The sequence below is a fragment of the Engystomops pustulosus genome, chromosome 6 (assembly GCF_040894005.1).
Source record: "Engystomops pustulosus chromosome 6, aEngPut4.maternal, whole genome shotgun sequence".
Classification (NCBI taxonomy): Eukaryota; Metazoa; Chordata; class Amphibia; order Anura; family Leptodactylidae; genus Engystomops; species Engystomops pustulosus.
The window spans coordinates 156,384,808-156,456,896 of NC_092416.1; positions in this window are offsets into that span (position 1 = coordinate 156,384,808).

Genomic DNA, 72,089 nt, shown 5'->3' on the forward strand with positions numbered 1-72,089 from the left:
CCATCCTGAAAAAAAATCTTATCCTAATATTCCTTACATAGTATCGGTAGGTCACATTTATACTCAAGTACCAAGACAACTCCAAACAAACTATCACAAAGTCGTGGTTTATTTTTCTAAAGTTGGTCACCTTATGCCATCCGTCAAATCATGAGATGCTACAACATTTTGACAGATTTCCAATCATTTATAAAGTTTAGACTTTATATTCTTTCAATATGTCCTTTCACAAATTTTATCATAATCCGGGAGAAATGAATGTCTATATTATTGACTCTCTCACACCTATGTGACTGCAAGGGCATAATTTTAAAGAAGTTTCAGTATCCAATTTGGTAAAAAGGATCTCAATTGTCAGATGGGTGTTCCTGGGCTGGAACAGATATCCTGGCACTTTTCATCTGATGGTAGAGATCCAAAAATGTTGTCATTGACTTCTCAGGAGTGGTGGGTAATTTGGAGTGGACCCAAACTGCAAAGTCCCTTGGACCTGACCCCATACTTAATTAGAAGTTTGGGAACAGGTTCGGCTCAACTGCCTCGCCTCTAATGTCTGTGACTGATGCACATTTCCACGAAGACTGCCGATTCCCGATGTTGTCATTGGAAATGATGCCCTCCCCAAAACAGAGGTGCGTAGTAATGTAAATGGAGCTGGTGACTTTGCAACTTCATTTAGAAGGTTAACATCCACAATTGGTGCCAGAACTGACCACAGATGTTACTGGTTGAGGTCCAGGTTTGGTACCCGAACAGGATTTAAAATTCGGCTTCGTCCAAACTTAGTCGTACCTGAATTTTAACCAATCATCAAAAGTGGTGGGAGCTATGGAGAAAATTTAGACAAAACTGGAATCAATGGAGGTTCAGCTAAAAAATGATGCAATGAATTTGAGTTAATGTTTGGGAGGGGGCAACCCGCATCTGTTTCCCCATATAGGTAACATATAGGCATCTCCTTTCCATGCCTTGGGGATATGATAACCCTACACATGCTGTTGTATTTCTATTTGAGGAATAGCCGGAAGACTGATTCTATCAAGAGTATTAATGAGCAGAACACATTAATGTTATTTGCATTTTACAATAGACTGGCTGTTAATATTTTATTTTCTGCTATGGGCAAAAAATAATTGTCCCTTTAAAGATATCACAGCTGTCACGTGTCCTTAAATTCTTGCAGTGGCCGATGCTGGAAATTTTACTGAGGGAAATAAATGTAATTTTTTTTTTGTGGTTAAAAAGTAAATACACAATAAATAAACTTTCAATTACTCACAGCGTAATATTAAAGCAACGGTAACTGATGGTGTCATGTTAATCATTCATAGGATTTTACAGGCATGCCGTCTTTAATCACATTCTGCTGAATTTACACTCCATAAATTAACTCCATTTTGTAGCGGCATGAAACTGCCCAGGCACCGGCATTGTGTGGAGGTCCACCGGGGGAGTATGAAAGTGATGTTTATTTCCCTACAATTATGTGCACTAAGAGGGGGAATATACAAATGGCTACTCATTTAAATATTGCTCGGCTGCTTTGGACTGATGGGACGCGCCGTCTGCGGTTTACTAATGAGTTCGTCGCGGGCTCAGAGCTCTTTAGCCAAAGAGAGTTCAAGTCAATTCGAAGAAAAAACTCCAAGCGCTGAGCTGATTTCCATTTCCTGCTATGTCCCGAAGCTGAACGAAACACGTGTAAATGGACAACTTCTTAAATAGAAGCTGAAATCGTTAGGAATTTTATCTTAAATAAATAACGGGATTTTGTATTCTAGAATTACAAATTTGTAAGGACGGAAAAAACGGAACAAAGGGATAATAATTAGAGATGAGCGAGCACTAAAATGCTCGAGTGCTCGTTATTCGAGACGAACTTTTCCAGATGCTCGAGTGCTCGTCTCGAATAACGAGCCCCATTGAAGTCAATGGGAGACTCGAGCATTTTTCAAAGGGACCATGGTTCGGGAATAAAATGTGTTAATTAATTGAAAAAGAATGTCTTCTGATAAGTTAGCAGATGTATGCAAACATCTGCAATCTATTCTTCACTGTTCCGCGCGTATATTATCTCCCGACAAGTTAACAGATGTGAAGAACAGTGAGGAATAGAATAAAAACAGTGAACACAAGATCATTTAAGTGAAAAACACAGTGAAGAATAGATTACAGATGTTCTGCACATCTGCTTACTTGTCGGGAGATACGCTGTCCCGTGCCCCGCTGCTCTCCGTGCCCCGCTGCTCTCCGTGCCCCGCTGCTCTCCGTGCCCCGCTGCTCTCCGTGCCCATGTCTCCGTGCCCCATGTCTCCGTGCCCCATGTCTCCGTGCCCCGCTGCTCTCCGTGCCCCGCTGCTCTCCGTGCCCCGCTGCTCTCCGTGCCCCGCTGCTCTCCGTGCCCATGTCTCCGTGCCCCATGTCTCCGTGCCCCGCTGCTCTCCGTGCCCATGTCTCCGTGCCCCATGTCTCCGTGCCCCGCTGCTCTCCGTGCCCGCTGCTCTCCGTGCCCATGTCTCCGTGCCCCATGTCTCCGTGCCCCGCTGCTCTCCGTGCCCATGTCTCCGTGCCCCATGTCTCCGTGCCCCGCTGCTCTCCGTGCCCATGTCTCCGTGCCCCATGTCTCCGTGCCCCGCTGCTCTCCGTGCCCCGCTGTCTCCGTGCCCCATGTCTCCGTGCCCCGCTGCTCTCCGTGCCCATGTCTCCGTGCCCCATGTCTCCGTGCCCCATGTCTCCGTGCCCCATGTCTCCGTGCTGCCGCTGCCCCATGTCTCTGTGCTGCCGCTGCCCGATGTCTCCGTGCTGCTCCCCGGTGTCTCTGTGCTGCTCCCCGGTGTCTCTGTGCTGCTCCCCGTTGTCTCTGTCCTGCTCACCGTGTTCTTCAATGTGTTCTTCACACATATATATTGTTCTTCACATACTATTTTGTTCGCACCGTTCCGCGCGTATCTTCCGACAAGTAAGCAGATGTGCCGAACATCTGTAATCTATTCTTCACTGTGTTTTTCACTTAAATGATCCTGTGTTCACTGTTTTTATTCTATTCTTCATTGTTCTTCACTGTGTTTTTTTAATTAAATGCTCGATCTCGAGCAGGGGAAATACTCGTCCGAGCAACGAGCCGTCTCGAGTACCTTAATACTCGAACGAGCATCAAGCTCGGACGAGCATGTTCGCTCATCTCTAATAATAATATGAGAAGGAAAGACAACTGAACCCCGAGGGTTCGCCTAAAGTCAATCTCTACTCTTTGAGCATACATAGAAGTTTTATCATAGAGGTGTTTTATTATACACTTTGGCAAATTAATAGAAATAGCAGCAGGACTGTGAAAAAGAAAATGGATTTCAATTCCAGAATTGCATTCTAAGTGCATTGAGGATGTCCTCACACTGCTGTTCTCTTAGTTCTCTGCTTTGACCTGCTCTACAGTTCCTTTACTCTGCCATGAAAATAAAACTGTATGAGGTTTCTGGTTTCATTTCTGGTTGTGGAGCAGTTCAATGCCATGTGTTAAGAGCACAGCAGTGTGAGGATATATCCCCAGAAACTATAATACTAGAATATTTCTGCTGCAACATACAACAATATGTGATTACACAGATATTAGGTTCATATTCTTCAAATTCTGCAGCCTTATTGTAGCTTATATTGATATATGTAAAAAAAAGTTCTCTGTGACTGTGGTAATCTTCTTAAAGTTATTATCCATGGCCTTCTTACTTTTAAAATCAACTTTTAAAAGTATGCTAATGAGCCTGAAAGGCTACTGTGGCTTTTTCCAGAACACCTTGGTTCTGCAGAATCACAGACTGTTATAGTGTGCAAGAAGCATTTCCCCCTCCCACTGTTTGCTGGATCTTCCTCTTCTGCAGTGAATTTACATCAGACAGAGGGAGGGGGAGAGGCAAGCAGCAGCAGAGCGATAGGTGGAGACAGTATGAGAGCCTGTGAATCTACAGAACGGAGGGGCTCTGGACACTGCCCCAGGAGCCCTTTAGTCTATTTAGCATAATTATAAAAGTTGATTTTAGTAGTATCCATCCCTGGTTTATCAGGCTTGATTTTCATGGTAGATTTCCTTAAAGAACACCTATTAACACGTATGGAGCCTCTCAGGCTTATTTGCATACAGTCCTTCATCCTGGTGGTAGACGTCCTTAAACACTAAGGAAACAATGGGGCACATTTACTAAGGGTCCGAATCACGTTTTTCCATTGGGACTTCTGAATTTTTCAGTTTTGCAGTTTTTTTTAAAAAAGTGCCGCTTGACCCACACTTAAATGCACCAGGAAGAGGATGTTGAACTGTGGCGGACCTCGGCAGACCTCGGCGCAGCAGCGACACCTAGTGGATATCGGGCACACAACCTTAGTGAATCGCCGGAAGACCCGAATCCTCGTCGGAGAACGGTCTGCTGGATCGCGAATGGACCAGGTAAGTAAATGTGCCTCAATATATTGAAATATTGAAAACAGTACATTACTCTTCGGCACTGCACAACAGAGTAAAATACACCATGCTTTTTAGCAGGCTCATACCTCCTAATAAATTTTGCACATGTTTTAACTGTCTACGTACCACAAATTGTAATTAGAGATGAGCGAACATACTTGTCCGAGCTTGATGCTCGATCGAGCATTAGCGTACTCGTAACTGCTCGTTGCTCGGACGAATACTTCGCCCGCTCGAGAAAATGGCAGCTCCCACCGTTTTGCTTTTTGGCGGCCAGAAACAGAGCCAATCACAAGCCAGGAGACTCTGCACTCCACCCAGCATGACGTGGTACCCTTACACGTCGATAGCAGTGGTTGGCTGGCCAGATCAGGTGACCCTGGGATAGACTAGCCGCTGCCCGCGCTGCTCGGATCATTCTGTGTCTGGATGCCGCTAGGGAGAGAGCTGCTGCTGGTTAGGGAAAGCGATAGGGTGTTCTATTAGAATAGTGTTAGGCAGGAGTGATTCTACAAGAACCCAACAGCCCTTCTTAGGGCTACAATAATGTTATACTTTTTTTTTTATTTGCTTGTGGCTGGGCTTGCTGGCACTAGTAGTGCAGCTAGTACCATATTGTGAGGAATTTGCAGGGGGACTTGCTACCGTTGTGTTTAGCTCTTAGTGACACACATATCCACCTCAAACACCAAAGTGGGAAAATTTATTAGGGGTTTGATTTCAATTAGGCACAGTCTGCCAGTTTCTTTTTATTTTACGTTTATTTTTTTAATAACTCAGCGTCATCTCATCTGGCATAGTAGTGTGCTTTCATACTTGGCTAGAAAATAGCCATAGGAGAATCCAAACGGCTTACTTACGCCTACAGTAGCGTTATATATATTTGATTTCTGGTTGATCTGCTGGTGGCTGTCCTTGCTGCAGTGCATCTACTAGCAAATTGTGAGCAATTTGGAGTGAGACTTGCGACCGCTGTGTTTTGCGCTTAGTGACGCACATATCCATCGCAAAGACCGAAGTGGGAAAATTTATTAGGGCCCGGGGTTGTATTTCAATTAGGCACAGTCTGCCATTTCCTTTTTTATTTTATGTTTATTTTTTTCATAACTCAGCGTCATCTCATCTGGCATAGTAGTGTGCTTTCATACTTGGCTAGAAAATAGCCATAGGAGAATCCAAACGGCTTACTTACGCCTACAGTAGCGTTATATATATTTGATTTCTGGTTGATCTGCTGGTGGCTGTACTTGCTGCAGTGCATCAACTAGCAAATTGTGAGCAATTTGGAGTGAGACTTGCAACCACTGTGTTTTGCGCTTAGTGACGCACATATCCATCGCAAAGACCGAAGTGGGAAAATTTATTAGGGCCCGGGGTTGTATTTCAATTAGGCACAGTCTGCCATTTCCTTTTTTATTTTACGTTTATTTTTTTCATAACTCAGCGTCATCTCATCTGGCATAGCAGTGTGCTTTCATACTTGGCTAGAAAATAGCCATAGCAATAGGATAGCATCGTTTGGTTTTAAAAACTAAAAAACACAAAAAAAAAAACAAAAAAAAGAAAAAAAAGTTAAAAAAAAAATTCAAGTTATAACTCTCATTTTCAAAATGTTTAACCCGAGGGTTAGGGGTAGAGGACGAGGACGGGGACGTGGGCGTCCAACTACTGCAGGGGTCAGAGGCCGTGGTCCTGGGCGGGGTGAGACACCACCTGCTTATGAGGGAGCAGGGGAACGCCGCAGAGCTACACTCACTAGGTTCATGTCTAAAGTTACTGGGACTCGTGGTAGAGCACTGTTGAGGCCAGAACAGTGCGAACAGGTGATGTCGTGGATTGCCGACAATGCTTCGAGCAATTTGTCCACCAGTCAGTCTTCCACGCAGTCCACCCATGTCACCGAAATCGGCACTCCTCCAGCTCCTGCACCTCAGCCTCCTCCCCCCCAGTCTGCCCCCTCCCAGGAAAATTTGGCATTTGAACCGGCATACTCTGAGGAACTGTTTTCTGGACCCTTCCCACAGTCACAAACCACTTGTCCGGTTGCTGATGAGCAATTTTCCGATGCCCAGGTTTTCCACCAGTCGCAGTCTGTGGGTGATGATGACCTTCTTGACGTAGTGGAAGAAGTGTGTAAAGAGGTGTCCGACGATGAGGAGACACGGTTGTCAGACAGTGGGGAAGTTGTTGTCAGGGCAGGAAGTCCGAGGGGGGAGCAGACTGAGGGATCGGAGGATGATGAGGTGACAGACCCAAGCTGGGTTGATAGGCCGGGTGAACACAGTGCTTCTGAGACGGAGGAGAGTCCTCGACCAGAACAGGTTGGAAGAGGCAGTGGTGGGGCCAGACGGAGAGGCAGGGCCAGAGCAGGTGCATCAGCGCCAAATGTGTCACGTAGTGAAGCTCCCGTGGCGAGGGCTCCCGCGGCGAGGGCTAGATTTTCAGAAGTCTGGAGGTTCTTTAAGGAAACACCGGATGACCGACGGACTGTGGTGTGCAACCTTTGCCAAACCAGGATCAGCAGGGGTTCCACCACTACTAGCTTAACTACCACCAGTATGCGCAGGCATATGAATGCTAAACACCCCACTCAGTGGCACCAAGCCCGTTCACCTCCGGCCGTGCACACCACTGCTCCTTCCCCTGTTTCAGCTGATAGTCAGCCCCCTGCCCAGGACCCTGGCACAAAAACCCCATCGTCGCCTCCACGATCCTCCACAGCATCCACCAGCGTTCAGCTCTCCATACCCCAGACGCTGGAGCGGAAACGCAAATATAGTGCAACCCACCCGCACGCCCAAGCCCTTAATGTCCACATCTCCAGATTGCTCAGCCTGGAGATGCTGCCCTATAGGCTAGTAGAGACCGAGGCCTTTCGCAACCTCATGGCGGCGGCCGCCCCTCGGTATTCGGTCCCCAGCCGCCACTACTTTTCCCGATGTGCCGTCCCAGCCCTGCACCAGCACGTGTCAGAAAATATCATCCGTGCCCTGACCAACGCCGTTTCTGACAAGGTCCACCTGACCACGGACACGTGGACGAGTGCTGCCGGGCAGGGCCACTATATATCGCTGACGGCACATTGGGTTAACTTGGTGGAGGCTGGGACCGAGTCTGACCCTGCGGCTGGTCATATACTGCCGACGCCAAGGATTGCGGGGCCTACCTCGGTCCAGGTGTTTCAGGCCTACTATGCCTCCTCCTCCTCCCACCCCTCCTCCACCTCCTCCTCCGAACTACCATCCGTGGGCATGGCGCCATCAGTCGGTAGCTCTAGGCACAGCAGCAGTGCCGTCGCTAAGCGACAGCAGGCGGTGCTCAAACTGCTGAGCCTAGGCGATAAAAGGCACACCGCCCAAGAACTATTACAGGGCATCACGGCGCAGACTGATCTGTGGCTGGCACCGCTGAACCTGAAGCCAGGCATGGTTGTGTGTGACAACGGCCGTAACCTGGTGGCGGCTCTGCAACTCGGCAGACTGACACATGTGCCATGCCTGGCCCATGTGTTAAATCTGATAGTTCAGCGTTTCCTCAAGACATACCCCAATCTGTCTGATTTGCTCACGAAGGTGCGCCGCATCTGTGCGCATTTCAGGAAGTCCAGCACAGATGCTGCCACTCTCAGGGCAGCGCAGCGCCGCCTCCAACTGCCCGCTCACCGACTGTTGTGCGACGTGCCCACGAGGTGGAATTCAAAACTGACCATGTTATCCAGAGTTTACCAGCAGCGCCGAGCGATTGTAGACTGCCAGATGTCAACTTCCACCAGAACTGGTAGTCAGGTCAGTCAGCTTCCTCAAGTCTACAATGAGGAGTGGACGTGGATGTCTGATATCTGTCAGGTGCTGAGTAACTTTGAGGAGTCAACACAGATGGTCAGTGGCGATGCCGCCATCATCAGCCTCACCATCCCGCTGCTTGGCCTGTTGAAAAACTCTCTGATCAGCATGAAATCGGAAGCTTTGCGCTCGTCACAAGAGACGGGGGAAGAAGATTCCCTTGTTGATAGCCAAAGCACCCTTAGGTCTGTTTCTCAGCGCATATCGGAGGAGGTGGAGGTGGAGGAGGATGAGGAGGAAGAGGAGGAGAATGTTGGCGAGACACAAGAGGGGACCATTGTTGAGTCCTTCACTGTTCAGCGTGTATGGGCAGAAGAAGAGGAGTTGGAGGAGTTGGAGGAGGAGGAAATGGACAGTCAGGCCAGTGAGGGGAGTGAATTCTTACGCGTTGGTACTCTGGCGCATATGGCAGATTTCATGCTAGGCTGCCTATCCCGTGACCCTCGCGTTCAAAGAATTTATTCCAGCACCGATTACTGGGTGTTCACTCTCCTGGACCCACGGTACAAGCAAAATCTTTCCACTCTCATCCCTGGAGAGGAAAGGAGTGTGAGAATGCATGAATACCAGCAGGCCCTGGTGCACAAGCTGAAACAGTATTTCCCTTCTGACAGCGCTAGCGGCAGAGTGCGTAGTTCTGCGGGACAAGTAGCGAGGGAGAGTAGGCGAGCAGGCAGCTTGTCCAGCACTGGGAAGGGTACGCTTTACAAGGCTTTTGCCAGCTTTATGTCACCCCAGCAAGACACTGTCACCTGTCCCCAGTCTCGGCAGAGTAGGGCTGATCTTTACAGAAAGATGGTGAGGGAGTACGTAGCTGACCATACCATCGTCCTAAATGATCACACAGCTCCCTACAACTACTGGGTTTCAAAGCTGGACATGTGGCACGAACTGGCGCTGTACGCCTTGGAGGTTCTTGCCTGCCCTGCCGCTAGCGTCTTGTCCGAGCGGGTTTTCAGTGCAGCTGGTGGCATCAACACCGATAAGCGTACACGCCTGTCGACTGACAGCGCTGACAGGCTGACGCTTATTAAGATGAATAAAGCCTGGATTTCTCATAATTTTCAATCTCCACCAGGTGAAGGAAGCTCAACCTGAATAATTTATCCACTCCTCCTCCTCCTCATTTTCCTCCTTCTCCTCCTCTTTGTAGAGTAAAGCAGAGGAAACTGGCTATTTTTTGACAGGGCCCACTGGCTCTAGCTATAGTACTTTATGCATTTAATTTTTCTGGAGGGCCACCGACCCGGTCCTCTGTTTTAAACAATTTTTGGGAGTGCCACATACAGGCACTCAATCTATTCAATTTTTCTGGAGGGCCACCTACCTGCTCCTCTGGTTTGAAAACTTTTTGGACTGCCACATACAGGCACTCAATCTATTCCATTTTACTGGAGGGCCACCTACCTGCTCCTCTGGTTTGAAAAGTTTTTTGGACTGCCACATACAGGCACTCAATCTATTCAATTTTTCTGGAGGGCCACCTACCTGCTCCTCTGGTTTGAAAAGTTTTTTGGACTGCCACATACAGGCACTCAATCTATTCAATTTTTCTGGAGGGCCACCTACCTGCTCCTCTGGTTTGAAAACTTTTTTGGACTGCCACATACAGGCACTCAATCTATTCAATTTTTCTGGAGGGCCACCTACCTGCTCCTCTGGTTTGAAAACTTTTTTGGACTGCCACATACAGGCACTCAATCTATTTCATTTTTCTGGAGGGCCACCTACCTGCTCCTCTGGTTTGAAAACTTTTTTGGACTGCCACATACAGGCACTATCCAAATTAAATTGTCTCCATAGCAGCCTCCACACGTTGTCTCCATTGCTACCTCCAAAAGTCGTCCATATAGCTGCCTCCATACATCGTCCCCTTATCAAACGAGGTGTGTCAGGCAGAAATTTGGGTTGTTTTCATGGATTCCACATCAAAGTTGTTAACTTTGTCGCCACCCTGCTGTGTAATCCACAAAATATACTGGCAAACTTTTATCATTTACCAATATTATTTCAGCGCTTCTTGCGCATCTGTTTACATTCCCCTCACCCGCCATATCCTAAACTTATAAGATCGCTACTACACTTGATCTTATACAAAAGGTTCTTAGAAGTGCTGTTTGGGGAGTAGCCTAGAGACAGGGGCTTGGATTGGCGAAAGCTCGCCTGGCAGCGGAGCGCCAGCTCCATGCGCATCATGCGCTTCTTGCGCATCTGTTTACATTCCCCTCACCCGCCATATCCCAAACTTATAAGAACGCTACTACACTTAACTTGGTGCAGGCTGGGACCGAGTCTGACCCGGGGGCTAGTCATATACTGCCGACGCAGAGAATTGCGGGGCCTACCTCGGTCCAGGTCTCAAAGGCCTAGTATACCTCCTCCGAATTACCATCCGTGGCCATGGCGCCATCAGTCGGTAGCTCTAGGCACAGCAGCAGTGCCGTCGCTAAGCGACAGCAGGCGGTGCTCAAACTGCTGAGCCTAGGCGATAAAAGGCACACCGCCCAAGAGCTATTACAGGGCATTCCACATCAAACTTGTCAACTTTGTCGCCACCCTGCTGTGTAATCCACAAAATATACTGGCAAACTTTTATCATTTACCAATATTATCTCAGCGCTTCTTGCGCATCTGTTTACATTCCCCTCACCCGCCATATCCCAAACTTATAAGAACGCTACTACACTTGATCTTATACAAAAGGTTCTTAGAAGTGCTGTTTGGGGAGTAGCCTAGAGACAGGGGCTTGGATTGGCGAAAGCTCGCCTGGCAGCGGCGCGCCAGCTCCATGCCAAGATCCAACTAACATAGTTTTAACTGCAGCACCTTTAATCTACTACTAGTTCACTGCCTCCATACATGGTCCCCTTATCAAATGAGCTGTGTCAGGCAGAATTTTGGGTTGTTTTCATGGCTTCCATGTTAACTTTGTCGCCACCCTGCTGTGTAATCCACAAAATATACTGGCAAACTTTTATCATGTACCGATATTATTTGAGCGCTTCTTGCTCACCTCCTTTGGTTCCTCTCTGCCACCCATTGGTTTGAAGCCTGAGTCCATTTAGGGTATGTCGCCATGCCACTCTCTAGCCTGCCGCTGCCTCTGCATGCCGTCCCCTATAGTGTCAGGGTCAATTATTGGATGTTTTAGATGCTATCTAGCTTCATTCTGTCACTCTGTCATGGCCATGCTGTTGCCCATAATTTTGGCATAATGGTGTGATTAAGCAGCCTCAGAGGCATCCATGCATGCTGCCCCTGCTGTTTCCTGTCCATTTCCGTGGTGTTTCCATCCTTTTCTGAGGTTCCCAGGTGTTTGGCCAAGCTTCCCTGTGCAGAGCCTTGGTCCCCTTGAAAAATGCTCGAGTCTCCCATTGACTTCAATGGGGCTCGTTATTCGAGACGAGCACTCGAGCATCGGGAAAAGTTTGTCTCGAATAACGAGTACCCGAGCATTTTAGTGCTCGCTCATCTCTAATTGTAATCTATATGAGTTTTGGGTCCCCATTATTATGAAACTGAGAACCTTTCGTTTATCTATATTTTTAGTCTATAATAAACCCCTTTAATAAAGCCATCAAGTCTTTCAGCTTGGACTTAGTGTTAAATCTATTTTAGGGATTATAACCTCCAGGTCCATGGATGGTACCGGTAAGTAGGATCAGTCTTATTTATTTTATTCTTTATAATTTCTAGTTTTTGTATTTTATATTCTATATAAAAACTGATATAATCTTACTGTATTTACTGTCCATTTATAATTCTGTTGTTTTCTTATGTTTGTATCAGTCTTGGGTTCCCTCAGGCGATGTGACAAACTCCGGGACCCCTATAGCTGAGCTGCTGCAGGGAGCCCAGATCTGTATCTCCTAATACTGACTGATATTTCGGAGATGTCCTAACGACTTTTATCTCAGCTTATTGTTTGCTCATAATTTTGCTGTGAAAAAAAATATTATAAAGAGATGTCAAAAAGCAAGAGACGGAGATAGGAATAGATTGTATGGAAATGTACAATGAGACAGAATGTCGGTAACAGCGAAATCTATTTATTGCTGATCACAGAAATTATTAAAATCAAAGGCAGAAATATAGCACAGTACATGAAGCTGATTCTAGAGAAGTCCATAAGTTGGATCCTCACCAATCAACTGGTACATCATTTAAAAGTCCTGGTATATTTTTGTGGTGTGACATTACTTAAAAATCAATTCTACATCACAGAATTTTTTACTGAAAAATGTAAGAAAAAACCTTCGGCAGGACACATCTTCAGAGAAATAAAGCACTTTGAGTGCATTCCAGTATCCCTTGATCCAGAAACATTGGGGCATATCTACTTACCCGGTCCCGTCGCAATCTCGTGGTGCGTTTTCCGACGAAGATTCGGGTCTGCCGCGATTCACTAAGCCCGTGTTCCTGCATCCGTCACTTCTGCACTGAGGTCCGCCGGAGTTCACCTTCTTCTAGCCAGTGTAGGTGAGTGCTGATCTTGCGACACAATTCTTTTTTAAATTCTACAGTTTGTTCGAATCCATCGGGTTATCCGACGGCCACGCCCCCGATTTCTGTTGCATGCGTGCCGGTGCCGATGCGCCACAATCCGGTGGGAAATACGGTGCACATCGGAAATATTCGTGAAACCCGACGGAATGGCGGTCCCGCGGACCCTTAGTTAATAAGCCCCATTGTCTTGCAGAATATCTCTTACAACATGTCTGACACCTTTCCATCAATCTCCTTGAGCTTCAGAACAATAGTGTCATGTACGGGGGAAGATTATGTTCTGGCTGGTCGTCTTTACCTGTGGTGGCTGTTCCGGTGGGGTGGGGAAGCCACTTCTAGGGTCTAGGCCTCACCATTCTGCTTCTTCTGGGTCTTCTTGTTATGGATTTCTTAATACATGGGCCATGGCTAGCTGTCTTGGGGTTTCCGGTGCTCTCTGGTCTTGATAGAAGACTGCAAAGCTTTCCCGAGTGGTCAAAGCTAGTATTCCCAGAAGGGCAGAGCTTCATAGCTTCCTCAGACTCATGTTCTTTGATTTTCTCCATTGGTGGTCTTCGATTGAAGGCCTTTGCCGATACCTAGAGCCTTCTTCTTGGTTCTTCCCTGAAGAATTTCTTCCTGATGGTTCAATCTTCTTTCTTCAGGTGTTTTAGTTATTTTTGTGATCTAAGCAGGTACCTTGCTTAATCTTGAGATCAGGGGATACCTCTAACAGGGAAAGTCCACTTTGAATTGAACACCTTTGTTGTACTTTGTGGTATCTCCCCTGGAAGGTAAAAACACTATTTCTATGTCATTACATCTGGTCAATACAATAAAGGGAACTGGTTTGGCTTGGTGAGAAGTCATGGAGGTAGGTTAAAATTAAAGGGGTATTCCAGGAATAAACATAATTCATATACAAATGGGTACTCAAAATATAAGCTAATGTGTAATTAGTTATTTAAAATTGTGCTCCCCTTAGCAGAAAATGCTGTGGACATAGACTCGAATGGAGAATTAAAATGCTACTGGCCCTTTAATCAGTCCGTTGATTAATTTTATCCAAAAAGATATCTGGGTAACAAACATGACAGCCTGCATGTTGTGCTATTAACATAATGCATATTTTATTTTGTAGAGTGTACTAGAAGAGCAGCTACATCAATAGTGTAACAATGTAAGTCGCTTGTCTGAAAGTCATTGAGAACATAAAAAGCCATATCTGATTTACATTTCCTTTTTTCAAGATTTCTCAGAAAAGTCTTGTATATAATGAGAGACGTTAAAGAGGTATGACTAGCTTATTTACACCATGCCACAAATGCTCAGTACAGGTTATTTATCATTGGGCTGCTCCTTGGGACAGTTCTACGTCTATTTTTGGAGCTCTGCTGCCCATCAGATTAATTAAAGTGGCATTGGCCCTTTAATAAATGTTCTTATGGTCTATTTTCTATCTGGGATTTTTTTTTTCAAAAAGCCCCAAAAAAGTCTCAAAATGCTGAAAAAGTCTCAGCATATATAGACCAACAGGAGATTGGAGTAAGTTTGAGACTTTGCAAAAGTCTCAAGTCATGACTCTGCACGGTGTTTCACTAGCAGTAGGTCTATGTTTAGGCCAGATAAATGAAGAGGTGTATGTAGTCCTGTGAGACTCTTTAGCAGTGAAAAAGTCTTAAAAATCCACAATGTGACTACTTTGAGCCTTTTTACGGAAAAAAAAGCCCAGGAACACCCTGAGAGTCTATAGACCTCAATTGCTAAATGGAAAACAGCTCGACCCATAGACTTCAGTATAGATAAGTATGGATTTGGCTCTTTGCGTAAATTCCAAGACTTATATAAATAGGTCTGTGCATATGATCAATAATTTACCAAGAATAGCTAGTATGTGTAACTGGCAGGCTCGAAACAGAAAATATGGACACAGTCTGCAAGCTCTAAAACTAAACTCACCAGACTTGTCCTTACCTACTTTCACGAACCCACCCTTGGCGATGGTTAGTAACTGGGCAACAGTCCCTGCTTAACAACAGACGAGGACAAGAAAAACAGATAAGAAACGTAAGATAACAAAGTACAAAATTGATAGACCATAGAAATACCAGAAAGAAAAGCCTAGGCATCAGAAGATACCATATTTTAGCAGACAGAATACATAAAAGCTTGGCCTAGTGTGAACTATAACAAGTACAGAGGATAAGCTCCCAAGACCTTTAATGTCATAATCTTGGTTCCAACACTGACAGGTTAAAGATTTAAGGTTAAAGATCAGAACAGGCTAAATGGAAGTGAACCAGAAAGGAGGCGTCTGGGTGTGGGGCATAATTAATCAGTGCTTCTAGAAAGAAATAGACCAGTGTTCAGACAGAAGATTGTTAAAGGGGTTGTCCGAGACATTGAAAAATCAAAAGGTGGCCGGGAGGTTGCTGCTTAAAAAAATAACGATGTACTCACCTTCCAGCGCCCTCTGGGTATCCCGCGCTGCTGTCACTCCAGTCCGCGCACCATGTAAACATGGCTGCAGGAGCAGCGCTGGATTCAGCTTCCGGCCGGACCCGACAACGATCCATCCCGCAAATACAATGCTGTGAGTAGGGATGGGTGGGCGTGGCTGGCACGGTCATGTTTGCTTACATGGCGCGCGGACCAGAGTGATAACAGCGGGGGATACCCAAAGGGCGCTGGAAGGTAAGTACATCTTTACTTTTTTAAGCAGCCCTCTCCCAGTGCCCTTTTTTCCTAATGAGTCTTAGACAACCCCTTTAATCAGGGCATCCTTAGCAGCTTCTTGTTAAATGAGTATGAAACCAAGACAGATAGTACAGCATGAGACAGCAGAGTCGTGAAACCTCTGTGACCCAACATTCCATAAGTGTATAACACAAGAGTTCAAGATATCAATTTCTACATATAGAGGTTTATGTTACCCTAGAAAGACTTTTCTATCCTGTTGGGTTTCATATAAGTCATATACAGGTTTTAAAGCTTCACTAGGGGTTCAGTGTCCACTAGTGGGATTATTTATATCTGACCAATACTTTGCTTGTTACTGTCTTGTACTTAGCTATCTGTTTGTCAATGACTTCTCTGAAATACTACTTACTTGTATCTTGCGATACATGGGATAGGGGATCACAGAGTTATTGATGAAGAACCAATTGTTGGGATGCCCCACCAATATCAAAAATAAGACCTCTAGCAATCCGGGAAGTTTTCACTAATGAGTTGAGCAGCAGGTTAAGAATGCGACCTGCAGCTCCATTCCAGTTCTATGAGAGTGTCAGAAATTGCCAAGCACAGCGCTCAGTTATCTCCAGCACTCTAATTGACAATGAATGTAAGTGCTGGAGATAGCTTAACGATTTGCTCAGCATACTTTAATTGCTCCAATAGAATTGAATGGAGTGACAGGATGCATTTTAGACCTGATGAGAATGAGACCCAGTCTTCAGATCGGTGGGGATCCAAACAGTCAGACCCTCATCTACGCTGTGGATAGGGATAATCATTTGTTTAACTTCTCTTTCCCAACTTTACTTGACATGTCTGTTGGTTATTCCTCTGTTTGCAGTTTGAGTAAAACGAGTAAAATGTGCAGACCGTGAAACTGAGCCTGTATATTGGTCCAATCCCACGGACTGTAGACATTGCATAGGATAGTCCTTGCATCATACAGAAATATGCTGCTAGCTGAACTGCAGACCCAGTACTGTAACATTTAATACAATGCCTGCACTGAGGTTTGGCCAGCAGACAGGAAGTCCTTGCAGTCCTTACACCCTGCTTAAAAATGTATACTGTAAATAAAGGGGTTTGACCCACTCACGATTAGGAATTTTGCTGAGTTCTACACCTGCCTGTTGAGCTCCGTTATTCCTCTGTCGCAACGTCATTCAACTACAGCACGTGACCAGATCCCCTGTGTGGCTTATCTGCTGCCATAACAAAGTGTAGAAGAATGATCGGCACAACCTGAGCCACACAGTGAATATTGCATGAATATGGTAGGTCTTCTTTATTGAAATGTAAAAGCCACACAGCAAGTATGATGCAAATCCAGCTATCAACGCGTTTCGCTACGTGTCTTACCACACGTTTGTATGAAGCTGGCCTAGGTCCTTCCTGCTGTAGTCTGTTTTCCATTCACTTTTGGATAACTATCCTTGACCAAGACGCATCTTACGATGAGCAAATGTGGGCACCAGGGTCGCTCCAGGTTTCAGTAGGCCCCTGGGCGACAGAGTCTCAGTAGGTCCATTTGCAGTGAATGTGGCGGCATTAAAATTTCAGAAACTGAAACAGTCTCCTGTTCCCTAAAATATTCCCTAGTTTATCAGCCCAAACATCCCTGTCATGGTTATATCATATACAGCCCCCCTAACACCCTATGGATTCATGAGATACAGCCCCCCCTCACCCCCCATGGATTCCATAAGTAAAGCATTATTTTGCGCCCCCCCCCCCACACACACAGCAGCTCTGGGCCCCCGACAGTTGCCCAGGTATGCCCAGTGCTGGCGCCGACCCTAGTGAACACCACAATAGAACCTTCTACCCTTTCACATGTTACATATTTGTTTGCTTTTAGGCATCTTGTAATATTAGTGGTGCTTTGTCCTCTTTGGAAAATTTCCTTGGGAATTTTATTAAATTTCCATTCACTTTCACTTCCTAATATGCATTTGCCTTTATGGTTCAATTATTAGTTTATTGAGTAAAATAATAACCAAAGAAAGAGCAGATGTTCAGGTCGCAGCCCCATAATTTGTATAGGCCTCTGGCTCAAAAAATACATATACAGGCGGTCCCATACTTAAGAACACCTGACTTACATACAACCCCTAGTTACAAACGGACCTCTGGATGTTGGTAATTTACTGTACTTTAGCCCTAAGCCACAATAAACAGCTATAACAGTTATCAATGATGTCTGCAATGAAGATTTATTGTTAATCCTGGTTCTAATGACAATCCAACATTCCAAAAAATCCAATTGTCACAGAGACCAAAAAAAATTTGGCTGGTATTACAATGATAAAGTATACAGTTCCGACTTACATACAAATTCAACTTAAGAACAAACCTACAGACCCTATCTTGTATGTAACCCGGGGACTGCCTGTATAACCAAACAATACAAATAAATTGGGAGAGGGGGAAAACGGGGTAAAGTAAGCAAGGGTAATAAACAAGGAGATGCATTTGCCTTTAAACAAATTTACTGTAGCAGCCGCTCTAGGAACAATTCCTCAAACTGCTTCTTAAGATAAAAAATAGTAACCGTTAAGAAATGTTGCAGTCGTCTTATCCTGAAAAACTTATCACGTTTTCATGGAAGAAATGTCATGGTAAAATTGGTGCGCTTTGTGTACTTGTCATTGTTTGTCAGTCGAAAATAATACTCGACAAGCAGCATATCTGAGCGACGTAGTACATTGTTTGATATTGGATTGCTGTCTTTCCCTCCCCTCTTGCTATCTCTTACACAGTCTTCCCTCCGCTGCAGAGAATCTGACTTTCTTTCCTAGGGCATTATGTTTATTGGAACAATGAAATGACTTTTGTTTATGTTATTCCGAAATGTATGGATAAATCAAGGTGACTTTCATAAAGAGAAATATCTTTGCTTGCTTCCGTTTTGCATAATCCAAGCCAGCGATATGATAATGATGTTTGTTAAAGATAGAGGACAGTAAATTAATACTGTTAAGTTTTTGCTACAAAATGCGAAGCTGGAAATTTACTGCACCCGCCACCGAGAGCATCCTTAAAAATTTAATGGATTAGATTTCCACATAGGAAATTCTTTCATGACAAATGTTACATCTGAAGCCTGGGATTTTTGGAGAAGTGTCAAGCATCACCTGAAGGTAGGAAGGAAGGGACTATGACTGGGAATTCTAGAGCACTCGATGAAGGTAGAACTATTGGTGTTCTGTGGACTCACTGGTCACTAACAGATTTGTTGCACAGATAAATCAGGGATTTAAAGATCTTAACCCTATGAAAGGGGTTGTACCCAGGCGGCACCATTCATGAGATGAGTTGAGCCTCTTGTCTCAGGCAGCACCATCTGCAGCAAAATGAAGGGCAGCATCAGGAGCACAGTCACGTGCTATAAAGCAGGACCTGACACCTAAAAGTATGTCTCTTAACACCTATGTAAAAATGGTGAACATAATGGGGCTTATTTACTAAGGTCCCGCGGCCGCATTTCCATTGGGTTTTCCGACGTTTTTAGGGATCGCGACGTGGGTTGACAGCCGATCTGACGGATTCGGACAACGCGCAGGATTTAACAAATCAATTTGTGTCGCATCCAATGCACTTACATAAACCAGGAGGAAGATGGTGAACCCTGGTGGACCTGATCGGGGAAGCGACACATGCAGGAAATCGGGCGCACGATCTTCATGAATCGCGACAGGTGGGCATTCCGGCGGACAACGCACCTCGGGGATAGCACAGGGACCAGGTAAGTAAATGTGCCCCAATCTCTTTAAATAACATCTGATAGGTGGGGGGCACCATTCTATAACTTGCCTCAGGCAGCAGAGACTTTAGATTCTTCCCTACTTGTACCAAGTATTGTTATCCCCCATTATTTATGAGAATCGGGGTTTCATTCTCTCTTCTTAAATGAAGTGGCAGGTCCAGCACTCCCATAGACATTTTCTGATGCACCCATAGAATTGAATGGAGTGTCTAGACACATGATCGACCTGCTAATTTATCACATTACTGAGAATGCAACTCCGCTTCTCGTGAGAGCTAGGTGTCCATTCTCGAGATCCTTAAGGGTCCCATCATTCAGACCCCCACTGATCAGATTTTTATTATCACCTGTTCTGTGGAGACTTGGTACAACCTATTTGAGTTCCCTTAAAGACACGCATTTCCTATTCATAGCATTGGACGTTGCATTATTTTAGGGAAATGAATGTGGGGACAGGGTAGTCCAAGGCTTGACATGAATGGAGAGATGATGAACATGGCTGAACAGTGTTCCATTCACATCAATGGGGCTGCAGTAGATACTATAGCTACCCCGAATGTCCTCACCGTAGCCAAAGTGAGATCTACAGCAATTAGATGTTTATCCTGAAGATAGAGAATAAATGCACGAATACAACCCTATTAAAAATTGTAAGGAATATCCCAAAATCCCCAAATCATTAGCCCAAAGCTGTCTCCATTTTCATTGGCTGCCATGTCGATAAGAGGTACATACCAGGACACCGTACTAAAGTGTACCAAGGCAAGCAGGAACCATAGTCATCACTCCATAGGTACAGAAGAGTCTTGTCTAAAGTCAGGCAGAGGTCAAAAGGCACAACAGAAAGGAAACCAAAGACAAATATACAAGTTGTGTCTATACTTAATAGGATGGAACAGGTCAACTTTACAGAGAGAACCAAATAGATCTTACTCAGGCCCAGAGTGGTACGGAAGGATAAACTAGAACTGGCCCAGAGGGGAACTGCTCAGCTTTTTTTACAATTTATCTATTGTGCCAAAAAAAGGCTTTAAAATGTATGCAAATAGACCTGAAGGGCTCCAGGCACCTATAACAGTTATGGAGTTCTGAGCCCCTCAGGCTCATCTGCATAATTTTTAAATCCTTTTTTGTAAAAACAACGACATAAGAAGCTAAAATAAGAGCGGATCCTGCCAGGGAGGGCACACACCAGAATGTCAGTGTGATTGGCTTACCTTCTTTCACCCTGGTGGTAGATGTCCTTTAAGAAGCAAGAAATCTGAGCCTGCTGGTGACCCACATTGAAACATATCTATGTACTGCATTGTGCAATAATAATATAATACATTAAGTGTAACTCATGTATCATCATAATCCACACTATACAGTAAGAGGCAAAGTCAACGAGAATTATTATTTTCGCTTTTATTTTGTATTATATTGTAGTGTATGGGTCCTGTATAACAGCACAAAGGTCCATGTACCAGAATAATAGGTTTTTGTGTAAAATTTTATAGAGAGGAATATGTCATATGTCATAAAAATGTACAGTGCAGGTACAAACAGGTTAAGACTGTACATTGCAATGTACTGTGCATTGCCCACATATAAAGGATAGGAGTAGTAGTACTGTGCATTGCCCCTTTATACAGGATAGGAGTAGTAGTACTGTGAATTGTCCCGTTATATAGGATAGGAGCAGTAGTACTGTGCATTGCCCCTTTATTCAGGATAGGATTAGTAGTACTGTGCATTGCCCACATATAAAGGATAGGAGTAGTAGTACTGTGCATTGCCCCTTTATACAGGATAGGAGTAGTAGTACTGTGAATTGTCCCTTTATATAGGATAGGAGCAGTAGTACTGTGAATTGTCCCTTTATACAGGATAGGAGCAGTAGTACTGTGCATTGCCCCTTTATTCAGGATAGGATTAGTAGTACTGTGCATTGTCCCTTTATACAGGATAGGATTAGTAGTACTGTGCATTGTCCCTTTATACAGGATAGGATTAGTAGTACTGTGGATTGTCCACATACACAGGATAGGAGTAGTATTACTGTGCTGTGCTCATATATACAGGATAAGTGTAGTAGTACTATTCTGTCTCCATATATACAGGACAGGAGTAGTAGTACTGTGCTATGCCCATAGGTACAGAATAGGAGTAATAGTACTGTGTTGTGTCCATGTATTAAGGATAAGAGTAGTAGTACTGTGCTGTGCCTATATATACATGGTAGGAGTAGTAGTGTTGTGATATGTCCATATAACAGGATAGGAATATTAGTACTGTGCTGTGTCCGTATATAAAGGATAAGAGTAGAAGTACTGTGCTGTTCCCATATACACATGGTAGGAGTAGTAGTACTCTGCTGTGCCCATATATACATGGTAGGAGTAGTAGAACTGTGGTGTGTCCATATATACAGGATAGGAGTAGTAGTACTGTGCTGTGCCCATATACACATGGTAGGAGTAGTAGTACTCTGCTGTGCCCATATATACATGGTAGGAGTAGTAGAACTGTGGTGTGTCCATATATACAGGATAGGAGTAGTAGTACTGTGCTGTGCCCATATACACATGGTAGGAGTAGTAGTACTCTGCTTTGCCCATATATACATGGTAGGAGTAGTAGAACTGTGGTGTGTCCATATATACAGGATAGGAGTAGTAGTACTGTGCTGTGCCCACATACACATGGTAGGAGTAGTAGTACTGTGCAATGTCCATATAACAGGATAAGAATAGTAGTACTGTGCTGTGTCCATATATAAAGGATAGGAGTAGTAGTACTGTGGTGTGCACATATATACAGGGTAGTATTTGTAGTGTGATATTTCCATATAACAGGATAGGAGTAGTAGTACTGTGCTGTGCCCACATATACAGGGTAGGAATAGTAGTACTTTGCAATGTCCATATAACAGGATAGGAGTAGTAGTAATGTGATTTACCCATATACAGGATCAGAGAACTAATACTCTACAGTGACTATAAATGTAGGATCAGAGCAACAGTACTGGGAAGTGATAATATACAAGATAGGCGTAGCAGGACTCTGCAGTGGCTATAAATATATGATAGGGTATTAGTACTCTGCATATAAGATATGGGTAATTATATTGGCTAATGCTAATATATGCAGAATATAGAGCATTGTGGAGTACTAGCTATACAAATGGGATGGGATTAGTGGTACTTTACACAGAGAGACACACATAAAATCACACACTTAAACATGTTATTTATTTCTATCTACCAAGATAACCAGCACATTTGTACCTCTCCTCACTGTAGAGAGCAATACAGACAGTTTGGTTGTGCAGCAGTCGAATTTGGTTGTGCAGCAGTGCTGTACCCAGACAGCATGCAACTCCCCTGCCAATGCATAGGCAAGGTGGTTGTTGCGAATAGCGCCCTCTCCATGTCAGGAGCTGTTAGGGAGACTTATCACCTCTCTAGGAGATCTCCAAAAGTGGAGAACTTACTAATTGCAGCTGTAAAATTGCAGGTAAAGTAAGAGTTAACATGTACATTTTTATTAACCAATGATATTCTTTGTATCATTGTGAAGCAAGCTGGAAACTGGTTGGAGGGTGCTACCACCTGACCAAGGGAGTATAAAAACTTCTGGTGGGTGGGAGCACATGGTCTGAGGGTTCAGTCAGCAGAGTAAGAAGCAGGTCCAAAGTGCAGTTCCTGCAGATCTCCAACAGACACACTACAAGGAAGCAAAAGTGTTTCTGCTTCTAATCCCTGACATTCTTAGGGCAAGTCCTGAGACTTAATCCCTGAGCAGAGGTCCACCATCTAGACTCGGCTCCACCTTTGCAAATCTAGCCTGAAGTTACTACCAGGATGCGAACAATCCTTCCTGCGGACCAGCTATTTCCCGCCAGCTTTCCAGCTCTGCTGATTCTCCTGCTACTGTTTGGCCATTGCCTGCCGTTGGAAGTAGAAAAAAGAACCGTTAGTTGATTTGCACAACCTGCCTCCGTGTGATCCCTGGATCAGGCTGATGTACTATCACAGGCTCCCCACCTCCATCATCCAGGGACTTCCGGTGTTGCCCCAGGGAGAAACCACTGCTCAACCTTATTTCTTGCACACACCACCTGCTGGAGACCTGCCAGGCTGTAGGACAGTCCTCCGATACCCATACCAACCACCATGACCACAGCGTGCCCTAGGCCGCAACCGCCAGCCACTCCGGTTTTCTTGGCCCCGGCTGTCTACACCCATCGAAGAAAGGCTAAGCCCCGGTGGGGGATGTTGCAGGAGCAATGAACGAACAGTGATCTAAATATGGTTCACTAGACTTTGGATGGCTCCAAGTAAAAAACATTTGCGGGTCTAAAAAAATGGAGAAAGACCAGATGAAGCAAGGTAAAGGGTTTAAAGAAACAGTGTGAAATATTTTACCATTTTCTATAGATTTAAATAGTGAAATATTATGTATAATTCTATTGCACATTGAATAGGAAGCAGACACGATATTTCATTTCTTTTTCCAAGCTCTTTACACACAAACCTATTAAATCTAATTTAGAACATCACGTACGAGCGAGAACATAGCGCCTTTAAATCCCATGTGTTATCATACAACATGACCTTTTCCTTTGAGATTTCACCTCTGTGGATAAAAATTCGCAATGAGCAAATGTGTGACTTAACAATGAGCCATATCTACAGATGTTAAGTATGTAGAGTAGTAGACAAATACATCATTACATAGCGGAAGGCATTCAAGGTTATTACATCTCACACCTCACTAAAGGTTTACTTCGGGACATATGTGCGTAGGTGCGGATAAGTGAGGATTGGCCATTTACAACCCGCTATTTCTATTATTTTTTATTATTATCTGTACTATTATCACTGTAATTATCATTAACACCTTCTCAAAAATCTTGGGGTTTTTATGTTTTTGTGATCCATTGACATAGCACCACAACATGTGTTACATAGATAAACGTAAAAAAAATTGTTCGTGGGGTCGTATGGAATAAAATATAGAATATAATAGAATTCTGCCATTTCATATCAATACCACAGTTTTCTAGTTCCGTTTTATTGCTACTTTTTTGTTTTATTAATGCAATTGAAAAAGAAAATTGTCTCGTATTACCATTTTCCGAGTACAGGCGGTCCCCTACTTAAGAACACCTGACTTACAGACGACCCCTAGTTACAAACGGACCTCTGGATGTTGGTAATTGATTGTATTTTAGTCCCAGGCTACAAGGATCAGTTGTAACAGCTATTGAAGGTGTCTGCAATTAAGCTTTATTGTTATCCTGGTTCTTATGACAATCCAATAATTTTAAAATCCAATTGTCACGGAGACCATAACATTTTTAGCTGGGGTTACAATTATAAAATATACAGTTCCAACTAACATGCAAATTTAACTTAAGAACAAACCTGCAGAACCTATCTTGTATGTAACCCGGGGACTGGCTGTACAAGATTTTTTCCATTTCCTGCCATCTGATATATTTGCAAATTTTCTTAAGAGGCTACAGGGGCATGGAGTAGATGTGCTGTAGAGCGGGATCTATGGCTACTCCATGCCCTCGTAGCCTACTTTAATCCCTCCTACCCTTCCATCTTCTGCATTCAGCTCTCAATGGGGCAGATTTACTTACCCGGTCCATTCGCGATCCAGCGGCGGGTTCTCCGACGCTTATTTGGTTCTTCCGGTGATTCACTAAGGACGTGCGCCCGATGTCCACCAGGTGTCGCTGCTGCGCTGAAGTCCGTCGGAGTTCACTGGGTGCAGGTAAGTGCGTGTCAAGCGAGACATTTTTTTAAAAAAATTCTGTGTTTTTTCCGAATCCGTCGGGTTTCCGACGGCCACGCCCCCGATTTCCATTGAGTGCATGCTGGCTCCGACCACAATCCGATCACGTGCGCCAAAAACCCGGGACAATTCGGCGCAAATCGGTAAATTTCGGGAAACATGACAAAAAAACGTGATTCGGGCCCTTAATAAATGACCCCCATTATTCTGAAAGCTGGAGTTATGTGCATGTGCTGTAGCTCCGGCTTCGTAGCCAAGATCTTACAGTCATGAGCCTGCACTTTTCTCTAAACTACGGCTTTGTGGATAAGTGAGCGCAGCTACTAAGAGCTGCACACTGAAGATGGGAGAGTAGGAGGGATTCAAGAAAGCTACTGGGGCGTGTAGTGGATGTAGCTCCTACTCCACAGCGCAGCTACTCCAAGCCCCCAATAGCCTCTTAAGAAAATTTGCATATAGATCAAATAAAAAACATATAATGTTCTGGGGCGCTAAACTGTTAGCAAAATAAAAGGACAGGGCTGCTATACATCAGGTAAACCTGCCTCAGGATCTATCTTATTAGGTAGATCCTTGATGGTAGGTTTCCTTTAAGCTTATAGAATACTAACATGTGGTCCCGGAAGACAGATTAGTCATGGACAGTTGGGATCACATGACCCTCTATCAGAGCCGGATCATCATTGGCGCTATTGGAGCGCTAGCGCCGGGCCCCCGGATCCGGATTTATAGGTTAGGGGCCCCGGGCTGGCGCTCCAATAGCGCTAATGCTCAGTCTCCAGCTGGGCCCACTGACAGGCCCCGAACCTCGCCTCGGCAGGGGCCTCTGTCAGTCCGGACAGGAAGCTCCTGCCCGTCACTGCATAGTGCTCGGTGCGGCCGAAAACGGCCGCTCGAGCACTATTACTGGAGCGATGTGGCCGGAAAACCACCCCGGCGCACATCGCTCCATGAACTGGGATGCGCGGCCGCGCAATGACGTCATCACGCGGCCGCGCACCCTTTCCTGTCCAGACGCAGGACGAAGAAATAAGACGCGGGAGCCAGAGGTGAGTATGAGGTTGTTTTTTTTTTCATCAAACAGCAGTAAAAACATGGTGGGGGCTTATTGTATAAAATCATTCATTGGTGGAGAGAGGGGATCGGTGGGCAGAACATGAAGTAATTTATTGTGGGGGGCAGCATATTATATAATTCATTGTGGGGGAGGATATCATATAATTCATTGTGGGGGGCAGCATATTATATAATTCATTGTGGGGGGGATATTATATAATTCATTGTGGGGGAGGGTATAATATAATTCATTGTGGGGGAGGATATCATATAAGTCATTGTGGGGGGGGATGTAATATAATTAATTGTGGGTGTGTGTGTAATATAATTCATTGTGGGGGGGGATGTAATATAATTCATTGTGGGGGGGGATGTAATATAATTCATTGTGGGTGTGTGTGTAATATAATTCATTGTGGGGGGGGGATGTAATATAATTCATTGTGGGGGGCAGCATATTATATATATCTGCGCTTGCAAACGCAGACAAAGCCGTGCCCCCCGGGGCGGCCTGCGGACCAATCGCATTGGCGTTTCTATGGAACGCCAACGCCTGCGATCGGGAATGAGTCGCCGGTGGTTTGCGTTAATTTAATAGAAACGCAGATGCGATTGGGCCGCAGGCCGCCCCGGGGGGCGCGGCTTTGTCTGCGTTTGCAAGCGCAGACAAAGCACCACGTCTGACATCACCGTTCCCAGTAACACCCGCGATCTGTGCTAACACCAATCGCGGGTGTTTTCACAGTGATCGCTGCCAGCAAAGCAACCAGCAGCTTCAAAAAGATGGCGGCGCCCATGCCTAGGATCGTCGCTCCCCGTGACGTCATCGAGGTCTTCCGAAGCCTCGGGTCTTCCGAAGAATGAAGAGGCTGTTACGTTTTAACCCCTTCATTGTAATGTGCTGATAGCACTTTGTAATGAATGAGGAGGAAAATCCCCACCTATGGCAGTATATGGTAGGATCGATCAGACAACCTAGGGTTAAAGTACCCTAGGGAGTCTGAAAAATAGTAAAAATAAAAAAAGTTTTAAAAAAATTATAATAAAAAACCCTAAAAATTCTAATCACCCCGCTTTCCCTAGAACTGATATAAATATAAATAAACAGTAAAAATCATAAACACATTAGGTATCGACGCATCCGAAAATGCCCGATCTATCAAAATATATTAACGGTTTTTCACTGCGTTTAACCCTTAACGGAAAATAGTGCCCAAAATTGAAAATGGCACTTTTTTGCCATTTTGAAAAACATTTTAAAAAATCTATAAAAAGTGATCAAAAGGTCGCACAGTCCTAAAAATGATATCATTGAAAATATTATCAAATGTCGCAAAAAATGACACCACCCACAGCTGTAATTTCCAAGCCCACAAGAATACGGCACAAATGCGTGTTTTCACCATTTTCACTGCATTTGGAATTTTTTTCCCGCTTCCGAGTACATGGCATGGAATATTAAATACCATCACCATGAAGTGCAATTTGTTATGCAGAAAACAAGCCGTCACACAGCTCTGTACATGGAAAAATAAAAAAAGTTATACATTTTTGAACTTGGGGAGTGGAAAATGGAAATGAAAAATACCGGTTAATTGTGTGGGGGCAGCATATCAAATAATGTATTATTAGTATTCCAACAGTCATTCTAGTATATTAAATTCTTAACTCTCCACGCTGTACCATTACGGCATGGAGCTGTTTCTAAGTGAGAGACCTACCTAATGAAGCTCTATGGGGAACTCTTTGTGTAGCATTATAGGTGCACAGTGTGGACAGTTGTGGTGTGAGGGGTATATATGATATATGTGGGGCACAGTGTGGACAGTTGTGGTGTGAGGGGTATATATGATATATGTGGGGGTACAGTGTGATCACTTGTGTGAGGGGTATATATGATATATGTGGGGGGTACAGTGTGGTCAGTTGTGGTGTGAGGGGTATATATGATATATGTGGGGGCGTAGTGTGGACAGTTGTGGTGTGAGGGGTATATATGATATATGTGGGACCACAGTGTGGTCAGTTGTGGTGTGAGGGGTATATATGATATATGTGGGGGCACAAAGTGATCAGTTGTGGTGTGAGGGGTATATATGATATGATATATGTGGGGGCACAAAGTGGTCAGTTGTGGTGTGACCGTCAGGTGTGAGGAGTACATAGGATGATGTCAACCATGTTTGTTTTATAAACCCGCAGAGATAGAGTCATGGATGGAAGAAGTCTCCTGAAAGATCAGACAGGAGGGAAGAGACAACATCAGGGACGTCAATAGGTAAGTTATTGGATGACACTGCGGCCTCTGCGCAGGACTGGTATATGCTACTATATGGTCACTATATGCTGGTACATACTGGTCTGTGTGTAGGTTATCATTTAGTATTGCAGTATTATTCAGTTATTATGTAGGGGTGATAATTATGATTTAATGTTATAATTTGGGCCTGGTAAGAGGTGTCATTAGTGATATTGTCCTGTGCTCGGTGGTGTTTGTATAATAACAATATGGCGGTAAAGATCATCAGTAAATGGAGTATATACTTGGTAAATTATTGGTAATTCTGGTCTGTGTGTAGAGGCTTGTCTTCATTATCAGGATCTTGGTATTATCTTTGTGTTGTGGTGATGCTGTGTGCTGCATTTTGGAGGAATCATTTATAAATAGCGGCGCTATTGTTTGGAATACTGGCCTTATGGTAGTTATGGTTACAGTATTGTGGTATCATTATTTTATAATAGTATGGCGGGAGTATTTTTTGGTTTCTAATATCTCTAGAGCTTTTTAACAGTATAACTATGTGGTACCTTTTTTTACTTATATTGTTGTGGGAGGGGGCCCCGCATTGGCTGCCGAACTGGGGGGCCCCATCCTAAATGAGGTGCTCCATACCGCTGGGACCCTTAATCTGGCCCTGCCCTCTATCTTGTGGCCATTTTATGGACAGAGTGGCAGGTGATGAGGTAGAAAGCGGTGCATAACTATTAATAGATGTATATTGGTAAATTGCCTATTATTCTGCCCCCTACACTTACAAACACATTACAGAAAACCTAATGTGAAGTGTCCAACACATTTAAAGGATATCTACCACCAGGATAAAGAATTGTAAACCAAGCAAAAGGGTTTCACAAATTATGCAAATGAGCCTCCGGGGCTCCAGACTCTATAGATGTCAATGGAGCTTAGAGCCCTGAAGGCTCATCTGCATAATTTCTAAAAACTCTTTTTCTTAAAAACAAAAGCATATGAAGCTACAAGAAGAGCAGCTTCTGCCGGAGTGGGCACACCCCAGTATGTCAGTGTGCTTGGTTTACAATCCTTCATCTTGGTGGTATATTTCCTTTACAATGCAATTGTTAGTAAGATGGATCAAAAGTTTCCCAGATATGCTCTGGACATAGGCCATCATGTTGCCAAATTGGAAGTCTTGCACAATCCGCTGGCTGTGTAAGCTGGGGGGTTGCAGGACTGGCCGTGCTCTGCAGCTTTAAGGCAAGCACGGCCTTTCCCGCTCCTCCCAACACCCGGTATTATGTGGCCAGCGGCTTCCGCTGGTCACACGGGGAGGGGCAGTGTCCAGGGATATTTAGTCCTCTTTCTGGACGGCTCCACCCACAGGAAAGATCCCTCCTGCCCTCCCTTTGTTATGTTTTTGTTGTAATTGTTGTTTAATTGTTATAATATTAAATGATATCTTGTTGGTAGTCACAGCTAGGAGCTTTGACGCTCTCAGGAGTTAGCACAAGATCACCTGACAGATTAACTATGACATGCCCTTGGGAGGCGGGGCCTGCCATGCTAGGTCAAATTAGGAAGGGTTTAAGGTTCCCCATTGGTCCACATAGGTTTTGACAATGTTAAATATTAAAGCTGTGGCCGAACCCCACTTTTTTCTCCCAACATGTTGGTCTGTGTCTCATTTGGCATCGGGTGAGTAAGGCTAAGTACAGAAATGTTAGTACGGTCAGTCCATAGAAGTCAATGGAGAAGAGGAGAGAGCTCCATCCTGGAACTCTTGGATCGGCTTACACCATGGCTGAGACACAGAAATGTTAGTACGGTCAGTCCATAGAAGTCAATGGAGAAGAGGACAGAGCTCCTTCCTGGAACTCTTGAATCGGCTTACACCATGGCTGAGACACAGAAATGCCCCATGGGGCAGATCAGAGGTGCCTGTGATCCCCTGTACCAAGAGCGTAGATCCCCTCCACTTTACAAAGGGAGATAAATCTTAATAATGACTTTAACTTAAATGATGATAAGCAAAATAAATAAAACACATCTCCTTTAATAGATATATCAATTCCTTTGAATTGTTTATATTTTTTCTAAATGATATGACACATTTTTTTATTTATTACATGTTTTATTTAATAAGTAAAATGAATACGACATTTCCCCTTTAAACTCTCCCTAAGCAATTCATTCCTGACAGGAAGGTCCAGACTCTTATGTTTTACTACTTTCCAGTCTCACACCAGTCTCCATTCCAGCAGTAATGTGATCTGTTCAGGTTCACCACTACTTGACCTATCTATTGGTGTATCCGCTGCTCTTCCATCTAATGCCGGATCTCTGATTTATTTTGTTATTCAGACGATGCCCTTTTGTTAGACAGAAACTGGCTGCGCTCCAGCCCCCGACCACGTCATGTAGTATCCTAAGACTCCCTCCCTAAGCATCCCAAGGGGGTATACATCTATGGAGCATATAATTGGCTAGTGTCTGTAGCCGTGCAATGTTTGTAGTATGTAGAATAAAGTCACATTACATATTAGATTATTGTTTTGCATTGTATACAATGTATCACATTAATATATATATATGGAAACATATTAGATATCAGATTCCTAAAATGTATATATTCCGCTCTTGCAGGTTTTTCAGGGAACATCAATATTGGATGTCAAGTAAGTCTAATATTATATGGGATCTAGTCAAAATTTCAATGCTAAGCCACACAACGGCAGCTTATAGATGACTTGTCAGCCCTCCTGATATGTAGGATTTCATAAAAATTGATATTCCGGAGAAAGTAACAATCCTGGAGCATGTAATCCTAAGGCTATGTATCAAGTTGTTCTTCTTATGGAAATGCAGGCAGAGATTGGCATATGGGAGTTACTATTTCCTTATCAGTGTAATTAGATATAATAACACCCATTTGTCAATTTATTATTTTAATGTGGGAATATCATATAACAGAACTTGTTCTGGTATTGTTATTTTATAGAGTATTCCCTACAACAGACATGTCAGGAGAGGTGACAGGTCCTCCTTAATGTAATGTATGATCTAGTTGAAGGCTCAATGTCAATCCTGACAACAACAGCTTGAGGCAATGTCAGGGCATTATAACAGAAAATATCGCTAGCAATATGAGGCAATATTGTAAACCAGGATAATCTAAGTAGAGAATAGAGAAAGTGATGTAGTGAGTTGCAATCCACGACAAATAGCGTGCGTGCTCCCAGGGTTAGATACAACTGTGTATATAGGAGGTTCTTCCATGGAGAGGAGTTATTCTTATGTCCTGATGTGTTCTAAGCAATATATAGGGTGAGCCAAAAATGACATGTGAGAATACCACAGTAATGGGGACTATATTTTACGCTACGTCTAGATAATGGACGCCATCTTGAACGCCGCCATATTGGATTAAAGGCAATTTTTTCCAATGGGAAAATGGGCATGTAGTACCTAAAGAAGAACCAGATATCAATTGCTGCCATCAGATCTGCAATACCTCTTGTTGCTCAAAAGTAATCAACTCAGAAATTCAGCTTCATAACAACTGGATCCAGCTCTGATTTCAGCACCATGGACAACATATCAAATAACTATGGGGCACATTTACTTACCCGTCCCGTCGCGATCCCCGCTGTGCGTTGTCCGACAAGGATTCGGATCTTCTGCGATTCACATAGCTTGTGAGCCCGATTTCCTGCATCCATGGCTTTACCCGCTGAGGTCCGCCGGAGTTCACTTTCTTCTTCCTGGTGAGTGCTGATCTTGCAACACTATTTGTTTTTTTAATTCTGCGGTTTGTCCGAATCAGTCGAGTTGTCTGACGTCCACGCCCCCGGATTTGTGTCGCACGCAAGCCGGCGCCGATGCGCCACAATCCGATCGCGTGCGCCAATAACCCGGGGCAGTTCAGGGCAAAACGGGGAAAAGTCGGGAAACCTGACGAAAATGCGCTGTTCAGACCCTTAGTAAATGTGCCCCTATGTGTGTTGATAACTTTTGAACCACACATCTGATGGCAATGAATTTCTGAATGAATTCCGGTCTTTTGTGATCTGCTACATGGCCAGTTTCCCATTAGAAAACCTGCCCTTGATCCAATATGACGGCTTTCAAAATGGCACCCATGTTCCAAACACATCATAAAAAGTAGGCCTCCTCACCCATTATCTTCTGTGGGATCAGATACATCCATTTCCCTTTTGTTTCGGAAATAAAGGGGGGTCCTGGGATTTTTGACTCTTCCTGTAGAGGGGTCATCACAAGGATATACAAATAAATTTAGAAGAAAAAGGATTCAACATTTGGCAAAGAATAACAAAATCTTGGCCTTTTTTTGAAGCGTATAAGGTTCATAAATAAAGAAAATAGGATTTAATGGTTAACCCATTAATGGGATATAGAGAATCACATTCAGACTTTGTACCAATAAAGTGATACAAGATTTTCTCAAAGTTGAACTTATTTGAATGCAGAACTTTCAACGCCATTACAATACGATACAATGCTACTTTATTGATCCTGTAGGAAATTGTTTGTACACTGTGTCCAGGCATGTGTTACAGGTAATTACATACAAAGTCATTGCAAAAACAAAAAGAGAAGGAACTGGAACGGAAAAGGAAGAGAACAGAACAGATTGTTCTTACTAGTGCTGCTTGGTGTCATCTCCCTATAGCTAGAACTAGTTTCAAGTAACTTTGGGGAGATGGAAGTTCAAAGCATTCAATTCAGTGCCTGAAAAATGTTTACGAACCAACAACAATTTGCTTAACTCTAGTTTTATAAATTCCGGAAAAAAATATGGCCCAATGGTAGTCACTGTTCTCCTTTTCAACAAGGCTTGTCCTAAAACTTTCTGATACTGACATCATCACTCGGGTACCCATTAATAGGGTTATCCATAACACTGTGGGGAACATTTATCATGTACTTGATGCAAGTTTCTGGTATACATATTATTCAATTTGCAGGTCAAGGCTAAGGTTCAGTCTTTTCTTGTAAGTGGTCATTTAGGGTCAGCGCTTAGTGGGATATGGTGGGGTTTCCAATATCTGTGTCAGGAAGTGATGGAAAAATCCTGTGTCATATATATATATATATATATATATATATATATATATGGGTAGTGTATAGTGGGATAGGGTGGGGTCTACAATATTTGTGTCAGTGAATTGATGGAAATCCCCCTGCCTCATATATATATAGGTTGCAGTTTCCGACCCCCCACCAACCATCCAGCCATCGGATTTAACCTTCTTATGAATCCAGCATGGGTTCGCCCGTGGGCAGTTGTATGCCATGTCCAGCCTGGCATATAATAGTGCTTTGGCCTGTGCCACTTTCTGTTATGAAACATATGATTCAAGTCACAGGTCAAGGTTTAGTTTTTGACCTTTTCTGAAGGGGTTTAGGAGAAGCTCTCAGTGAGATAGGTTAAGGTTTTACAATATTTTTGGCAATAAACTGATGGAAAGTTATCCCCATGTTGGGTATTTATGACTGGGCGGAGGATTTAGCATACTCACTTTTTGGCAGTTCTACCCCAGGTTTGTGGCAGAAAGTGGCATGGGCTATGCGTAGTGTGCAGGCGCACGGTAGGACCGTACTAAATCGGCCCAATCTACTAGTGGGTGTGGAGGTGGTGTTGTGGTGGCACAATTCCTGGCTGTACCCCAGGATCTGCACCAGGTTCAGGGGTTTTAAGCCAGAACTGATGCCCAAGCCCTGATAAATGCCCCCCTCCCACTATATCGAATAACAGTACAAAGTTTTTCAAAAAACACAAGAGTTGTTATTTTTATCAACATTTACTAAAAGTACATTTCCGTTGACCTGACAAGTCTTAAGTACATGATTGATATTTTCAACGACTGTCAGATATTCGTGTCACAATCTCATTACATTTTCATAGTATTTATTTTAGTAAAAGCACAATGCATTAATAAAACATGATTTACTCTTTTAATATATAATATTGCTATTTTTAGGTAGAGCAACGTACAGGGTTCAAACCGAGACTTTTGGCAGGTCTGTAATTGACATCAATCCAAGAGTCTTACCGGAAGAAATATCATTCGGGAGCAAAGATTTCTTTGGAGTAATGCGATAAATTTAAAGCCGTTATTATGAATAATAACATAAATCACTAAACTGCTATAGATAGAGAGCAAAAATGAGCAAAACATAGATATTTACCTTGTTACTTTCATGTGATTGAGGTCTCATTAAGTTTGATGCCTTGTAACATCTTAACACTTAACAACTATATATAACCATCAATATCCAGTAATGTCTTTAACTAACTATCTTTTTCATCCTATAAAATGTTAATTTGTCAGAATATGACACCACAGAGTACAAAAAGTACGTGAAAGTAACAAAACATAAAGGGAACAAGATAAAGGATTGTGCAGTGCAAACGTGTCCATATACAGTAAAACTGCATATAATATAATGTATTATCCCTGGAGATATGTGTAATCATACCATTGGTTTGTGATTTTAGTAGTAGCAGAACGATAAAAAAAATAAGTTTATTTTCCAGGATTGCAGCTGTACTTGGTGCACTGTGGTATACTCCTATGTAAGATTTCTTTAATGAACACAGTACAGCCCTATACAGAGTAGGAGCTGAGGCAAGGTTATGCTAGATACTTATAGATTTATATATAATGATGTCATCAGTTTCCCCTCTCTATGTCTACAGAACAGAGCACAGGAAAATCTCCATGTATAGTTCCTTATCCTCTCATCACATGGAACTGATCTGTCTTCTTTTCTATTTCTCTTTCAGAAGAGATGCCGCTGGTGGAGGCCAATGTGGCTACAAAAGAAAAGGAGGGAGAGGGAAACGTAACATTTTACCTTTAGTCCTCCTGCTGCTGTGACTACAAGGCACTCACTGCTTAATAATCAGTCTGCAGACAGCTCCCTCTAGGGGTGGCAGAAATTATATTCAAATAATCTGTTCTAGGGCTAGAGCTTGGCCCCAGGAGCTTCTCAATAATTGCCAGTGTAGTAGCTGTATTGGTAATAAATTCTGTATTTCCACAGCGGCAGACGTGAAAGCACAGGCAGGACTGAGGAAAAACGACGACCATGCAGGTAAGTACAAGTCTTTGTATCACTCCTTTACTCCATTTCTGTTAGAACAAATAGAGACAATGACAAAGGGTTTTTCCATCAGGACCTCCCTTCTATTATCAATGGGTGCCTGAACTGATGCCCCCAGTGGCCTCACCCTCCTACTGCCAATCTAGGCGACCTCACCAATCACTTCTGTCACCACTGTCTTATGTTACCCTGCTCTTATTTTCTGCACATTTTTGAGGATATTCTGTTGCACATTCTGTGACATATTGGGATAAGAGGAGATCTGTAGCACAGTGCTGGTCACACTGGGAGCCACAGATGGCAACTGTAAAACCCAAAATTTGCATGGCAAGTCATGACCTAGTCATGATCTCTGATAGTTTGTGATCCCTCCTGCCCCTCACTCAGGGGCTCAGGAGCAGAAAGCTGTTTTATTTATATAAGGAAAAGCAGGACAACCATCTATTTACAGGAGTAGCACAGATACTACAGCAAATAAAATAGGTTTTAAATTTGAAATAAACTTTGAATAAAGATTAAAAGTGTGTTTTTTATTAAGAATATAAAAGCCTTTAAAAGAAAGTGTAAATTTCTGCAAATATTAAGTGTTCATATTATTTTTCCACATTTTAGAGACTTTGGTCCCAGTGGGCATCTGTAGCCGGAGCGATATGATTGTTAGAGTCATCTTTAGCATTTAATCTTACTATGAGCCATGGTGATGAGTGACCATAGAAAGTGTGAAGTTTTCTGACATCAAATATTTCTTTGATGGGCATGAACTTCTCTGATCTGTAATAGAAAGAGCACAAGGAGAAAAAAAAAGACTGTACTGGCCGCTCCCTTCCGAAATATTCCTTTAGACTGTCACATTAAAAAGTAAAATCCAGGTACATAGTAGTCCAGATGATCTGAAGTATTGTACTACATGTTACCACCTACAAAAAAATCACACACACAAAAAATAAGTCTATAAATACACCTCCCCGATTACTTACCTACCCTGTTACCCCCAAACCACCACTCTCCCCATCTTCTCTTCTTTTCGTGCTTTATTGTCACCTGAGGAATTCCTGGTCATAGGACTAATTTTTATGATCTCCCTTCATTAAATATTTCTTGTAATTGGAGGAGATGATCACATGTTCCACATCAGCCAATCATAAAGCAAAGTGAGAGCAATAAAGCTATAGAGAAGGGAAAAAGTAGTAGTAGCACCTTATCCTTTCTCCCCCCCCCCTGCCCTTGTTCCCCCTAACTTCATAGGTACCCTTTGTGAGGTACCATTGAGAAATCACACTATTACACTCAGGTCTTAAATATTTACTTTCGTTTTGGTGTTATTACTATTGTATGGCTATTATGTTCACTTCTCCGGTGGTGCAGGAATATTGTTATTCTGACTTCATTACGGTATTTATACGCACAAATATTTTACCAGTTTTGTTTACTATCTGTAAAATGTTAAAACTTAATAAAAAGAGGTTTGGAAAGAAAAGACAGCTACATGAGTCGTTCAATTGAAGTGTTCGCCTCCAAAAGTTTTGCAACAAAATATTAAGTTGGCTTGTTTCCTGAGTTTTGCTTTATTTTATTATATTACACTTTTTTATATATATATATATATATACATACAGTTATAGGCATTCCTAAAATTTCTCCAGAAATTATTGCAATTACACATGTTTTGCACAAAACTCCATAGGCTAGAAAATTTACTGGCAACCTCAAGTTGAAATGTGGCTGCCATTGCTTCCTAAAACCATCAACGAGCTTCTTTCTTTTCTTATCTTCAAATATAAAAGACTCTTCCTTTGGAGGTCTCTCATATTTAAAGGGTGCCTTCTCCCAAAAACAATTTTAAGATCTCTCCACCAGTGTTCAATGGAATTTACTGTTGACTCATTACTGGAAACTTCTTAACTCTCCAGTGCTTGGTTCTGATAAAGGTCTAGGCGTTCTGCAGCTGGAATTCAATTACAGGGAAGGCTCTAAGTTTTTTTTTAAATGGACAACAGGTCAGGTGAAGTCAATGGAAATTAAAAAAAAAAAAAATAGGGGCTCATTTACTAAGGGTCATGCTACTCACTTTCGTTGGACTGTGCACCGTTTTTGGGGATTGCACGGCTTGCAGAGGTATTTAACAAGTGTCTGTGCTGGGATTTTGGCACACGTGATTGTTTTTTGGCGCAGCTGCGCTGGCTTCCATGCCACACAAATTAGGGGGGGGTGCGTGCCATCGGACAATCCAACTGAATCAGACTGAGCGTGGGATTTAACTTTCAAATTAAGTCGGAGGCCCTAGCACTTACATGCACCGCTCCATCGGACCTGAGCGGAAAAGCGACACATGCAAGATATCAAGCGCACCATGTAAGTGAATAGCGGCACAATGGGGCACATTTACTAAGGGTCCGGATCACATTTTTCCACCAGGTTTCCCGAATTTTTCCATTTTGCGACGAATTCCGCCGGGATTTTGGCGCACAAGATCGGATTTGGAATCAGGGGGCGTGGCCACCAGAAAACCTGACGGATTCGGAAAAAATGCGGAATTTAAAAAACGATTAGTGTCGCAAAATAAATCACTCACATGCATCGGGAATAGGTTGGTGTACTCCAGTGGACTTTGGGCGCACGACCTTAGTGAATTCCGGCAGACCCGAATCCTCGTCGGAGAACGTGCCGCTGGATCGCGACAGGACCGGGTAAGTAAATGACCCCCAGTGTATTATAGACGGACAATGCACTTTAGGTGAACTACAGCGGGAATGTAGGTAATTGAGCACCACAGGGAAGAATGGTTCAGTAAGTCTTTAGTGAAAATCACTGAAGCACGTAAATGAAAATAAAAAACTGATGTGTGAACAAGCCTTTATTGTTGCGAACATCTTGTTTTGGTTTGCTTTGCATCATTTTCATGTGCAGGAAGAGTTCTGCACTGTGTACTAGACAACACATTCAGAAATATTTGACTAAGGCCAAGCCTATTCTAAAAAAAAATGTATAATATGCATGTCCAAAAGTGATGTTCAAAAATATATAAATGGGTAAAATATGAATGAAAACCAATTTTCCCGGCATAAAAAATTAATTGCGCCATTAGCTTCTCAGCTACTAATTGAAAATTGGGTTTAATTAGACCAGACACACCGAAGAGAGATTATTGTCAGCCCTATTGAATCTAAGCATCAGTTGAAGGCTATATTCATGGATTAATACCAAAAACGTCTTTTCATACAGATATACGTTTTCATTTTCCTTTCCACAATGCAAAATTGTTAAAACAACATTCCATCTCATGAATCCCAACCACTTCACCCTAGGGAATTAAGACGAAAGGAGATACAAGAAAAGAAAATGACATTATTATTGTCCTTGCTATGTCCTTAACCACTACCTGACCCTTTTCGTCCTTTAACCACTTCCCTGACCGGAACACATTTTTAGTTTTGAACATGGATATTTTTATTTTGATTTAGTTATTCCAATTATTGTTGCCTCTTTTTTTTTGCAATATATTTAAAAAAAAAATTTCTCCATCGCAGTCATTTTTGACAATTAAAAAACATACTGTATATACTTGAGTATGAGCCGACCCAAGTATAAGCCGAGGTACCTAATTTTAACACAAAAAACTGGGGAAAAAACATATTGACTCGAGTATAAGCCGAGGTTGGGAAATGAATTGGTCACAGCCTCCATGTATATAGCCAGCAAGCCCCCTGTAGTACAGAGCCTGCTGCTCCCCCCAGTATACCGGCACACTTAAAAATATGTAAATTAGCTATAGGTGCTCAGGCTGATCTCACCTGAACGCGTCTAGGCATCGCTGGCTTTTAATGTATTCTGCACTGCACTGTAATTGTACCTCCTGCTCCCACCCGATGAGTTAGGAAAGAGTTTCTGTCCCACCATCTCTAAGCCTCGTCTCACTGGCCTGCTTCTAGCTCATCTTTGGGAGGGGGTTACAATTACATTGCAGAGCGGGATAAATTTGAAGCCGGTGATGCGCTCAGGTGTCATCAGCCTGCACCTCCAGCTAATTTACCGTACAGCCTGTAAGCACCTGAAGTATATAGTCTGCCAGCCCCCTGTAGTATATAGCCCACCAGCTAATTCCTCATCTAGATCTCTGCTTGCTGTCCCTCTATAGGAAACTTTTATGATTTCTTCCAGTGATACAAATCTGACCATGGTCATTTGATGTCACACAGGTACAAAGCTTGTTATGTCTTACAGCTTTGATCACTCTAACGATTCAGATTTCTATCCACTGGAAGTAAACATAGAATTTTTCTATGGAATGGCGGCAAGCAGAGATCTAATGGGGAAACCGTGATGAAGTGATACAGAAAGTACAACAGAAAATGGTATAACTTTTCATTATGCATGGAATCGGTTTATTTGCTGAAAGTGGACAATCCCTTTAAGTAGGAGATGTAAGGCACTTTGAAGGCAGTTGTACCTTAAATCAAATATTTCAAACGTTCTCAAGAGAGAACCTGGACCGAACACTTTCTATCAGTTGTATTCTATGAGGGATAGTAGAACTATTACGGAATATTGATTTTGTGTTTTTGCAGCTTTTTTTTAGCCTTTACCAGTTAAGAGACGTAATAGAAAGAAATAGATCAGAGCGATGTCAGAAAAGATCAGCTCTTAGTCATGCCACCTTCAATCTAAATAGTTAGAAAACTGACACTTTAAAAGTTTAAAGTTGGAGAATAATGGAGGTCAAAAACTTAAGGTGTAACTTTTCAAAAACAATATGAACCAATAGAACAGTGGGGCAGATTTACTTACCCAGCCCATTCGCGATCCAGCGGCGCGTTCTCTGCGCTAGATTCAGGTCAGTCCAGGATTTATGATGGTAGTTCCTCCGCCGTCCACCAGGTGACGCTGCTGCGCTGAAGTCCGCTGGAATGCCTCGAAATACACCGGCCTATCCTGGATGAAGGTGAGTGAAATTTTCGCGACACAATTTTTTTTTTAAATGCGGCGGTTTTTCCGAATCCGTCGGGTTTTCGCCTTGCCACGCCCCCCGATTTCCGCCGTGCGCATGCCGGCGCCAATGCGCCTCAATCCGATTGCGTGCGCCAAAATCCCGGGGCAATTCAGGTACAATCGGCGCAAATCGGAAATATTCGGGTAACACGTCGGGAAAACGTGAATCGGGCCCTTAGTAAATGACCCCCAGTGTGTATATATGGGGGTAGCATAATTTGCATTTTTCTGCTTTGGTTTCTCATTGCTGACTCCCTTTCTGTTTCTAAGAGCTGGTGGTGGTGACTAGCTGCTATGATGTCTCCCATACACTGCACATATCCGATAGGAAAATCTTCTTCATAAGTCATAAGCATCAGTAGGATTATGTATGAAAAGATAAATAAACACTGTCCTGTATTTACAACAGTAAAGCACATGGGGTGAGATAGAAACCTTAGATTTAAATTCATTTTTGCTTCCATTTATCTTACAGGCAAGTTTAACATGGTAATATGGTGACCCAAATAGGATGATCGATATTATATAAACCCTGTTAAACTTTCTTGAAAGCCTCCAAGAGCAGTGTTTGTGACCTGCAGAATTCGGGACTTCCTGTTAGATACGACCCCTGCCAAATTCTGGCAGATGGAGGGGCAGGGAAGTCATTATTGTCTGCATGCCTTCTCCTTTATAACCACTCCCCTATAAATGGTTGTTGGGCGGGTGAATGTCCTTAACAAGCCCCTACATCCACTCACATGAGAGTGGTTATGACTGAGGGGATGTGCAAGCCCCGACACCCCTTCTTTCTTCTTCTGGCCAGTGTGTCTGCTGCTCACAAAGACTCCGGGTATCTCCTAGGAAGTTATAACAGGATAACTAATATATGGGGACCCTATGGGTCACACATTTACCCATTTAATATTTCTGAAAGGTGGCCAACACCTTTAATTCACCACAGGCTATAAGAGGCACTGTGCAAAAGGTTTCTAGTGTCATGTGCAAAGGGTTATGCTACATTTCTGTATTTGTGTCCCTATCTTTGTTACATGACTCCAATTCTCTTAGTCTTGACTTTTTTAGGATTTCTTCTTGCCAAGATCTCATCCTGTATTTTGACTTTTGCCTCCCATCCGATCCCGACCAATGATTATTTTTAGCATGACCCATGGGAACTTGCCATTGAGTTCTCTGAACCACTTGAGTTAGCTGTCTCCTCCAATATGAAGCAGCTTTGTGTCCAAGAATCCTGTACAAGGGTTAAAGGGTGTAGACAAATGGGGACACTTTTATTACACCATTGGGATTAGCCCAAAGCTACGCTTCTTAGATGACACCATGAATTCAATTCCTACTACTTATAACATGCTGTCTGTCTTAATCTAGCAAGATGGACTAAACAGTTATGTCAATTTAATAGAATGGAGGAAGAAAATACAGCTTCTTATATTTGCTTTTACTACTGAGTTACATAAAGTCGCCCTTCTGCTTTTTCTTAGCATTTGGATAACAATATAATTGTGTGTTATAACTTTCTTTGCACCCTGACAGAGGGCCTATGTGTAGTCCCAGGGGTTGGGCTTTGGTTTGGATGCATTTCAAAAATACAACATGTGACTTGTCTGTGCTGCCAACTGCTCAGCTCCTGGCCTGTGGACTTAAGCATATCGAGCCGGGAATTGGTGATGTATATATATGCCATTTATGTCCGTTGTCATCCAAGATTAATATAAAGTGTTTGGATTGCACAGTTGGTCTTAGTATTATTTGAATGGACAGCTCCTGGCCCGTACCTTTGTGCTCTTGTATAGCTCGTCCCTCTTGCTCCCAGCCTGTTCAGCTGACATCAGTGGGAAAAGGAGGAGCTGTACAGGAGCACAAAGATTGGGGCTGAGAGCTTACGAGTGAGCAGCACAAACAAGTCACATGTTGTTTTTTGAAACGCATCCAAACCAAAGCCCAACCCCTGGGACTACACAGTGGATTCTGTCAGAGAGCAAGGTAAGTTATAACTCACAATTATATTGTAATGCAAATGCTTTGAGAAGGCAGAAAGGCAGATGTGCACTGCAGGTGTGATGGGCTTCTACAAACGGTCTATAGTGCAAATGAGGTCCCTGGTGGCAGGTTGCCTTTAAAATAAGTAGAGCAATAGTGACAATCGCAATAAGGGAACCACACATCAGCATATACTGTACCAGGGGCGTAACTTGAGGGGGTGCAGAGGTTGCGGTCGCACCCGGGCCCAAGAGGTTTAGGGGGCCCTTATGGTGTCACTTTCCCATATGAGAAGAGTATTACTATAAACAATACATTATAGTCGGGGGCCTGGCACAGACTTTGCACTGGGGCTCATCAGCTTCTAGTTACGCCACTGTACTGTACATCTCTGCTTTTGACTTGTATGTTGAGTGCATATCATTTTCTGCTCTATTATTTTATGCTAGACCAGGATTGTGTCTATTTTTGATTAGGAGAAGGCGGTATACAGCAGCAAAGATGAAGAAAATGAAAGTCCCCATCATCTATTCATATTAAGTGACCTAGAGATAAGTCAGCCGAGAATTACTGCCATCCTCATACATCCTCTTTACTATTATAAACTAGAGAACTGTTTATTACCAATGCAGAACGCGATGCGAATGCTCCTCTATAATTAAGACGTACACAGATATGAGACACATAAAATGTCTTCATCTCAAAGTGAAAGATTAAATATACTGTAATTCTGCCTAATTGTTTCTAGTAAAAAATTGATGTCTTTATCAGAATCAGAGCCCAGTGATCCTGAAGTGTGAATCCACAGTAGATCAGCCGGGTTGTCAGCATCGATTAGATAATTTTTCCGAAGATTTTTTTCTTGTTTCACCATGTGCAGTACACACTGCAAGGAAAATTCTTGCCTATGGTTGTATACATTTTATTTCAAGTCTATTTTATTTCTCTCCCCCCCTGATCAAAAGACATTACTGCAAAACTAGTTCAGTTAAGTAAATTATTCATTACAGGCAGTCCCCGGGTTACATACGAGGTTCTGTAGGTTTGTTCTTAAGTTGAATTTGTATGTAAGTGGGAACTGTTTATTTTATGATTGTAGCCCCAGACAAAATATTTTTGGCCTTAGTGACAATTGGATTTTAAAAATGTTGGATTGTCATAAGAACCAGTATTAACAATAAAGCTTCATTACAGACACCTGTGATAACTGTTATAGCTGTTTATTGTAGCCTAAAGCTAAAGTACAGTAATTTACCAACATCCAGAAGTCCATTTGTAACTAGGGGTCGTATGTAAGTCGGATGTTCTTAAGTAGGGGACCACCTCTATAAGCACAAAAAATGTATGAACCTTCAAAATTATCTATTTTAATGAATACATTTTTACTCCAAATGACCCCATTTTTCATGTAGGTCATAAAAGTGAATAAAGGAGATCACATCAAAAGTGAGTAAAAAAAACAATGGGGCAGATTAACTTACCCGGTCCGTTCGCGATCCAGCGGCGCGTTCTCTGCGGTGGATTCGGGTCCGGCCGGGATTCACTAAGGTAGTTCTTCCGCCGTCCACCAGGTGGCGCTGCTGCGCTGAAGTTCCCCGGAGGCGCGCTGGAATGCCCTGAAATTCACCGGCCTATACCTGGTGAAGGTAAGTGTAATTTTTGCGACACATTTTTTTTTTAAAATGCGGCGGTTTTTCCGAATCCGTCGGGTTTTCGTTCGGCCACGCCCCCCGATTTCCGTCGCGTGCACGCCAGCGCCGATGCGCCACAATCCGATCGCGTGCGCCAAAATCCCGGGGCAATTCAGATACAATCGGCGCAAATCGGAAATATTCGGGTAACACGTCGGGAAAACGCGAATCGGGCCCTTAGTAAATGACCCCCATTGAACTTAATTTATTTATTAATGAATATCATCCAATGTTACATATTGCCAGTGAGTGGCAACATTTTGTGAACCTTTATTATTACCTTCTTCTTCCCAGTGTATGTGAGTGCATGTCTTGCGACACAATTTGAGTTGTTAAACCCCACGCGTAGTCCGAATCCATTGGATTGTCCGACGGCCCGCCCCAAATTTGTGTTGCGTGAAAGCCGATCGCGCTGATCGCGCGTGATGCAAATGCCAGAAAAGTCGACGGAAATGCGGCCGTGGGACCTTAGTAAATAAGCCCCATTGTGTCCTATCATGGGGGTGACAGTCAGATGTGATTGGGCCCTGTGTGTTATAGAAAGAACATGGTTCTGTGAATGTCTGATTGTCTCAGTGCATGTATGAAAATGTATGATAGAATAAGCAAAGGATATTTCTAAGGACCTCAGATAAAGAGTTGTTGATGCTCATCAGGCTTGAAAAGGTTACAATATCTCCTCTGAAGAGTTTGATTTCCACCAGTTGACAGGAGTGGTCCAACAAAGTTCAATAGTTTCAAGACAGGAAAGAAGAGTGAATCTTCTGCTTCCCACAATTACTGTTCCTTCCTACTTGCCAGCCCTGTGCTAAACCACAGACAACTGTTGGGTGATGGTACCTACACTGCAGAGTAGAAGACAAATAATCAGAGACAAGGCAGATAACAGGGCAACATCTAACAAAAGTGTGATATCAGATAAACAACAAGGCAAAGTCAGACAAACCAGGTTAAACCAAGGCACATATTTGTAAGGTAGAAGAATAGTCAAGGTACAGGCAAATGGCCAGGATCAAAGCAAAACATAGCAGAGTATCACGTAATCACAACATATAGAAAAATGGAGTGCTTAGACACCACCCCAACAGCTAGTTCCGCCAGCTCACCCCAAATGGCACCTGTGACATAACCACAGCTCAGAGAGGAGCTAGCTGTCTGTCACTGCCTCCTGGTGTGGTTATAAACCCAGCACACTGCAGAAGGAATCGATTCATAGAACATTCTGTGTGGTATGTATGGGGAAAAATGTTTTCCATAAAAAACATTGCTGTCCATTTGTATCTGTTTGTTAAACATGACCTGAGCAAACCAGAAGGTTATTGGAACAATGGGGGAGAATTATAAACTGCCCTAAGAGTAAGAATGTGTTTAGTTGCCCATTGTAACCAATTACAGCTCAGCTTTCATTTTACCAGTGCTCATGAATATTTTAAAGGGGAGCTTTAATTGGTTGCCGTGGGCAACTAAGAAAATTCCTACATTTAGGCAGCTTCATAAATCTCCCTCAATGTTTGTGGATAAATGATAACAAAAATAGAGCTTTTTGGTTTCAATTGGTAGTATTACTTTTTGTGAAAGGAAAGCACTGCATTTCACTAAAAAAAAACCTCATATCATCTGTGAAACCTGAGGGTAAAAATATCATCGATTTTGCTTGTTCCACTGAATCTTTTGTCACTTACAGGAGTGAGTAGTGTGAGTGATATTAGATCATTTTCCTCAATAAATAAATGGCCAAATTTATTTTTTTCTCTGTTTTTGTTCATGTTCAATGACTTCATTAATTAGGGTTAGCATTAGTGTTAGGGTTAGTGCAACATCCCCCACCAGGGCCTAGCCTTTTCTTGGTGGCCTGGAGGCAGCCGGGCCCAGAATACCGAGTGCCTGGCTAGTGCGGCCTAGGGCACGCTGACGTCACGGTACTTGGTATGGAAACCGGAAGGCTGTCCTACAGCCGGTGGTGTGTGCAAGAAATAAGGAGGGAGAGGCTGATGCAATGGTTTCTCCCTGGGTAAACCCCTTAGTGTCTGCAGGATGAGTCCCTGGGTGATGGATGGGGATGCCCGTGGTGGTAGACAGCCGTATCCAGGTATCAGACGGAGGCAACGTTGTGCAAATCAACTTACAGTTCCTTATTGAACAGCAGGCAACGGCCAAACATTATTCTTTATGCTGGGAAGGTCATGGAGAGTTGGTCTGCAGGAAAGGTGCACGCAGCCTTATAGTAGATGCAGCCTGTGCTGGTTCAGATGGAATGGTGTCCAAGTGATGGAAGCTGCAGTTTTGGGTTTAAGTCTCCAGACTTGCCCTGTGTGCCAGGCAGTAGGCCTGAGGCACTTGTAGTTCCTGGTATGACTGGCAGAGGCAGCACTGAAGGTGTGCTGCTCACTCTCACTGAAGAACAAACCATGTGCTCTCACCCTGCAGGGATTTTTATACTAGTCAGGTTGCAGCACCTCTCCAATCACATTCCAACTGACCTGACTTGAGAAAGGCTCGGGGATTGTAAGAGCCAAAACGTTATCACCTATGGATTAAAAAAAACACAGTTTTTCAACTTTATTTTTTGTGCTGGCTTTTCATCAAATTGTATATATATATATATATATATATATATATATAGTCATTTACAAAGCACGCATCAACAATGAAGGCTGACAATTGTTCCTATGGTGTGTAGTATTGCACAGACTATTTAGCCCTTAATAGAATAATGTGAGTTTTGTTATATTTGTCAGGTTCCCACTGAGTCGTGCTACTTGTTGTTTATTAAGTCTTTAACCTGTAATTAATGGAAAAATAACATGAACTTGATTTTTGGGGTTTCTGCTTTCATAAACCCTTCTGCTGATTGCTATGTCTCTGAGGATTTGCTTCACATGGGCGATGGATTTCTACTGAGTCGTGCTATTTGTTGTTTATTACGTCTTTAACCTGTAATTAATGGAAAAATAACATGAACTTGAATTTTGAGTTTTCTGCTTTGATAAACCATTCTGCTGAGTGCTGTGTCTCAGAGGATTTGCGGTGCGATGGATTTCCATTGACTCAATGACTTTTCTTTTAAATAATTTCTCTCACAACTTTTGCCTTTTTCTGGATCAGACTCATTGTACTGAATTACATTATCTTAATTTTCTTCCTCTGTCACGTTTCGTTTGGAAAACTTGCCCCTAATATTTTATAAAAAGATCTTTTTTTTAAAATATTTTGCATATTTTTAAGAGTTACATTTGGGGTTTATTTACTAAGGGTCCCACGGCTGCATTTCGGTCGGGTTTTCCAACTTTTTCGGTGGCACAGGGATTCGGACGGTCCGACGAATTCGGACAAACTTAAAAAGTGTGTCGCAAGCCAAGCACTTACATGCACTGGGAGGAAGAAGGTGAACTCCGGCGGACCTGATCGGGGAAGCGACACATGCAGGATATCGGGCGCACGGCCATTTTGAATCGCGGCACTATCATCGGACAATGCACTTTTGGGATCTAAAGGTGCCCCTTTGTGTATTTACTGCAAGGCATATTTATTTTACCGACTGTTTTGCTTTTCATACAGTTGGACCCAAAGATCTGACCTCACATTGACTGCAAGTAACTGTTGAGCCAATCTCTGCTCTCAGTGGTCACATGTAAAAAAATTGTAAGTGATTAGTGATAAGCGAACCCAAATGTTTAGGCCCATTAAGAATAGTACAGGTTTTGGCATAGCTATAGCTTTTTCAGCAGATGAAATTGCGTAGCTGGGGAGCTTACAGACCCCTCTAACAATTCTTTACTCTACTGTTGGGTATATAAGTTTTAGTATCAAAAATCATTCAATCTGTGAACTTAGATTTATGACAAAGACTGCCAGACATAATCTACCTCCATTTTAAGGAGATTTTATTTATTTATTTATTTTTACCAAAAGTAGAATTAGATTATAATTTAAATAAAGTAAGGGAGGCAACATTTGTTAGTCTAATTCCTACCACTACAATCAGAAAAGACATTAATTGACATAATCTCCCCCAATTTTGTTTGTATATATTTACATACTAAAAGTTCATAAAATGTGTCAGTTGATAGGATCTGGCTAAACTATACTAAATATGTTATTTTCATTAGCAAGGTTTCCTTTTAATTACTTCAACAAACTTTGCATAAAGCGATTATACAAATGACTTCAAGAAATTTTGTAATAAATCTTATTAGAGAAAGTGCTTCCTTCTCCACTTGTTTTGGCTCTCATATTCCTCCCACTTTTCCTTCTAATATGCAATGCACATCCTGGGAATAGACAAGTATAGTAGAGAAAAATAGTGGACTGTAGCATTTAGCCGACTACTCAGATTTCCCTACCTGTTTGCCTCAGATACCCTAGTAGGGCCAAATGTTAGCAATCCCTTTCTTATGCAAAAGGGCAAAACATGGAGATGAAGACAAAACACTACAAACAGATAAGAATAGTCACCAGAGACCAGTCACAACAAAGAGGTAGAACATAAAACAAAAGACAGTAGAATAGTCTAAACACAAGCCAAAAGTCAGGTTGTGAGGAGACAAAGATTACAGTTACAAAAGTAGTATAGAGCTGACTAAAATCTTCTATAACCATCACCCTAGCAAAGATGGACAGGACTCTTATGTGATATCAGATCCTTGGCCACAATAATGATTGGACCATAACTCAGAGATCCAGACAGTACAGAGATCAAGGAGCAATGTGAGTGAGAAGCTGCTTAACTATCTATGAACCAGAGCCAAACTGCAGAAAAGAGAAAGTTGTGGTGCTGATAATTCCAAACAAATAAGCAATCCTAAACACAAGAAAGAAACAGAGACCAAATCAGTGAATCTTCAGCCGCCCTCCACAGACAGAGGATGACACTGATACCGACGTTACTTTTAATCTGAAAATTTTGCTGAATTCTATCTTGCTAGGAAATGGACAGAAGTTCACTGAGGTGTCAGAATACATAGAGGGTATATGGACAGGAGATGTGGGTAGTGAGTAATTACAACTTGGTCTCTACCCCCTGCACAGAGAAAAACACATACTACAGAGAGTTAATACAAAATATACAAGATTTCATGTCCAACGTGCAGACACAATGTTGCTACTCATGATCACACACAGGACTGTGGATTCCTAGAAAATTTGAGTAATCAACCAGGGCCGGCACCAGCACTGGGCATATCTGGGAAAGTGCTGGGGCCCAGGGCTTCTAGGGGGGGCCCACGTAAGGCTGTACATAAGGAATCCTTGGGAGGCTGTTTCAAATGAGTCCATAGGGGTGAGGGGGCTGTATATAAAATAACCATGATGGGACTGTTTGGTATTAAAAAATAGGGAATATTTTAGGAAACAGGAGATTGTTTTAAATTCTGAATTTTTAATGCCACCTTGTGAGTTAACTGCAAAGGAGCCCACTGTGTCTCTGTCGTCCAGGGGCCTACTGAAACCTGAAGCCACCCTGTATACAACCCTCCCGGGCATTAGTTTACATAATCTATAAATCTCATTCCCATAATTTTAACACCATCGTTATAATATCCTTCAGAGATCAGATTAAGAAGCCAGTATGAAAGTACTGAATGTTTTTGGATAAAATGGGGATGTTCTGATTCCTTAAATCTTGTATCGCCTCCTGAAGTAAAATGTATTTCATGTTCGGAGAAGTCATTCAAGTCTTTATTACATCTTTAGTTCAAAGTTTCATTTCTCTGCATTTACAGTCCCTCAATTGATTTAAAGGGAAGTGTCCAAATCCTGACCCTTGACAAGCCCAGTATATAAAGCTTGTTAAGACCGGCTTGTAACTTCCCTCTAAATACTTCACTTTTACTGTGACATTTCTGCCCACAGATCCTCTCCAGATCATGATTCCATCAGGCGCAACTGAATATTATGAATAGATCCGCACAGGGCATTGTTCAACACAGCGGAGGAAGAATGGAAAGCAATCAGGTTTATCACTATTATTAACTTACAGGGGCCTGGTCCTGATGAAAGAATGTTCAGGAGGCATGAAAAGAGGTAGAAGGAGGTAAATCACAAAAAAAATAATTATCTTCAGTCATGTTCGGTAATTACAATGACTACACTTGGAACCTTTTCATACGACAGACATCTGTAGGTCTTTGAAAACCAATGCAGTACATGGTTTTGCTTTATAATATGAACAAAATTGCTATTTTACATTACATTTTTTTGCAGTAGGTGGCAAGTAGTAAATGTGGTAAAACAGATTCTCTAAGATAAGACAAGATTATGCATAGTGGCTTAGAGTCAGGGCAATAGAGAAAAACCCACTGGCCCCAGTGCAAAGGTTCTGATAGAGTCCCCTGTGCATCTCATGCCTTTCTGTAGTGTCAAGTGATCCACTGATGTAACTTTAGCAGCCAGGTTCAATGGGTCAGGGGTTATAGATGGGTCAAGGGTAGGAATAAGTGGACCCGAACCGCTATGTTCAGATCCTTGCTGATCATTACTTCAGCCAGAAGTTTGGGTTCAGCATTCAGGCACTCCCCTTCCAGTAACAACCACAATCGGTGCTGGCATAGATCACTTGTGCAACCGGATTGAGGGTTTTAACAATGGGTTCAGTAAAGGCTCGGATACCCAAACCCTTTTTTCAAGGATCTTAAGTCCAAAAATGGATGGAGTAGTCCCCCAACTCTGATATCCTCAAAAATTTCAGTACAAAATCCAATTCGTGAATCAAGTGAGACATAAAACGTCAATTTTAATGAGTATATAATAAAATTATAACAATTGGAAGTATGTCGATAATAGTATACTGAGAAGGGTTCACTGCAGGAGTTAAAAACTTTATAAGGGTAAACAGCAATGTATGGAGTATAAAATAAAGGTAAGTACATTGAGTTAGTGCTTACCTTAAAGGGGATTTCCTATGAAGAAAAGTTAGGCCCTATCCATGGGATAGGGCCTAACTAGCTGATCAGTGGGAGTCTCAGTGCTGAGACCCCCGCAGATTGCGGAAACGAGGGGACCCCTCGGACCCCTCGTCACTCCATCAGATTAATGGAGCAGACTGCTGCGCATGACCATTCTGCTCTATTAATCTCTATGGAGCTGACGGAGATCAGTGAGTGCGGCACTCGGCAATTTCCGTTAGCTCCATAGAGATTAATGGAGCAGAACAGACCCTGCTTGACAGGGTCCCTTTAAATGCATAAGAAATTATAAAATGTATGAAAGTTAAAGGCCATTTAAACAAAGAGGCTAAAAAATACAGAAACAACATAAGGCAAAACTGAAATGAGTACAGCGTGATGCAGACATCTGGACAAAATCAGCAGTTGGCAAGTAAGGTGCAAGCAAAGTAGTATGACGTCCAGATCCGTCATGGTAAGCACAATGTTGGCCTAGAAGCAATATACTGTACACTGTCCAGGACAGAGTCTCAGAGCGATAGTCAGAGTCTGGCATCAATAACACATTATGATATAAGATGAAATATAAAGCATACAGAATATGAAGCGAGGTTTGAACAGAGATATGAAAAAAAACAAACATGTCAAAAAGACAACAAAAAAGGTGCCACAAGAAAATCGAAAACATCAACTTATTATAATGTGAACTGAAAGGGGTCATAAAGTATGAAACGTAGGCACTAAATGTACACTTTACTTATTAATGAAAAGGCAACTTTCTACCCAAGAAATATTCAATATTTTAATTATCCTTTATAAAATTTTTATTGCCCTATTTTTCATCATCTTTTAAGTTTGATGAAAAGAATGTTCAGGAGACTCAATTCAAAATGGCTTCCATCTATTGTGTTCATCATTTAGATAACTTATATCAGTAATCAAAGATGAATAGGGTGCTATGGTATTGGCAGCTTTTTTCTATACATGGATCATCAGTAAGAGCCCAAATAATAGGTGACCGGTATGCAACACCAAAAAGCCTAAATGGGGGGTGAGATTAGCAATCATGTATTCACTAGGCCTGATAGAGGTAGTAGCTCTGCTTTTTTCTCTATTTATTACTTGCAAATTCCTTTTCCTCTGGCTGCCAGGTAGTTTTTGACCTGCAATGAATTAAAAAAGGAACATGTCCTTATTATGTAGCACATGTGTTCCTATATCTTACCGAGGATAAAATTATAATAAAGGCAAATTGATGTAGATTTAGAAGAGAGATGAATTATAGGGTTGGGTTCAAGGGGTGCAAGTCTCAGGGCCCCAACCACTTTAGGCATAAGGGGGCCCTCACCAACAATGTCTCAGAGTCAGCTGTCTGTCTCTGGCAGTGATGTGCAGCAAGGCACTTGTCTACCTGCTCCAAGCTGTGACAGTGATTCATTGGCTCACCATACTCAATCTTATTCTGCATGCAGCATGCTTTACAAAAGTGACACCAGATCCCCCCCCCCCCTCTTAATACATAATGTTAGGTTACATTCACACAAACATGTTATTTCTCCAATCCTGTATGTCTGTGCTGTATGAATCCATAATTACGTGACATTTTTAATCTGTATGTGCATGTATGGCACCATGTCCGTACTGTATCCGTATAAAATATTGTGGGCTGGCAAATGATGGATCACTGACTATTGACTGTCCGACAGAATGCACCTACCGCTGGTTCTAGATTTTGCACATATATACGGCAGAACGGCACAACCGTATGCAGCCCATATTTTTTACATTCACATTGACTTGTATGGGGCGTACGGACGCAAATATATGAGAAAATAGGACATGCTCTATATTTTTATATGACTCAAAAACGGTACGGTACACAATAGGGCCATTCAATGAAAGGCTGTATTGCCCATTGAAAAGAATGTACCAGTATATACGGCCGTTTTCACATGTTCGTGTGAATGTAGCTTTTATTCCTTACAGATCACTCAGCCCAAACTTTGAGAGGAGGAGGGAGAACTTGCAGGGACGCAGTGATGCATGCCTTGCGTGGCGACAGGTAATAGTGGTCTGTACTACTGCCACTGTGCCAGCCAGGCTAGCAGCTAGACTAACACCACAATATAGAATATTCACAATAATTTAAAATATATTATTTCCCCCGTCCGGGCTACATTCAGTGGGCCCCCTCCAGATTTTGCACCCAAGGGCCTCCGCCAGACTGAATCCGGCCCTGAATAATGGTTCCCCACATACTAATAATACTGGACATACTTCCAATTTGGTTAACCTTAGCATTAAAATGTCTAGTTGTGACTGATTATGATGGTGGGGGTCATGTAGACAGTAGTGAATGCACAGCCCCCTACGTCCATTGGAGGACTGTAGGACATGGGAAGTCACATGAAGCCTTCAGTCCTGCTCGGATATCATGTGACCCATGGCTCCTGGCAGCGATTACCAAATTTTAACAGGATAAATATAATATTTATTGGGGTCTTATACTTTATCTTGTTACAGTTTGCTATGGTGGCCAACCCTTTAAGAGGCATTAACTTACAAATTTAGCATGTAGAATTTCCCCCTTACGCTTTCATTATGCTTTAACCAAGACCTTCGTTGCGTTTTAGCTCAGTGTATTTCTTTTAAATGCTAATTTTTTTTTAGGTCCCTGGCTCGGTTGTATTTGAAAAATGTCAAACTATCTTCATCCTGTTCTAGGTGAGCCATTAAGACATTGTTTGTGAGGCCTCGTTGCATTGACTAATGGATGGCACCCCTTATCTGTAAAACATCCACGTATGGGTTTTAATTAAGCGAAGTTTCATATCGGAGCACAATATATTTTAGCTGGATGAATAGTGAAGATGCTGAAAAGCCCATTCTGATGGGGATAGATCGAGACTCAGAAGACTCACCGCTAAAAAAAATCCCTCCCTCATGACCGCTAAGCAATAAGCATGAATAAGGAATTTAATTGCACATGTTTTATGTTGCCATTGATTAGCATTAATGGATTATTTAAAGCGACGGTCTATAAAAGGGAATGTTATCAACCTTTAAGCAGATAGATCACATTAACCACTTAAAATCTAAAACAAAAATGAATGCTTAATTGGCATTGTTATCTTTATAATGGATTAACCATGAATAATACACGCATGGTGGGATTTTCTTTTAGACACTCGCTCAATAACGCGGAGAGGAAGGCGACTTCTTATTACAGTTTCTATCAATACGTGTAAATGGCTTATTCTTACTGTGAAGATCATATAAAATGGATCCGTGATGAAAATGATTTGAACGGTGTAGATTTGTCTATTTTGTAAAGCAATTCTCCAAATATTTGCATACGATAAGAGAAAGACGTGATTGGAAAAGTAATGGAAGACTTTTTACCTCCAGTTATCTGAAGGGATTGGTGGCCAAACTGGTTATTTTAATAGGACCAGTTAACCATCCTCGAATGGATTGATGGTAGTGTTGAGCAGGTCCATGCTAGATTTTCGGATTTTGCAGGTTCAGAAGAAGACAGACTTTGTCCTGAAGTTCTGGTTCAGCATTCAGGCTTATCGCTGATGCACTTCTCCTAAAGGAATATGGGTACAAATACAACACAATGGGGCACATTTACTTATCCGGTCCTGTCGCGCTCCCCGCTGTGCGTTGTCCGGCGATCATGGACTCCGGCGCGATTCACAAAGATCATGCGCTCGATTTCCTGCATGTGTTGCTTCCCCGATCAGCTCCACCGGAGTTCACCATTTTCCTCCCTGTGTATGTAAGTGTATGCCTTGCAACACAATTTAAATGTTAATACCCACGCTCTGTCCGAATCCATCAGATCATCCAACAGCCCGCCCCCTGATTTTTATCGCATGAAAGTCGGTGCTGATATGCCAAAATCCGAGCGCGTGCGACACAATCCCCTTCTAAATTCCTGCCCCAGCGGCGCAATCCCTGAAAATGGCGGAAAACCCAATAGAGATGCGGCTGCGGGACCCTTAGTAAATAAGCCCCAATGGATTGCAACTTCGCTCCCCCCCCCAGCAGAAACTACCACCATTTCTGGCTCTTTTGTTCCGAAAATCCTTCATCCAGCAGTGGAGAGGCTCTTAATCATTCATGTGTATGGGATAGTCTAATGGGACTACAGTACTTGTTAGATTTAAATTGGTTAAAAGTGTAGCAACCGTTGACCCTACCGTACATTCATCTGGGACCATCCATAGTTTCGTCCATAAACTAGTCCAGGTAGAATTGTCATACTTTTTTATGGACTAATAGATCTTTCTGTGGAAATTTTGGGAACATTCTTTCAAATTCTTTCAAACCAAGCCTGTTTGTGAACAACAAATCTTTCTTCTGAGTATCATCTCTATGTTAAACATGGCTGACTTCTTTCCAGATGTTGATGGCGTGTCATTGGTCGTCTAAACAACTATTTGTTGGTAAATGTTATCTAATGAGCGAATGTCATGGTTTCATCTCTCCATTTTCCTCAACTTTGGTGGAATGAATATTAGGACATTTAGGCTACAGGAGATGTTTGTCCACCGGAATGTAAAAACATTTGGGAAAAACAAAAATGTAAAGTTATTTTAACCCAGATTCACGTGAAATTCAGTAATAATGTTTGGCTGGATCTGTTTGAAATGATATGACAAAAAATTGCTTCTATTAATAAAATGCCTACCTTACTGTATTTTCCATAGTTTTATCTAGAGTTCACTTGTCTTAAAAGCCATAGTCTGCTGAGCTATTCAAAGCAGCTGGAGCTGCAATATCTCTGAAGTGTATGCAAAATGAACATTTTTTTTTGGCGCACATCCAAACATTACCGCTTTGGAGCATGACTGTGTATAGGACATCTGTCCAGCATATGCACTGAATGTGCACCATAGACATAATGTGAATTGAGCCTTAGGTATTGGAACTAGACTGATGATTAATTACCGGCACGGAATAAGGTCAGGGGTTTGCACTGATAATTACCTAGCGATAATCTGACTAATACCTTAGAGAACTGCACTGAGTCTGTCTTAAGCAGATTCCTATTATTGGTTCTGATGAAGCCTTTAAATAATAGACCATTTCTAAATCTACTCTTGTACGTGTGTCCAATGCCTTTAGCCCGATCAATGCAGAGCTACGTCAATGTTGAGTTGTGCCAAGGAGGAACTCTTTGGTTTCTGTTGTGTCAAATATGGAAAGATAATTTTCCTTAAAGTATACCTCACCTTTAGAACAAACTTATATTGGAATTAATTCTCAAGTGTATGAGGAGTAACACTTTTTGGGCAAAATTCGTAAGGACATCTACCAACTACAAATTACCTGATGGTAGATGTTCACCACTCACCTCCCCGCCCGTTTCCAGTGATCTTCTGTTGATGGGCTATTTTCGTCAAAATTAGAGTTTTAAAAATATGCTAATCAGCTTGGGGTTCACGGCAGAGCACCCCAATGCTCCACCAACAAAATAAATTATTCACACCAACGGACCACTATGAGAGCCGGGGGCGTCCTTGTCTCTTTCTGGAAATCTTGTGCATGTGCGACAATACCTTTCTTTGTGCTGCCCACAGAGGAGATGTGCGAGACTCCCAAAGACAGTCAGTGATATCACCGGCTCTCATGGTGGTCTATAGATGGTGCCAGAATGCACCAAGGCGTGAGTAATTTAGTTTGCATATTTTTAAAACTCTAATATAGGGCGTTCTAAGATATCACAAAAGAAGATCGCTGAAAAAGGTATACTGATGGTAGATGTCCTTTAAGACTGGCCAGTATTCAAGTTCTCCCACTGGAAGCCGTGCACCTGTATTCACTAACAGGCTCTGGCCTTGGTTTTTTGCTATAGTCTGCAATGGTTTTCCAGAAAACATGGAATAGAAAGCATAATGAATCTCCCCCTACGTGTCCTGCATTTTTTATTTTCTATCAGTTCTCATCCCTGCTATCTAGGGTTCTATGTACTACCACAAAAACGTTCTTTAATTTCTTTAATACACGTTCTTTAATAAAACCAAAAATATAAACTTTATTCAATATATAAAACAACTCACAAATATGTCATCGTATAATAATCACTGTAACAGAGGATATCCAAAAACAAGTACGACCAGACATGAACCCCTCAAGTGCAATGCAGGGTATATTGCCCTGTTCCTCAAAGAGCAGATCCACAAAATAGTATCGCCTCCATGAGAAATCACAATAAAGGTAAATATGTGGCATGTGCCTGAACACTGAGCATGTGACTAATAGACAAGTGTCTTACCCATTTATTGCAATCTGAGGTTGCCTCCCGGACTGCCCACGCTTCTTCAGGGGGTACAAAACTCACACTGGGAAGACAGATTTTATATCCTACAAGATGGACCTAACTGGCGCATGCGCCTCGAACAGCTGCCGGATCCGCCACCTGCCCCACTTCCGGCATCGCGGCACTAGTGCACATGTCCGGGGTCCAGCGCTATCGGAAACCCGGTCATGCGGCGGCAGGAACATCGTCGGAGCCGGGCCATCTATTGCGCATGCATCATTCATCTATGGAGATGCGCTATGTGTCACTGTCAGAGAGAAGGAGAGCAGGAGAAAGGGGGCCAATGGGGTGACAGAGGTAAGGAAAAAAAATTATAAAAATAATAAAAGAATCAAATGAGGCAAGAAGAATATTCCATTAGTAGTAATGTTTCCGTGAAGGAATGAAAAAAGAAAAAGAAGAAAAATACCTACTAGTGTGTAATGCCACACTTCACATGTGCTAAGTGTACAATGTGCAATAAAGTGACAGTGCTATACATCAAAATATCATACCAAGACAATAAGTTAAAAACATAACAAAGTATATGGGCATATTAACCCATTCCTATGGAGAAAGTGCAGTTACTGCTTATAAAAATATATATCCTTTGCCTTTACTACATATGTTTCAACACAAACCATGTTTTTTTTTAAATATAACTATTTCCCAAATATATGGTTAGTATAACCCTAAAGTTACTTCATATACAGTGCAAATTTTACTAAGCACAACCAAAAGGTCCACTTGGACATATGTTCTCCTTCCCGACAATATTTTCGGTGTGTATAGGTCGCATCTTTGCATGGTTCCCGTTCTTATTCCTTCATCCTGATATTCAGGTTTCCGGCTATTCCCATGAACCATGAACTGGTAAAAGAGATCATGTCTATTCATTACCCAGGACGATATTCATTTATAAAAATAGAACAAAACTGAGCGCCTCATTAAGGCCAGCTGGGGTCATAGTGCCGAGCTGGACGATCCATCTGCACTCTCTTTGTGCCAGGATCTTCTTAAGATTTCCCCCTCTGATCCCACATTGTATCACCTCAATACTTCGTACGGAGAAACTTCTGGGATCACATCCATTGTGGTGGAAAAAATGCAAAGGGATCGGTTTCCGTTCTTTTGGGTTGGTCACATTTTTAGCTTTTATGATGTCTCTATCATGTTCTCTCACCTTGGTACACAACTCTCTTGTGGTGAGACCCACATATATTTTCGGACAGCTGCATGTTGAATAATATACGACTCCGGTGGTATTACATAGGGGGTCATTTACTAAGGGCCCGAATCACGTTTTTCCATCGGGTTTCCCGAATATTACCGTTTTGCGTTGAATTGCCCCGGGTTTTTGGCGCACGCAATCGGATTGTGGTGCATCAGCGCTGGCATGCATGCGACGGAAATCGGGGATTCGGAAAAACCGCCATATTTAAAAAAAAAAAATGTGTTGCTCGACTTGCACTTACCTGCACCCAGGAATAGCTTGGTGAACTCCAGTGAACTCCAACGGACTTCAGCGCAGCAGCGACACCTGGTGGACATCGGGTGCACTACCTTAGTGAATCGCCGGAAGACCCAAATCAGCGTCAAAGAACCCGCCGCTGGAACGCGAATGGCCCGGGTAAGTAAATCTGCCCATGGTCTCTAATTGTATATGTTCGCTGTCCGTCACCCGAGTCCAATGTGTGGGACCGTTGCATGTTTGGACCAGAAATACAGTGACCACACAAGGGTTCTAGTTTGCTGTCCGCTCTGTGCTGGGGGGTGGAGACCTAGCTGCTGTGACTCACTGCTCCCCCTCATTAGGGTTGAGTGTATAGAGAGGGCTTATGGCAGATCCAGTGTTAACATCGGCGATTGGTGCTGGCACTGATCTTGGTTGTGAACCCTTTACATCGTTCCAGTAAAGCGGCATGCAACAGCCGGCGGCTGTGATTGTTCCTCCCAGTGGCACATTGTAACATAATTGCAATATCCCCATATATCATGTGCAATATCCTCCTATACTACTGTACTGTAGTATGGCAGTATATAATAGAATCAAATAGAAAACATAGGATTGAAAAATATATAATACATAAAAAGCCTCACCTTTTCCCAGAGGTGAGGCCTGTAATGGAAAATAGTTCACAAATTTAGAAACACAACTTTTTTTGTAATTTTGCAACTTTTTACTGAAATAAAAAGTGATCAAAAGGTTCCAAAGTCCTGCAAATAATATCAATGTACACGTCATCACGTCCTGCAAAGAGTGACACCATACACAGCTCCATACACCAAAGTATCAAAAAGTTATTAGCGTCAGGCCATGGAAAAATGAAGACTTTTTTTCACACAAAAAGCTTTAATTATTTTAAATCTATTTAAAGGACACCTGTCATCAGGTCTGTGTCACTTGTCCTGTCACCTCTACGTGTTGGAGCAGCTCACAAGGATCCATCCCAGCCTTTATCTAGTTATTTCATACATTATTCATTGTAAAATCATCTATTCTTTATCATATAAATGAGGCTGGTCACATGGTCAGAGGCAGTGATGTCACTCCTGTTATCCCTCCCCTCTCCTCCCCCTGCTCATGTCTGTGTGTAATGTATAGTAAAGCATGGCTAGTGTGTGTGCTGTATCTGCTGACATGCTGCATCCTCCTAATATACAGGTGAGAGACACAGACAGCAGCTACACATGAATCTGACATGTTCTGCTGTAACATGGCTGCCTGGAGCTGCTGTATCTCTCCTATACACACACACATGCACACACAGGCTGCAGGGGGCGTGGCCACCAGCACCAGGAAGCACATCATTATACAGCCTCACATCATTATACAGGCTGTCAGTCAAGCACTGGGGGTGTGGCTGTGCCCCCCACTCATGAATAGAGTGGACAGCTTGAATATGCTAATGCTTCATTGGACATTTCACAGGTCATTTGCATACAGCTTTAGGACCTCATTGCTTAGGTTTACAGGCATGTAGAGGGACAATGAAGGGATAGAGGCAATGCTCTCTAATGGCAGTTTATGAAAATATATTTAGTTTAGGGGGGTTATTTTGCATGACGAGTTCTCTTTAAACACAATAAAGCCGATATAAGTTTAGTATTCTGTCATTGTACCAACCCAAGGAATAAATTTGGAGTGAAAAGTGAAAGGTATAAATACAGAGCCCACAAGAAAATGATGCAAAAGTTTTTTGTTTGCCAATTTCACCACATTTGGAATTTTTTCCTGCTTCCCATTACATGGCATAGAATATTAAATATTGGCACTGGAATGTACAATTTGTTACATTTTGAAAACAAGCCCTTATACAGCTCTGAACATTTAAATATAAAAAATTAAGGTGGGGAGTAAAAAAACAAAACATAAAAAACAAATAAGGGCCAAATCATTAAGGGGTCATACTGGGGTCTACTGTCATATATGGCAGTAAACTCCGATTTGTCTTCTGTACCTTCCTCCATGAATGACATCAGGTGCTTTGTATCACCTATGTGGCTGTATCTTTGTGGGATTTCTAGAGTACAGTCATAAGGCCTATATAGGGCCCAAGATAACGCCCATATTGTCTCATTCGCCGGTTCTTTTAGAATAATTTTTTCTGCACTGAACCAACTTGTCCTAACTTTGCCCTAGAACTGAGTCAACTTTTCGCTGCCCTTATTTCCTATGATAATCTGCAGTTAATACAATGTGAATTTAATGAGTAAATTATATGAGTCCTGCACATAAAGCACCTATAAAACGACTACTCTGGCAGCTGCTATTTTGTGGAGGGACCAGCTTCACAACATGTGGTAGGGTGTAAAAACCAGCATGAAATGTGTAAGGGTTATCAGCTTCCCTGCTATGTAGATGCAGTTGCTGTGAGGAGGGAGCTGCACAGAGTGAAGGTGTCTTTGGTGCAGAGACATTCGTAGAAAATTGTGCAGGATCACACACAGAAATGAAGGAACTTATGGGGAAGAGGGGAGCTCCTCTGTCACCTCTAGGAATGTTATGGCTCTGGCTTCACAAGCTATTACACTGTCCCCCCTGCTCCCTCAGCACTTCACCCCCTACCTCTGCCTTATGCAATCTCACACAGTAGGAGGGGGAAGTTCTCCTGCACAGTGTAACAGCCTGTGAAGCAACACAGATGCCTCCCAGAATCCTTCTGGCTCATTAGCATAATTTTAAAATTTGATCTCAGAAGGAAGGAGGCAATGGATAACATATATAAGAAGATTACCACAGTCACGGTGCCTGGATCTATGAGTAAGTGGCTCATCATGATGGATTTTGATAGCAGATTTGCTAGCTTATTGATCCTTTACTGCCAGGGTCTATCTCTTATCGATCACTAAATACAGGCCTTAGCACACACACACATATTGGGGCACATTTACTTACCTGTCCTGTCGCAATCCCCGTTGTGCATTGTCTGATGATCATGGACTCCGATGCGATTCAATAAGATCACGTGTCCGATATCCTGCATGTGTCGCTTCCCCTCTCAGGTCCGACAGAGTTCACCTTCTTCCTGGTGCATGTAAGTGCTTGTCTTGCGACACAATTTAAATGTTAAATCCCGCCCTCAGTCCGAATCCGCTGGATTGTCCCGGGGCCTGCCCACGATTTTTGTCATATGAAACCCAGCGCTGATGCGCCAAAATCCGATCGCGTGCGACACAATCCCCTTCTAAATGCCTGTCCCGGCGGCTCGATCCCCCAAAAGTCAGGAAACCCGACGGAAATGCGGCTGCTGGACCCTTAGTAAATAAGCCCCATTTACATTGTTGCACCAGTTATAATAGTAAGGTACCAATCATCTTTATTCTTCATTGGGTATCGAAACTTTTAGAAGCCGTGCTATGAGAATGTAAAGAACCATACGTATTTTTTTTTATTATTATGTGCCAATTGCGCTGTTGCGGTTAAGGAAAGAGCAATTCCGCCTAAGTTACATGATTTACCTATTGTCAGATCTGCTTTATATGCTTCGACGTGATACGTGAAAGGACACGATACATATTTTACTTAAGCATACAGTATCATCTATTCCTCATCATTACTAAACATATGATTTGCAAAATTACAGCTTCTGGAAGGAGAGTTGCCAGACTCATTCCCAGATGGTTAACTGGATGCAAACAGGAAGCATTTAACACCTAGCAGGCATAAAAAATGCAGGAAGAATAAATACTCATGTAAGAGACATATTTTGAATTTTTTTCTTTTTCGCCTTCCTGAATATTTAATACACACCTCGCGTCGTCTGAATTTGGTGAACCATGGGACATGCAAATAGTGAAACTCGGCGCCACTTAAATGCTGTGACATTTTTAGTATTCAAGTTGAATGACAACTTAAAACCCTGTGAAAAAAATGGCTTTCAAAATCGCCATTGTTCCCGACTTTCCCGATGCGAGACGAGTAATTACAATGCGGAAATAAATGCAAAACTACACATAAATCCTTATTTTTGATGGAAATGCACTTATCACACCTTAAAAGTGGCCTCTTAAGAAATGACACAGATTGAAGAGAGGCAGCCACCGGTGCACTTCAACCAAACGCGTTGGGACTCGGGAGCTGGCTGTCAGCCAAGCCCAGCTGTCTATTTCTGTAGACGATAATTTTTATGTAGAAGAGATCAATCCACCTCACTTATCGTTAAAAAAAGACCGGCTCGGAAATAAATTAATCTTTATTTTGCCAAACAAGCAACAAATGTGTATTATAACAAAGAGCTTGTAAGTAAAAAAAATCTGGATGTTTAGCTATTATTTACTGAATATTTATTTAACACCATAATAGCCAGAAAGTTTGGAGTGTAATTCTTAAGGAATATTGTGCTTAGACTTGTTTGTGGGACTTTTTTATTTAATTCAATCTCGACCACCTACTGTCATGACAACGGGTCGAGCTGAAAGACGTAACTGCGGTTTCTCCTACTAATGCGATGATCACAGGAGAAGGACTTGGTCTCTGGCTGTCTCCCTAGGGAGAAGCTGTTTACTACCGATTCTGCCTTCTTCTTTCTTCAACTGTCACATGATCACTAGTCTGGAAGGGTTAAGCTGAGTTCTGCTTACAAATAAACTTCTGGTCCAACTCATGGAAAACTTTAATTTTCCTTTATTGGCACAAATTTGAACATCCAAGGTGGCAACAAAATCCACAACATCAACGTGTTTCAGGCAGATAACCTGCCCTTAATCATGACCATTGCACAAGTGTGGAGGACTCCTATTTAGGCCGGGTCCCAACTCGGGAATACCCTAGCCTGCATTTGGAAACACCCACTGCCGTGCAATACGTTCATAAACCATAATAGAACACGAGTGAAACAAAACGTAACATGATAAAATAAAATGCATTGTTTGATGGATGGATGTCTAGTACAGCTATGATCCACACATTTTCCCCCATGGGGGTCTTTTTCTCCGGTAACTGGGGCTGTAATAGATGATTAATTGAGTAAAAACTTAAAATGTACCCCAGAGGTCTTTATGACCCCCTAGGGTCATATAGGGGCTTATACATTTAAAAACATTTACACCTAAAATATATTAATAAATATAATATATACTATTTATACTAATATAACAAAATCATAAATATGAAAAATAAAAAAAAAACTAAATAAACCCCAAAACATTAATGGGGTTTTCCCACGAAGACAAGTTAGGCCCTAACCACGGGATAGGGCCTAACTTGCTTTTCAGTGAGTGTCTCAGTGCTTGTGCCTGTTCTTCATGAATCTGGTGCTCCCTGTATAGCTCTGCCAGAGTGCACCAACTTTTTTTTGGTGCACCTTCAACATAGGGCGTGTTGCACACTTCTGTCCGACATTGCATGTTAAATCTGGCGCACGGTCCCACTGAGCACCGGAACGCCTCCTAATTTGTGTTCCATGATGAATAGTGCAGCCGCACCACAAAAAGGGTTGTGTGCGAGATATTTGAGGGGTATGCACTTCTTAAATATCTGTGCGAGCCGTTTGCACCTAAAATAAAGTGCAAAGTCCGACAGAAAACTGGCGCAAGGTCCTTAGTAAATATGCCCCAATGTCCCATGGTGCAAGGAGGCAGTACACCTTGTGGAACCCTCTCCTCCAGCTGGGCAAAAGCAACCAAAGACCAGAAATACAAGTATAATGCTGGAAGCCAGAGTCAGAGCAGGGTGAGACTCTTCACTAACTCCTAGGGTGGTGGCACATGTGGCGTTTTGAACCCATTTTTATGCTGTATTTAAGCAGTCCGTTAAAAAATCCTGAAATGCAACGTGTGGCATCACCCGAAAGGATTTTACAGATGTGGAAAACACTTTTAAGGATCCCACCAGTGTAGTGTATAAGTGGATCCTACAGCATAAATCGCCCAGAGGATACAGACAGTCCCCGGGTTATGTACAAGATAGGTTCCTTGGGTTTGTACTTAAGTTGCATTTGTATGTAAGTCGGAAGAGTATATTTTAGAATTGGGGCTCCAGACGAATATTTATTATGCCCCAGTGACAATTGCATTTTCAAAATTTTTTGCTGTAATGGGACCAAGGATTATCAATAAAGCTTCATTACAGACATTTTACAGGTGATCATTGCAGTCTGGGACTATAGTAACATCCAGAGAGCTTCACCAGAGGTCACAGTGGGTACAGGGGTCCGTCTTTATGGTGTCCATAAGTAGGAGACCACCTGTACTGACCTTAGCACGCTTACACATTAGTGCACATGGATGATCTAATGGCTTTGTTCTTGAACTGTCTAAAGCACCAGGTAAATAATCTTGAGGTTCCTGTTACAATACTGTATATGTGAAGTCACTGTGTAATTGACATGCATTCATTTTGCTGGAACTGTATCTTTAACTATAGTTCAGTCATGACGAAGGGGCTCTATTTATTAAGGTCTATGATAGCGTTGGGTTTTCCTTAAACATCAGGATGTGACTCATATTACCATATTTATTCTAAGGAGACATTTATTCCCACAGAATGGGTAGACTTCAGGGAGAAATTAATCATTGAGGGTCACAACAAAGTTGCATCTGTGCAGTTCAAAGACGTATATTAAAAGTCGTAAAACATAATGATTCCCAGGATCTTAACAACTCAGACAACTTAGGGACTATACAGTAATTTCAGAAGCTAATTTGGAACATTTTGTATCAGCAAGTACATGGGTTTTTTAGCTATGTCATCTTGGTGCCTGTATCTTAAAAAATCCCTCAAGTACTGTTTAATATATAAAACATAAGTTAATGCTGACCTAGCACATTAAATCAGTGCCTACCATCTATACCATAAACAGATATCTAAAAACAATCAATTCTCACATATGTCCTACCCTCATTCTCACCTCAATGAATCCTGGCTTGGCCGCAGACTTGTGTTTGGACTAGATATAGTTCCATTACTAAGCTGTTCTCCTGGTAAAGCTTAGGGCAGTAATGGTTAAGCAGTGTCAGTTGGCATGTTTCTTGGATTGTTCAAAATTGTAGTTAAAAGGCCGGCAGGTTGAGCCTTAAAGATGTGATTATGCAGAAATAAAAAAAAAACTCTGTGGTTGTGCAGCAATGAAGTAAAGCTGTGGTCATGCAGAGATGAAGCACAGCTGTGGTGTACAGTAATGAGGTTCAGCTGAAGTTGAGGAGCAATGAAGGAGAGCTGTGGTCATGTAGTGATGAAGCAGAGTTATGCTTCAACAGGGAGGAAGTAGAGCAGTGCCGATTTAATTAAAGCAGACATAGAACCACTCAATATAGGAGAGATGAGCTACTAGTTTAGTGAAAATGTAACACCTGATTGGCAGTGTCAAAGGTATTGCAACATTGGATCTTGGGGTATAATTGATATGCACTGATGCAGCAAAAGGGTCTATTCTGACCAAGCATTCTTATAAGAAGATAAGACAGCATCTTCTATGGCTATTTTCTAAGCACTCATAATGTTCTGGCAAGCATTGGGTTAGGTTGGACTAAAAGGTAAAGCACCAAAAGCAAATGTTGTCCTAGACCAAACAATTGTACACTACAGATAATCGAAATACATATGCACTGCAATGAGAGAAGTAAGTTCTGGAGAAGAACAGAGGGGAGAAGTGTATGGTGGTCAGGTTGTATGTGGTCCATGGGCTGTTGTCACAGCTATAATAAGATTGTATGCAGGGCCGGTTCTAGACAAAGTGGGGCCCTGGGCAAAACTAAAATTGGGGCCCCAAAATAAAACTATTTTATGACCAGTCACAGTCGGCAAGAGGCTCCCTTTAGTATGATAAAACATACTGTAATATGGGAGAATTTTATAGGAGATAGATAAATGATAGGGAGCATGGTGGCTCCGTGATTAGCACTACAGCCTTGCAGCGCTGGTCAACATCTGCAAAGATTTTGTATGTTCTCTCTGTGTCTGCGTGGGTTTCCTCTGGGTGCTCCGGTTTCCTCCCACATTCCAAAAAATTACTGGTAGGTTGATTAGACTGTGAGGCCCATTGGGGAGAGGGACCAATATTTTCTGAAAGCAGACACTTGCCCCATTTTCAAAATTGCATCAAAGATTTTATAGACATAGGCGCCTTTATGCAATTTTGATTTAAATTGAAACATTTTATTAAAAATTTGATCCAAACAGAAAATGTTTACCTTCACATCTCCTAAATGTAATGCATGGACATGTGTAGAGTTCACAAATGTGCCCTAATGATATGTTCTCATAAATAAATCCACATAATATCACTAAAACTGTAATAACTAGATATCTGCTTTTCAGCTAGAAATTTTTAGACAGTCACAACCTGCACAATATAGCAATAAAACAGAATAAAAAGTAAAGGAGCCATAAAACCAATGAAAGCCGACAACCAGGCGATGTCTTTGGCAATTAACATTCAAAATTTCCTCTAAAATATGTACAAATCCAGAATACTTGTACAAAGAAAATATACTTTCCTAAAACAGTAAGGCTGCATTCACACGGACATGTATTTCTCCAGTCCTGTATCTATAGGCTGTATTTCTGTATAAATACGTGACGTTTTTCATCCGTATGCAGCACGTATTTAACCCGTATTTTATACATGCCCATAGACTTTTAGGGCATACAGAACTGAAATACGGGAGAAAATAGGACATGCTCTATATTTTTATACGGCCAGTATACGGTACGTACACTCCAGTGTCAAAAACGGCAATATAAATGGTTGAACGTATTGTCCATTGAAATGAATGTGGCCGTATGTAACCTGTAAAAAAACGGTACGTATACGGCCGTTTTTATACGTCCGTGTGAATGTAGCCTAAGATGTGAGGAGAGCATACATACCCCACATGTGTATATTCACCAAAATATGCAGCAAAGGGAACTGCAGAAAATTCACACAGATGTATCATTGTCTGTTCCTCAAATAAATAACTATATATCCATAAACCTCTCTAATGAGATAATAAAAGTCACTTTTAGAAGTGCGCCATTGTATTAGCTGCACAATAACAGAACCCTCCGCGCTTCATAAGAATGAGAGTGAGAACGTCATAACATGGGTGTAAATAATGGAGGATGGTGGGAAATAAAAACTTTATTCCAGGACACGTGTGTGCTTTTGGTGTTACATATAACTTTATTGACACGTTCTGGCCACGGTGTAGTCACATTAGGCGAAGAGGATTGAATGTTCATCGTATCAGTCAATTTTCCCAACAAAAAATAACTATCACAAAATAAAAGGGAATAAGAGAGAATGGGCCACATTTATCACTTTTGTGCGCCTAAGTGTAGTAGTTGCGCCTAAATTCTGGCGCACTGTTTTCCAGAATTATCACAAGCTACAACCATCTGTGATAAGGTAATTTTCTGCCTCTTATTAATCACTTTACTTTAACACAGTTTAGGCGCAATTTTGGCGCAGTTAAGGCGCAATGTTAGATTCAGGCACTTACATCTCATCCTGCTACAAGCTCCTCTCTGCTTCTCCCACATCCCAGAATGAAGATAACACTCACAGCAGCACCCAGGTGTGTGACACCCTGCACCCAGTGACCTCCTCCGCAGTGGCCTGTTGGTCTCCTGCTGCACCCCTGTAATTCTGCACAGTATCCCCCTCAGACACACTGGTGATACTGTGCAGAATTACATGGGGGACACTTGTAAGTACTATGTGCAACATTCTGTAACATTCTCTTCTCTCTTGCTCTGAGCTCAGGATTCTGCAGAATGTTTTGTAAATAGAAGGTGATGAACTGTAAATAGAGTCTGCAGCTCCTGTCTGCAGTGTATGTAGTGTGTGTAGTGTGTCTATTATCTATTCTAGTGTCTGCAGAGTATCTCATGTCTGTGTTATATGTTCTAGTGTCTGCAGTGTCTGCATGAGCTTTGCAGAACAGCTCATTTCTAGCAGCAAAGGGGCTCAGTACTTTCTTCTCAGATAATGCCACCTTCGGGCTGGAGTGTTTTTGCGCCCGTTTTTGCGCCTAAATGAAAAGTCGCAAGTGATGAATATCATTAGGCGCAGCAAAACATCTGGATTGCTAGGATAAATGAGGGAAAACTGGTTATTTTTGCTGCGCAGCTAGTTTGGCATTTAGTCGCAAAAATGGCACAAAAACGGTGCGCCTGAATGAAAAGGCACAAAAACAACAGAAAAAAATGATTGATACATGTGGCCCAAAGTGTGTTCTTAGATAGTTCTGCATAGAGAAGGGTTAAAAACATGAATATTAGTTGATATTATTCCTTATCAGAATGTAGTAACATATAAAGTGAATATTTCCATTATCTGTGAGGTGCAGCAGCTCCTATGTGCAGCAAATGCTCCCTGCAGCTGCCGGCTAAGAATCTGGATTGGGGGGGGGGGGTAATTTCAGGGGGCTGTATCTCTGGCTCTGTGACACATAGAACCTCACTTCTTTTTTCCTATGAAAGAAGAGAGTCTCCTCTTTTATATTAATCTAAATTTGTGTTTCTAAAATGTAGGAAAATGGAGATATTAACTGTTAAACTGCCATTGGGAGTGATTTTTAAATATAAAAATGGCACCAGATATTCTCACTTTAAACTTGAATATCTCTGGATCCATAGCACCTAGAAACACAATTCAAGATTCATTTGAAAGAAGAGATTCTCCCCTTTCTCCCAGGGGCACTGGGCAATTGCCACCTTTGCCTACCCATAGCGCCGGCCCCGATTGTATGACATAAATGCTCTTGAAGTTTTCCGGATTCTCTTGAAGCTGGGAATGTTCGGTGTATTAAGGAGGAATTAAATGTATTGTAAAGCCTGCGCAAGGAGTTATAGTGGAGAGTAAATGAGATTTTAAAAAAATGTACAGAATACATACTCCTATGGAGGCCTGTGTAGGAAGGATCAAAGGACATGATCCTGCACAGGGGAACTGACTGCCCTGTGAATGGTCACACATGCAATTTAAGAGGGGCCTTCTACCCCCCCCCCTTCTATCCCCAGTGATCTGGACAAGTTAGACTTCAACTGCAAAAACAAAGACATCCACTGCAGATACTCATAGGGAGGGGCGTAACTACAGTGCTGGCAGCCATAGCAGCCGCTATGGGGCTCGCAGTGTCAGGGGGCCCCATTATCCAACCGGACACTAAAAATGTAGGATATATGTATTTATATATTATGCTGCATATTGTACAGCATAATACGTATATAAAATATATGTGGTGTATATATTCTTTATATATGCGTATGCTGTAGGTGTATATGGTGTATGGTGTGTATATACTGTATAATAATTATATATCCTTTATTTATATAACACACACAGGTTACGCTGCGCTGCACAGAACTTGCCAGATCATGTGTGTAAATATGCTGTGTAAATGCTGTTTGTCTGTATGTGGCACTGTATGTGTGTATATGTGATGTGTATATGCTCTATATGTGTGTAAGAGTGTATACATGTATGAGTGTATGCTAATGTATATATGAGTGTAATATGTATATTTTTAAGTGAGAAGGGGGACCCCTTTCAGAAGTCTGCTATGGGGCCCTGCCTCTCCTAGTTATGCCCCTGCATAACTAGTACAATCCCATTACACTTGATCAACATGCAAGCATAATTGTATACACTGTAATAGTTTACTGTTAACAAACTAAAGAGGCCAAGTCTTCTCTGAAGTATAGGAAAGTCCAAGAACAGAACAACACTCACTTTTCTCAATCCACGATTCCTTTATTCAAGCGTTAAAACATCAGACATCTGAGGACGCCGGGGTCCACAAAGTAACAGCCTGTTTTGTGCGTATAGCGCTTTTGTCTTCTCTGAAGTATATACACAGGACCATTTGGTTGCCCCCACATAGTTAATGTCCCTCTTCCTTTGGCCCCCAATTATAATGCCCCTCTTTCAGTAGCCCCCGTGCATAATTAAAGAGTGAAAGTGTGGTTCAGTAAAAGGGGATGGCCAGGTTGAGATGCCATGATATTAATAACCTATCATAATTAAATATTATATTTAAGACCTATCCTATGGATTAAAATGGAAAATTCATTTAAAGGTGTTGTCCAATTTCAGCAAATAATTGATATTGCTTGTGTAATGAAATGAAATGTATCCACAGGAAGTAAACAATAAAGCTTCCTGTTAAGTGACAGCAAGCAGAGATCTAGAAATCAGTAAGGAATTGATACAGAACATATATTAATAAATTGTATAAAATTTAGTTACAGAAACAATGTCAATCAATTGCTGAAAGTAGACAACCCCTATAACCCAATGCTGGCCGGATACATGTAACTCTTGCTAGGACAGAATTTTATGTCATACTACAAGAATGTGAAGCTTGGAATGATTTTTGTGAGATCACTGCTGCAGAAGCTCTTACTTTTATTATGATTTCTTCCAGGTTTCCAGGCTATCCAGTTTGAAGGGTCTGGACTTCCATCACAAGATCTTCCTTTTGGGCTCTTGAACAAACTTTGACAATGATGAAGAACCAACTACTCCAGAGACAGGACCAGCTCATCATCTGGATGGAATTCGGAGCTTTGGTAGACTGATACACTTGTTATCTGCTTAGTAAAAAATGGAAAACTCCTATCCATAGTAGCAATGGGGTATCACTGAGCTGAAAACATGCTGAAGACTGAAGACTCTGTCCTGTCACCAGTTGACAACAATGGAGCTGTTCTAGTCTATCCGAGCTATTCCGACAGGACTAGATGGAGATACCTCTTTATTGAAAGTAATCTAGGAAAGCTTGGGTAAGATTAATATGTTTCTATCCTGTTAGACCTCATGCACACGACCTCAAGCTTGCGTCCGTACATATGCCCCCCATAGACAATAAGTGCTCACCGTTCCGAGCCGTAGTCGCAAAAAGATAGAGCCTGCTATATCTTTGGCTTTATCGACTGCCATGGGGCTACTATATTCTATGGAGAGGGGCAGGGATGAGCAGCGCTCACCCCCTCCTCCTCTCCCGTGCAGGACATACATTTGTGTGCATGAAGCCTTAATGAACTTTTCCTCCTGTGATTTCTGCATAGATGAACTGCTGCCAGGACCTTCCGTCTGGTGACCTAACACAATCACTTCACATAAAATACACATCACACATACATATATTATATACATGCTGGGCACATCAGGAAAGTGAATGTACTGCACACACATTCGCCAAATTACAAATGAGTCCTACATATCCTTGTGACCCAGAACATTGGAAAGTTCCTACTAAAATGAAAGTCCTCATGGAGTCCTAGAAGAATGGGCAAACCTCCCATATCCGCTGG